The sequence below is a fragment of the Gossypium hirsutum genome, chromosome D09, assembly GCF_007990345.1.
Source record: "Gossypium hirsutum isolate 1008001.06 chromosome D09, Gossypium_hirsutum_v2.1, whole genome shotgun sequence".
In the NCBI taxonomy this organism is placed as follows: Eukaryota; Viridiplantae; Streptophyta; class Magnoliopsida; order Malvales; family Malvaceae; genus Gossypium; species Gossypium hirsutum.
This window is the reverse complement of record NC_053445.1, coordinates 44,678,488-44,750,576: the sequence shown is the minus strand read 5'-3', so window position 1 is coordinate 44,750,576 and position 72,089 is coordinate 44,678,488. Positions and strand designations below refer to the sequence as shown.

The window sequence follows — 72,089 nt, the reverse complement described above, 5'->3', positions numbered from 1 at the left end:
ATTAGAATAGAATTATATGCTGATGAATGAATAAATTTGTATTTTAGATCGAGAACCCGAAGCAAGCCGAGGAAAAGAAAAAGTAGTTGATTAGTCCCTGAACTTTTGCAAATTCTGCAAATCGACCCAGGTAAGTTCATATGGCTGAAATTTAATGATTAAATGTTAATTTCATGAATTATACAATGTATGATGAAATGTATTTATTGTTGAAATGAGAATAAAATAAAAATGTGAAAATCGAATAAATGATCAAATTAAGTGGAACGCCGGATTTGAGTACTTCTGATCAAGTGACAAAGTGATAAGTGGTAGTTTTAGCTACACTTATCTGATCAAGTGACAAAGTGATAAGTGGCTACACTTATCTGATCAAGAAACAAAGTGATAAGTGGTTACACTTATCTGATCAAGAAACAAAGTGATAAGTGGTTACACTTATCTGATCAAGAGACAAAGTGATAAGTGGCTACACTTATCTGATCAAGTGATAAAGTGATAAGTGGTAGCTTCAGCTACACTTATCTGATCAAGTGGCAAAGTGATAAGTGGTAGCCTAGCTACACTTATCTGATCAAGGACAAGTGATAAGAGGTCATATGTCAAAGTGAAAGTGAAGTACTCAATTTTCCGTAACCGTTCCTTAATTTTGATCAAGGATGGTAAGTGACAAATGGGCCCAAAGGAATTATGGTAAAAGAATAAGTAGTAGTGAGTTTATACCAAGGAACTCACCAAAGATTGTGGTTGACAGGTAAATTTAGTAATGGTGTATATTGTATAAGTGTACAAGTGTTTGGTAAGATTTATGTTTTATGCCTATGAACTTACTAAGCTTTTCTATAAGCTTACATGTGTGTGTTTATTGTTTTAGTAGATTAACGTATTTATACATTCGGAGGATCGGATCTACATCAAGAATCACACTATCCAGATATACTCCGGTAGATTATGTTAAGCAACTTTTTGGATTTATATGGCATGTATAGGGAATTGAAGTAAAAAGTAAATTTGAATGTTATGGTTGCGTTAGATATCGAAATATATACATGTTTTTAGTTTGAAATGGTTGATTGGTTGAACTTCATTAGTATTTAAATGAAGTAGATGAAATACTGGAATTGGTTGTGATTTGAAATTTGCAGGGAAGGTTAGACAATTATAAAGGGGTTATATTGAATTTTTTTTTAAAATTGCAATGGAGCAGTTCTTGGACAGCAGCATTGATGTAACTTTTAAAAATCACCAAAAATAGTGGAAATAGAATTAGAAGTTGAGTGAAATATTAAATTAAAGCTGAAAGAGTCTACTTTCATATGAAAGAAGTGGAGTAAGCAAAAGAATTATATAATTTTAGATATTTGAATTTTAGTGAAACAGGGCAAGAATGTTTTTGAAGTCCCCTGTTCTGACTTTAGAAATTCATTAAAAATTGTACAGAAGGAATTATGAGTTATAATTTATATGTATAGATTCCTTAATGAGTCTATTTTTAGTATAAATAAGTTTAATCACAATATGAATCCTTTAATAAGAGATAATTAAATTTTAGTGATGAGTGGTCAGGATAGTCGATTAGTGAAACAGGGGAGACTTCAAATAATAAACTGTACTAATTGGATAAAGCAAAAATTCTGAAAAATTTATGGTGAATAGATATATGAGTCTAGTTTCAGGAAAAATTTACGGATCTAAATTTCGAGTTTCGTAGCTTGAATTATAATTATTTTAGTGACTGCTGTACAGGTGGACAGCTTTATTATGAATGATGAAATTAAATTTGAAAGTAAATTTTTATGCCCTGAACTTTTAAGTTAAGTCAAGTAACGCCTCATGCTCGACTCCGGCAACGGTATTGGGTAAGGGGTGTTACACAGGCCGATTGGGCCTTATTACAGCTGCCCCTCTTTGCTCATTATCGTGTAACGGGAATAGAGCAAAGACTACAAGGCCCAATTACGCCTGGTCTTACTGAGCCTTAAACTTCTTCGGTGCTTTTCTTCTTTAAGTAGCCTCGTTCCTTCCTACTGCATCTTCAGAGGTATAGGAACTGGTGCTCCAACCTACTCCCCTGGAATGTCAGGGGGATAGGATTCATATGTTGTAGCTTCTCGAAAGAACAAAATTTACTATCTTTAATCTACTCTACTGCAACTTCAGGGAGATAAGACTTATAACTTCAATTTGTTCTTTTACAACTTAAAAATAAATCTGATGTGATCTGCTCTACTGCAACTTCAGAGAGATGAGATCTGCGGCTTTAATCCACTCCATTACAACTTCAAGGAGATTAGATTGGTTATTTTAGTCTGCTCCACTGCAACTTCAAGGAGATAAGACTTGTATCTTCGATCTACTTCACCACCAGTATGGGAAGACAAGATCTGCCCTTTCTGATCTACTTCACTCCAATACATGAAGACAAGATCTGCTTTCTTCGATCGATTCACTGCCGACCAGGGAAGTAGAATTACTGGCTTCAATATACTCCACTGCAACTTCAGGGAGATAAAATCCTGCCATCTTCGATCTGCTCCACTACTGCTTAGGGAGATAAGATCTGTAATCTTCAATTTGTTCAACTACAATGTCGGGGAAACCAGATCCGCCGTCGTAGCTTTAATCTGTTTCGCTGCACTGTTAAGGAAGTAAGATCCGCCGTTGTGGCTTCAATCTTTTTAATTGCAATATCAGGGAAACTAGATCCGCTGTCGTAGCTTCAATCTGTTCCGCTGCACTGCTAAGGAAGTAAGATCCACCGTTGTGGCTTCAATCTTTTTAATTGCAATATCAGGGAAACCAGATCCGCCGTCGTTGCTTCAATCTGTTCCGCTGCACTGCTAAGGAAGTAAGATCCGCCGTTGTGGCTTCAATCTTTTTAATTGCAATATCAGGGAAACCAGATCCACCGTCGTAGCTTCAATCTGTTCCGCTGCATTGCTAAGGAAGTAAGATCTGCCGTTGTGGCTTCAATCTTTTTACTTTTCAACCCGCTCCATTGTTACTCAGGGAGACAAGACTTTATGATTTCACCGATCTGCTCTCTATGGAACATGACATGTATAACTCACTTTATGATCCTAATTATGCCTAATGATTAGGATGTCATGATCAAATGCTCCTAACTAGACATGTATGAATGACATTTGAATGCTATGTCATGGGAATGATTCATTAATGTCGAAATTGCCCATTATTCCTTAAGGCCTCTTTTGTGACGACAACGCTTCGACAAAACTCGAAAAAACTCTTAATCCGGGCTCTTTCTTCTTAGATATCTCTAACCTTTTAACCCGGTAAAGTCTAAACAATGGTCCTGTTTCAAGTTCCTGAGCTATTTAAAGATTTCTAGAGTAATATGAATAACTTCCCTTGTGAAAGTTTTACTAGTCCATTAATCGTCATTCTAATGCAACATGCTTGCGAAAAGATCATAACGATGAATAAAACAAAATGAATTTGGGAGCATAGCTCGCAATGAATTGTCAATGATAGAGGAATTGCCTGGGGACATTTATATTGAAAAAAGGAATGAAATATCCTAAAACAACGAATTCAATACAAATACTACGATCAGGTGCCCCAGATATCTCTGCTTGAATTTCTCTATACAACTTTTCGAAGACCCTTCTGAATTCAACACGTGTTTAGGAGATTTACAATATTTTGTTGATGTCCCAAGATGTCGTCTATTCCTTTCTGCCGATTTAGGTACAACAAGACTACCACGTGACAATTAAAAATTGAGCCACCCCTTTCAGGTTTTCAACTCAAATCCCCTTTGGTCTTAAGGTGCCCTTTGCGGGTTTTCACCTTAGCCTCTCCATTTTTTTTTGAATCAAAGCGCCCTTTGCGAGTTTTCACCTTGGTTCCTTCCCCTCTTCAAGTAAAGTATCTCTTGACCGAATCTGAATTTACTGGATTAGGCAAGTTTTTTCCATCCATTTCAGCCAAGATCAAGGCTCCTCCAGAAAAGGCCTAAAATCCTCCCAATTCGGCATCCATTTCCCCCTAAAATCTTTTTGTAGAGGAAGAATTTTTCTCAACACCAGGTCTCCCTCGTGAAATTCTCTGGGTCGGACTTTCTTATTGTAGGCTCGCATCATTCTTTTCTGGTACATCTGACCATGCTGAATAACCTTTAGCCTTTTTCCCACTATCAAGTTCAACTGATCGTATCGAGATTGAACCCATTCTGCTTCATCCAATTGTAGCTCAGTCAAAACCCGGAGAGAAGGGATTTTAACTTCAATAGGCAAGACTGCCTCCATGCCATAAACTAAGGAGAAAGGAGTTGCCCCGGTGGAGGTCCTGATTGACGTTCGATAAGCAAGGAGGGCAAACGGTAATTTCTTGTGCCAATCTCTGTAAGTCTCAATCATCTTCCCTGCAATCTTTTTTATATTTTTATTAGCCGCTTCCACTGCACCATTTATTTTTGGGCGATACGACGATGAATTGTGATGTCTGATCTTGAATTGACTGCAGACTTCTGCTATTGAGCTGTTGTTCAGGTTCAGCGCATTGTTGGATATGATTCTTTCAGGCATTCCATATCGACATATGATCTCCCTTTTCAAGAACTTACTGACTGATGACTTTGTAATATTGGCATACGAAGCAGCTTCTACCCATTTGGTGAAGTAGTCAATAACTACGAATATGAAACGATACCCGTTTGAAGCCTTCGGCGATATTGGCCCAATGACATCCATACCCCACATGGAGAAATACCATGGAGAAGTCATGACATGAAGAGGTGAAGGAGGTGCATGCATTTTATCACCATAGATTTGACATTTATGGCACTTCTTGGAATAATTGATGCAATCCCCTTCCATGGTGGACCAGTAGTACCCGAATCTCATAATCTGTCTGGCCATTGTGAAACCATTAGCATGCGTTCCACAGATGCCCTCATGGACTTCCTCCAAGATTTTCTTTGCTTCCACAGCGTCCACACATCTTAGCAGAACTTGATCCTTTCCCCTCTTGTATAAGATCTCCCCATCTAAGACATAATCAATGGCTAGTCTTCTCAGAGTTCTCTTTTCATTCTCCGTTGCCTGGCCAAGATACTCACGATTTTTTACATATCGTAGTATATCTTGGTACCAAGGACTATCATCGATTTCTCCTTCTTCAATATTGTAACAATGAGCCGGGTCTTCATAGATACTCATTTGGATAAACTTCATATCCTCATGTCTGTTTACTTTGATCATGGAGGCTAAAGTAGCTAGTGCATCAGCCATCTGATTCTCCTCTCGTGGGAGATAGCAAAAAGTGATGTCTTCAAACTCTTTAATCAATTCAAGGACCAACTTTCGTTAACTGAATAATTTGGGATCTCTCGTTTCCCACTCACCCTTGAGCCGATATATCACCAATGCCGAATCTCCATAGACCTCTAGCACTTTGATTTTCTGCTCTATAGCTGCATGAATACCCATGATGCATGCTTCGTATTCTGCCATGTTGTTTGTATAGTCAAAATCCAATTTGCAAGTAAAAGGATAATGATCACCATTCGGGGACACTAGGATTGCCCCAATTCCATTACCCACAGCATTCGAGGCTCCATCAAAGTTTAACCTCCAACCGTGACCTTCTTGGGGATTTTCCTCAGTAGCCGCTATACACATCAGGTCTTCATTTGGGAAATCAAAACTCAACGGCTCGTAGTCCTCCAGAGCTCTACTAGCTAGAAAGTCAGCAATTGCACTCCCTTTCACAGCCTTCTGGCTCACATAAACAATATCAAATTCAGACAGTAAGATCTACCATCGGGCCATTCTCCCATTCAAAGCAGTTGACTCCATCATATACTTTAACGGGTCTAACTTTGAGATTAGCCAAGTCGTATGGTATAACATATACTGCCTTAATCTTCAGGTTGTCCAAATTAAGGCACAACATAACTTCTCAATAGGCGAATATCTCATTTCACAGTCAGTGAATTTTTTGCTGAGATAATATATCGCCCTTTCTTTTCTCCCCATTTCATCATGTTGGCCTAGCACACACCCCATGGAATTATCAAATACTGTCAGATACAATATCAGCGGCCTATCCGGGCTAGGTGGTGACAGCACTGGAGTGTTAGACAAATACTGCTTCACCTTGTTAAAAGCTTCTTCGCATTCTTCATCCCAAGTACCAGGATTATGTTTCTTCAAAAGACGAAATATAGGGTCACATTTCTCAGTCAGTTGTGAAATGAACCTAGCGATGTAATTCAGTCTTCCGATGAAACCTCGAACTTCTTTCTGCGTGCGAGGTGGAGGTAAATCTCGTATTGCCTTGACTTTGTCTGGGTCAATCTCTATTCCCTTCTCACTGACTATGAAGCCTAGTAACTTTCCTGACCTGGCCCCGAAAGTGTACTTCGCTGGATTAAGCTTGAGCTGGAACTTCCTTAATCTTAAGAATAATTTTCTCAAGACCCGCACATGTTCGCCCTCCGTTCTAGATTTCGCGATCAAATCATCAACGTAAACCTCGATTTCCCTGTGCATCATGTCATGGAACAAGGCTACCATGGCTCTTTCGTATGTCGCTCCTATATTTTTCAATCCAAACGGCATCACTTTATAACAAAACGTCCCCCATAACGTAATGAACGTAGTCTTTCTCATGTCCTCGGGATGTATCTTTATTTGATTATACCCAAAAAAACCATCCATGAAGGAAAACAATGAAAAGCCCGCAGCATTGTCTACCAATGTGTCGATGTGGGGCAATGGGAAGTTATCCTTTAGACTAGCCTTGTTCAAATCCCAATAATCCACACGCATTCGTACTTTTCCATCTTTCTTTGGAACTGGTACGATGTTAGCCACCCACTTAGAATACTTGACTTCTTGCAGAAATCCGGCATCAAACTGCTTTTGGACCTCCTCCTTTATCTTCAACACGATATCAGGCCTCATCCTTCTGAGCTTTTCCTGCACTGGTTTGCAATCTTCTCTTATAGGGAGACGATGGACTACAATGTTGGTACTCAACCCCGGCATATCCTGGTATGACCATGCAAACACGTCCTTGAACTATCGGAGTAATTCGATGAGGTCTTGTCTTGTCTTTGCAGAGATATCCGATCCGATCTTCACCTCTTTACCCTCCTCTAAGCTCACAATTTCTATTGATTCCTTGTGAGGTAGGATTTGATTCTCGGCCCTTTCTACCATCTTCAACAAGTTAGGAGACAAACCACAGTCTTCGTTGTCTTCAAAATCATGCGATCCCTCTAAACACATGTTTCGTTCAAAAGAAGACTCTAAATTTGTAAGAGTGACATTCGCATCATTGATATTGTGGGACCTATTATAGGTATAAAAAACAATATGGATTCAGGAATTTGTTTGGTGCAATATGGTCATGAATGAAATGCAAGTGTAGTTTAAGAGAAACTTAAAATAACTGCTCTTATGGAAAGAAAGATTTGCTCCAAAAATGACTGCAAACATGAACTTTATTAAAATAACGATTTTCTGGACATGAGCCTATTTCACAAAGGAATCTTTATCACTTCTAGGATAAAAAGCAATAAGGATGTTCTGGGCATTACTCTAAGGAAATCCTAAAAACTACAGGTATTTCTTCTGCAGTCCAGTTGTTTAGCTCCCTTTCCGACTCGTAAGGACGAATATTTGGCAAAGTTCTTCCTCGCGTCGCTTCTTCATACACGGCATGAATACTCCCTAGCTCCGTGTTAATACTTTTGACCCCTAGCATTCTTTGATAGACGAACCCTTCCGATGCAAAAGTCTTAGATATGTGAGGAAAGGTCATGGGTTCCCATTCAACTTCATCCCCTGTCAAACGAGCCATTCTTCTCATTTGTTTCTTCTCTCGCTCCATCCTTATTTGCTTAGAATCTGGCTTATAACCTAAACCAAAACGATCGTACTTACCTTTCAATGCTGGGACCTCGACTTGACCCTGAAGATATCTCCCCAACCCTTTCCCTGGCAAAGCTCCTTTTCCAACTGTCAATTGCAGCCCCATCTTTGTGGTCTTTGATATTCTCGGCATCGGGATCGTGTTTCCCTCAAAGATGAATGTTGTATTTACGAACTCTAAGGAACAGAAAGAGCACTCGATTGCATCATCATTCGTCTCCAAATAAGGCGCATCGTTAGTCACAGATGCAATGATATCCTCTTCAGCATCTATCGTCACTACCCGACCTTCTGACACCAGCTTCAATTTTTGATGTAACGATGACGGTACCGCACCTGCTGAATGAATCTATGACCTTCCTAATAGGCAACTGTAAGAAGGCTTGATGTCCATAACTAAGAAGTCCACCCCATAAATAGTTGGGCCAATTAACAAGGGAATGTCAATTCTTCCCATGACCCTCCTCTCAGTACCATCAAATGCTCGAACCACGTTCTGACATGACTTCATATGCGAACTATCCACAGGTAACCTGTTGAGCGTGGATAGGGGCAATACATTTAATGCCGATCCATTGTCTACCAGAACTCCCGGTAATATGCACCCTTTACACCTTACAGTGATGTGTAAAGCTCTAGTAGATCCCATACCCCCAGGTGGTATTTCGTCATCACTGAAAGAAATGAAGTTATCCGCGCTTATATTGCCGACCAGTCGATCCAACTTGTTAATAGAGATATCGTCGGCCACATAAGTTTCATTTAGCACCTTCAGTAGTGCATTTCGATATCCCTCCGAGTTCAAGAGTAAAGCTAGCACAGATATGCAAGCTGGTTGTTTGTACAGCTATTCCACAACGCTATACTCGCTATGCTTTATGAACTTCAAGAACTCTCTAGCTTCCTCCTCTTTGATTGGTTCATTGACCAATAATTAGGGTTCAACCACATTCTTCCTCTTTTCAACTGAAGTTTCTTCTCTTATTGGCTTAACTCGTGCCTTCATCTGTTCGTTGTGCTTTCCTTCATCCTGTTCCTCTTTATTGATTACATCCTCTTTCCCCGGGATTGTCACATTACAATCGTAATTCCAAGGAACCCTCCTGTTATCCTTATATGCAAACACAGCCGGTTTTTGAATGATTACTTTTGGTGTTATTCGTGTCCCAACTCTGATGCGCACACATAACTCTCCTCCTGAACTCCTTCACAGAATTCCACCTCCCTATTATCCATCATACCTTGTATCAAGGCTCTAAACCCCGTACACTCCTAGATTTCATGCCCCACTTCATGGTGGAACTCACAGTAGTTCCCCCTCTTTTTACAGCTTCCTTCTTAGACGATCAGTCCCCTTTTCACCATCTCCTTCCAGACCCATCTCAAAGGAGTTTTCACATCCGCAATGTCTGCCTTGATTCTTCTGTCTTCGTCCATCATATTTACCCCACCATCAGTGTGATTTGGTAATGGGTTTTCTGCCTTGGTCGAGTCATTAAATTTAATGACACCCATACCAATGAGCCTTTCAACCAACTTCTTAAAGGCCGTACAGTTCTCTATGGAATGCCCTGTTATTCCCGCATGATAGTCGCACTGTGCATTTGCATCATACCATTTGGGATACGGGGGTTGCAAGGGCTTCAGATAGAAAGGGGAAACTACGTGTGCGTCAAATAAACTTCGGTATAGTCCCTGTATGACATAGGAATTGGTGTGAATTGGGGCCTCTCAACATTTCGCCTTGTGCCAACCTCCTGTCTCGACGAGCTTTGCTGGCTGGCAGCCACCTTCCCTGGCTGACTCACTGTTACTGACTTCGAGTAACCCTTGTTGTACATGCTCGTGTTGTTCACCTCGTTTTCCTTCCTCTTCGAAGCCGATCTTCTGTTACTTTCTCCAGCATCGATCTTCCTACTCCTGATGGCGTTCTCAATCATCTCGCCATTCATGACTATGTCAGGAAAGCTTTTTGTGGCACTTCCTAACATATGTGTAATGAACGGTGCCTTTAGGGTGTTAATGAACAACATGGTCATTTCCTTTTCCAGGAGCGGTGGCTGAACTTGGACTGCGACCTCCCTTCATCTCTGTGCGTACTGCCTAAAGCTTTCGCTTGGCTTCTTCTCCATGTTTAATCTATCAGGAGCCATGTCTGTCACATGACTATATTGTTTCATGAATGCTTGCGCCAAGTCCCTCCATGAACCAATCGTGGCACGACTCAACTGATTATACCACTTGGATGCTGCCCCTGCAAGGCTTTCCTGGAAGCAATGTATTAATAGCTGGTCATTATTAACGTATCCAACCATTCGCCTGCAGAACATGGTGATATGAGCCTCTGGGCAAGTCGTCCCATTGTACTTCTCAAATTCAGGCATCTTAAACTTATGAGGGAGAACTAGATCTGGCACTAAACTCAGCTCTTTTGCGTCAATGCCTCGATAACTTTCAGTGACTTCCATCGCCTTGAACTTCTCTTCGAGCCACCTGCATCTTTCTTCCAACTGTTTCGGTAACTCTTCCTTCATTCTTTCTTTCTCAACCACTTCATCAAAGTCAGGAATGGCAGAGTTAATAGGATTATTTTTAGGATTAAAACCCGGCCCAGTTTGGAGGTTCAAAATACCAGCCCGAAACTGTTGAGGCATGATAGTGACAGTGGATTTGCGCGGATATTCAGCTTGGACTCGCATATATGGAGGGGTGAAACCTGGAGGATAAAGAATTTCATCATCATTTCCCTCATCGACATTTGCCATGGGGCCCTTTCCTTTATCACTTCCCTTAGTTATCAGTTGGGTTAACTTTGCCACTATATCTTCTTGGGATTCTCGCATCTTCTCAGATATCTCCTACTTCATCTTGTCTAACCGCTCCTGCATTTGTAGCTGAAGCCGGTATTACATCTCCTTCTGGTACTGTTCGAGCTTTTCTAATCTCTGATCCATATCTTTTGCCTTTGCTCGAGTGCCGTATCGATGTCGGGTTGGTTGGTTGGTTTCCAGGTTAACTGAGCAGTGATTTTGACTAATTAGGATTAAATAAAGGTCTTTAATGCATATAATGCGATGCTAATGCATATGATGCGATGCATGAGATGAATGCAAAAAAGACGTTAATTATAATTCAATTCCACTTGGAAAACTTTATTAGAAAACAAATCCCATTACATAGAATAGACTGCAAATACGACTTCGCCTTAATACTTAAGACCTTGATTTTTTGAAGCAACGAGGCTAACTCTCATCCCCGGTCTGACTCCAATTCATACTTTACGCTCAACGTGTCAGCTTGTACTGCCAGAGTTTGTAAGTGATCAGCTACTTCTCGAATCTGAACCAAGGCTTGTCCCATAACACGATCCCTGCTTCTGACCTGATTCTGGAGATAGTGAAGCTGTTCGCTTTGATGATCTTTGTTTGCCTCTAAATACTCAATCCTGGCTTCACAGTTCTGCAATGCCACCTCTAGTTCTTCTATAGTTTTCTTCATATGCTCGATTCTGCTTAAACTTGCTTGCAGTTCCACCACTGAATTACGATTTCAATATTGATGAACAATCTTCTCAAGTTCGGCCACTCTAGCCCTTAGTTTATCCCTTTCATCTTGATTTTCTAACAAACTCTTCTCAAGCAATCTATTTTGCATCTGGGCTTCTTGGAATCTTTCTTCCCATCTACCAGCCTTGGCTTTTTCTTCTTGAACCTCTTGACGCCACTGCTCTGAGGTTTTTCCCAACCCAGCAGTTCTTACTAACAGACGTAGTCTCTTATAATCCATCTTCAAGCTGTTCAGATCTTTCTCGACTTTGCACTTCCCTTTTCTCAGGCCTTCGATTTCCTGCTTTTGAACATCTATGTCCAAATTTAAATTCACCTTTTCTTCCTCCATTTGCCCTATTTTCTTCTCTAATTCTGCATTCCTTCTTTCGATGTCTTGCTTTATGATTTCCAGCTCAGAAGGGACGACGCGCAAATGCTCCTCTATCGACTGACTATTTTCTGAACTTGGCCCATGAATGTTGTCATTAATCCTCCTAACACGCCATTCGTTATATTCAGAAGTTGTCATTGGACCCACGGCTAATCTCTTCATTCGGCGAGTCTGATTCCACGCATTGGCCATCTCACGAGCCTTCCTCTTGTATCCATCCTCATTATATGAAAATTCACACTCAGCTAGTCTTTGAGTGGCAGGCACAAACTGTCTTGACCTGTATTGTCTTAATACTAGCAATGGAGCATAACCAACATCTCCCCAAATCCCGAGCAATGGAACCCAGTCAAAATCTCCACACCGATATAGAATATCATCTGGAAGCAACCACGTAGCTCTCCACTCGACGTTCTCCTCTTGCAGATTCTGAAAGATCGCCATCCATTTCTCTTCTGTAATATCATCTCTCCTTGACGTAGCCACTATCTCTTTCAACGGTGAATAACTTTCAGAGAAGACTTGATATGAAACCTTATCAACCTTCCAAAAGTGGCTATGGAACCACCCAAGTAATAGCTGCGCATATCCAATGAATCTGCCCTCTCCCGTTCTTCGACATGCATTTAATGACCTAAAGGTTTCTGCCAAAATCACCGGAACTGGCGTAACTCCCTTATCAAGTCGATCAAATAAATCAGTGACCGCCTCGTCAATATGTTCCAAAATCTTAGGAAACACAATTAAGCCATATATACTCAAAGCAAAGACGTCTACTTTCTTCCTCACATCTGGGTGTGCTAAAATGAGGTCCCTCAAACTTTTTTAGGGAATACACCTGCTATCCTCTTTTTGCTTAATCCGAGCCGTAACCCACTGCTCACTCATCCCTGTTATATTTATCATCTTCTTCAAGAAGGTCGGCACATTTACCGCTTTCGAATAAATTCTATCTACCTGAACCTTCGAACACCGAAGTAAAGCTGTGTACTCCTCTATCGTAGGCACCAAATCAACCTTCCCGAATGTGAAGCAACTGTAGGCCGAATTCCAAAACTAGGCAAGAGCTTGAAACAAACGCTTATCTACCTTCATGTCAAGTAAATAAGGCAAATCCCCATAATTCAAATAGAATAACTGCCTAACCTCATTATCTCATTGATTACAAATCTCCTTCAACTCCTGCAAGTTGTTCTGAGCTACGCTAACACGAGTGAAGTCCCATAACTCTGATACGTGTCCCACGGCCAAGCTATCACCTTTTTCATGTTGTATCTTCTCAGACCAAGTTCGGACAGCCGCATTGTCTTCCACTCTATCAAGAAACCCATTTCCCATGATAAACTTTCTATATGGCAACCGAATATGAACCAACGCCTTTATAATGAAATGTCATGCAATTATGATGTCATGCAATCAAAACAAAATAAACCCAAGTCAGTATCACATATAAAGATATAATCCAATATAAAATAACAAGAACACTTATTTAGGAATCTACTAGGGTTTGGTATAGTTCTACCTAGGGCAAGTTCCTAAAGCTCACTATATGAGGTTTAGTTTCTAGAGTAAGGGTACCCGAACCAGCAGATTCCTCGATCCTCACCCATTATAGGCTAATATGGATCGAGTTCAGTTCAGGAGGACACATTTCCCTATGGCTGCACGGAGATGAAAATCTCACGAAGACATAGGTACGGATGTATCTCGGAAGCGGTCCACTACCCTGCACGGAGAAAACCTCACGAAGGACTAGTTTCTCGCTCCCACTTAAGGGTAAAATGCAAAATGCAAATGCAAAGTTTCCAACATACCATGGTAAAAAAAATGAATATGAAGGGAAATCATGAATTTTTTAAAAACTTTTGATGTTCGACACAAAGACAAAAAATGAATCAATTTCTGGCTCGACTCTCTAACGTCCCCAGTGGAGTCGCCAAGCTGTCGAAACCGTTTTTTTGAAAACAAGTATTTTGGTTGTCGACTTTTTAAAAAACAAAATTGGAGTCGCCACCGATCCTTTATTAAGGTGTGATCGGCCCACCTTAAAAATAATTTTGGTCTGCGAAATTTGAGAAAACAGGTTCAGGAGTCAGTTACGCACGAGGAAGGATTAGCACCCTCGTAACACTCACAATTGGTACCAAATTGATTTTTTAAATGCCTTGGTGTCGAAAATTTGAAAAGATTTTAAAAGGAAACTTTTTATTTCATGAATGGATTAAAATAATAAGACAATTCTTATTTCAAAGAAATAAAACACCACACCCAGTAAATTAGGGCACAATGTTTTTAAATCTTCAAAATACCCGAATATTGCCTTTTGTTTCTGAAAATTCTTATTTCGAGAAGAAAATGTCATGACCAGTAAGTTAGGACCCAACATTCTGAATTCCCGAGAATAAGCTTTTATTAAAAATTTGTGAATTTGTTGCAAAACAAATACTTGGCTTCCTAAATTCATCGAAAAATAATCGCGATCCAGTAAGTTAGGACACAATCTTTCACGAGAATCATGAATGCCAAATATTTTGGAATTTATAAAATAGGATGATTTAAATACTTTGAGAAAATCAAAATAGATATTTTTTAAAAGGGATGCTAAAAAAGGGTTAGGGCATAACATGAAACAGATATTCTAATTTCAAACATATATGAATAAATATTTATAAATATATACAAGTAGGTATAATATACAAATAAATTTACAAGCATGCTTATATAATTACAAAAGTAAAGTAAAACAAATGTTTTCAAAAATAAAATATAAAAGATATATATGTTTTGTAAAAAAATGCATGTATTTATAAAAATAAAAAATATATTAAGAAATTATGAAAATGTATATATGTGTATATAGAAGTTAAGAAATAAAATGAAAAATAAAAAAAATGTATTCAATGTGTGCAGGTATGCATATACTACATAAAATGCATTTATATATATATTGTAAAGACATGCAAGTATATTAGGGAAAAAAATGCATATATATGTATTAAATAAGAGAACGACGTATGTACAAATAAAATAATGACAATAATAATAAATAATATAATAATACATAATGATATAATATAATAATAAATAAATAAATAATAAAATAGCTCAAAAATGGATTAAATTGAACAAAAGAAAAAAACAAATTTGAAATAAATGAAAAAAAGACCACTTTGAATGCGCAAGAAACAAGGGAAGACTAAAAGGGAAATTATTCCCGCCTTCCCAAAACGCTGCGCAATGGGGTATCAAATTGAAATAAAAATGGAATACGCGGCCCAAATTTTAAAACCAGTGGAAAATGTTTAATTGACATGCGTTGCAAAAGGGAGGGGTTAAATGCGCAAATTCCCCATCTGATGTCAGGACGCGCGGATCCTCCCCTTCGGGTCGGGTCACCGAGCGGGTCAGGGCCTTAAAAACGACGTCGTTTTTGTAGCGTTACTTAAAACAAAAATTTCTTTCAAAATCATTTACAACCGAATGAAAAAAAAGAAAAAAAAAACAAACACCCCTCTTTTGCTCTGCTAGGGTTTCACCCCTAGCGTCCTCGCACCGCCGTTTCCCATGCCAAAACCTCCCTCAAACGCCGATTGCAACGGAGCGATGAGGGATCGAAGGCGCCAATATAAGGTAAACTTACCCTTTTATTTCTTTTCCTTGAATAAATAGTAGATATTAACAAAAAATCAATTGTAGAAATAAAAACAAGAGAAAACGCTACAGTGGTAAATCACCTTCTGCTTTGGTTTCTATTTTCCCTTGTATTTTCTCTCTTATTAGTGTCTATCCCCCTTTTTACAGATTTTGATAGGCCTTTTATAGGCCGAAAGAAAGAAAATAAATTAAATACAAATTGTTTTCTTTGATTTTTTTTTCTTTCAGGACTCTTTGAATCTGTTTTTTTTGCAGGCGTCGTGCGCGTGAATGACGTGCGTGGGGAAGGCGATCTCCGAATTGTGCGGCGTCTGGACTCTTGCTGGAGGCGTCGAGGCTGATGGGGCTTGCGGCGCTGAGGCAAGGAGGCTGCTAGGGTTTCAGCAAATTAATTTTTGTTGGACTAGGGTTTGCAAATCAGTTATTGGGCTTGTATTGGGCCACTTATTTGTTGGGTCTGACATATTTTTGTTTAATTTGGACCCAGGCCGGTTGGGCCTTATTACACATGGAATAATGTGAAATTATTTTATCATGATTGAAATTTGAGTTTTATACACGTGATTGGGGAATTGGTGGCATTATCCGCCATTGAAATTTAAGAGATGATATATATTTGGTAGAAGTAAAATAAATTATATTTTCAGAAAAGAAATTAAATTTAAATTTTGGAATTGATGTTATTCATCATAATGTATATCACCATGAAACCAACCAAATGTACCTTAAATGATGCAGGCCCAATCCAACCAAAATTGATTACTCATATTTGTGTTTGTAATTAAATTTTGTTTGACTAAAGTGCAACCTAGATTAACCCTGGGAAGCAAGCAGGGGTGGTCTAGAGTTCTCAAGTATGTCCCCCACTTAATATGGGCTTTTGCAAAATAATAATAATAATTAAAAATTGAAATAACTAGTAGATCTGTTCCTAGAGTTTTCAATGTTAATCAAACAGGTGGGGCTACTTGTCTCTTGTCTCTCCCTCTCAAATTATCTAATTCTAATTCCATTATGAAATAAAAAAAAACATTATTTGTGTTGATTTGCAACTAAAATATAATTGTGCCTTTTGACAATTCAAAGACATGGAAGGCAAGTTTTCCCATTTTCCAACTGATTAAGACATAAGTGGACTTTAATCTACCAGAAGCATGTGAAAGACGATAGATATTTGGACAATTGAATTTGAAATATGGACCACAGTTATTAAGTTTGATTAACCCAACATGAATTTCTTTTTTACAAATAAACATTGGTGGACAACGTTTTCAAAGAGACAACAGTAGTGTGTCTAGAAAAAGGGTTTGAGGTGCTTTCTGGCCTTTCTAAATTGTTGAACATCTTTATGTCAAAAATCACTCCAGGAAAATGTCGTTTCATTTTATTTGGACCCTAATAATCAAATTTAATAACCTTAGAGACTAAATAGATCTCAAAATTCAAACAATAACATCCTCTCCTAAACTTGTAACATAAAAAGAATGTGCCATTATCTAAAACAAATTTGCACCAGACATAAAAGAAGTTCAATTTTCTTCTTCTTTTTCCCGGAGAGGCATCAAACAATCGAAATAAATGCTGCCATTGTTTAGCTATTGCGTGCACTCAATAAAACCATCTTTAAAGCCATAACATATCAACCATTTCCTTCTAACATCAAAACTTATCGTCCTTGCTTGAATTTGAAATGATGGAAATGATTGGAAATCAAATCAACCAATAAATGGTGAAAAAATTGATGGAGTTGCGTCGTTGGGGGATTAGATTTTTTTCCTTCGATTTTCTTTTGGGCCCTCAAAAGCCCACACTGTAAAATGATTTTAAACTTGTGAATTTAACCCCCCCAACCCCCAAAAAAGAAGGTTCAAAAAGGAGATGGATTTGATGTAACGCTAACGCAAGAAAAAAAAGGAAAAAAAGGAAAGAAAGGGAAAATAAGGGCAATTTATAAAAAAAAAGCCAATTTTTTTTAAAATTTATTGAAATGGGCCCGATATTTTATTATTTATCGAAATAGGCCCCTTTCCCCTAAATCGTGTCCATGTCAGCGCGATGCCAGGGGATGTGTCAGCAAAGCGCGGTTACGTCAGCGCGCTTTGATGACGTGGCAGCAAAGTGCGGCTTTGAGAGCGCGATTTGTTGCCACGTCAGCAAAATGCTTTGACGTGGCCGTATTTTGATGACGTGGCGCGTCCCTGGAGATGCGATTTAGACCGCGCGTGAACAGTGCAACTGTCAAAAATTTGACTGTTGCCCCCACAACGATAAAAAAAAAATCTATAAATACCCCCACCCCTTTTTTTTTTCACAAACAAATCCTCTTTCAAATTTCCTTCTAAATTTCTCTCAAATTCATATTTAATCTCAATTAGCTCTCAATTTCCTTTTAAATTTCTCTTAAATTCCTATTTTTAAATAATTTAGATTGGGTATTGGAATGCAATATCCAAAATATGCATGCTCCTCCATCACCGTTGGTAGAGAACTACCTGTGGGAAGTGGGTTTTTGGCACGTGGCGACAGTAGGCCGGGGATGCAAGGTGGACCCGAAATTAATCAGTGCGTTGATCGAGAGGTGGAGACCCGCGACGCACACATTCCATTTTCTATGTGGAGAGTGCACTGTTACTTTGGAAGACGTCAGCCTGCAATTGGGATTGCTGGTGGACGGGTACCCAATCACGGGGTCTGCCCAATCTAGCTATTGGCCAGTAGTGTGCTACGAGCTTCTGGGTGCTATTCCGGAGAAAATGGACAGAGGTAAGATCGAGATGGGCTGGTTGCGAGACACATTCCCGGATCCGGATGAAGATTCAACCGAAATAGAAAGAATCCGATATGCTCGGGCATACATTCTTCAGTTAATTGGAGGTTATCTGATGCCGGACTTGTCACGGAGCCGCGTACATCTAAGATGGCTGCTGAAACTCGTTGATTTTAGAGCAGCCAGTAAATTGAGTTGGGGGTCTGCCGTCTTGGCCACATTATATCGGGAGATATGCAGGGCGACGCGACCGAGGAGAGAAAAAATCAGAGGTTGCTTGTCACTACTGCAGTCATGGGCACGGTTTCGCTTTCCATTTCTACGACCTCGAGTGGACCACCCATATATATTCTCACTCATAACGAGGTAAATTTTATATTAGATTTTACAATTATTATGTAGATATTTAAAAATAAAAGTATGCTAAAAGTTTATTTAATTAGGTGGAACCATCCGGCAAGTCATGCTCGATTACCTACCGAACTTGAAGATATACGGCTTCTATTAGACCAACAGTCGGAAGCACATATAAGTATTAAATAAAATTGATATTTCCATCATTCGCTGGTCAATTGGTAATTAGTATTTAGTATTTAGTATTATGTGTATAACTAATATTTCTATAATGTTCATATAGTTTCAATGGACATCATACGAGGATCCGGCAATTCGGGCAGTAATTCTGGATGAGTTCTTACAAAATCGAAACACTTGATACGTGAAAGTCGCGTTGATCAATTAAGCGACCGTGGAGCCACATCAGTCAGACAGAGTGCTACGACAGTTTAGATGTAGACAACAGATTCCCGTTGAACCTGAGGTGTTTGACGATCAACACAAAGTCGACCTTCGGCAAGTGAATACGGATTGACTGAGATACTGGTCCGAGTACATAGAAATGTGGGAAGATCAGTATGAATATATACCTACTCGGGAACCAACCATCGTTTCAGAGTTAGCGTGCGTGCCGGAATACATGCCATGGTTTGGGATCCATGGCAAGCCGTATTTACTGACGCCAGAGGAGAGGCAGCAGCAAATTCGTGTCCAAAGGGAAAGGTGCGGGCCTCTAAATCCAAGACGAGGAGACGACGACGCTGGCCCCTCAACGAAGCCCAGACATTCACCAAACCCATCATCAGCGGCCATGCAATCACCAGGCTAACGAGAGCACCGATACAGTCACTCGACCCAGCAGTTCAACCGATGATACACACGCAATCGCCTTTTCAGATGATGCCAGGTGCGTTTCCTAGCCCTTTTATGTATCTTAACCCTTATATGTATCCTTTTCCGAGTCCTATGGTAGGTTGGAGCCAATGGCCCGGTTCAGCTCCATTTCCTGTTACGCCGAGTGGACTGCCGATGTATAGGCTAGCGGCGCACGAGAGATTGCAAGAGGGGCCGTCGAGGAGCTCTTCTTTTTACCAATCCCCACCACCGTATGAGTTTCAAACACCGTCGCCGTTGGTGATGCAAACACCTCCACATTCACTATTTTTTTAAGGTGGATTCATCGTCCCAACTCCGACAACCAGATGCCCTATCGGAAGAACCAAAATCCTCGCCGGAAGAACCACAACCGCCGCCGGAAGCTGGACAAATGAGGAATCCAGCGCGTAACCATCGACAAACGCCATGTGGCATTTAATCCGGCGGGCACGGAGATTGATTTTTGTATTTAAATTTATTTGTATAAATATTTTGAATATTTTGATATTATTTGATTAAATAAAATAGAAATTTTTTTGAGTTATTACTTAAAAACCCTAAACTAATTTATTAAAAATTTATAAATTTATAAATTATAATTAAATGCATAATTTAATTGAAAAACCATAAACCCTTAAACTAAAAATCCTAACCCTAATCCTAACCCTTAACTTAAAAACACTAACCCTTAAATTAAAAACGCTAACCCTTAACTTAAAAACCCCAAACCTTAAACCTAAAAATCCTAAACCTAAAAACACCAAACCACAAACCCTAAACCTTAAACCTAAAACACTAGCTCTTAACTTAAACCACAAACCCTAAACCTAAAATAGTAAACCCTAAACTTAAAAGCCCTAAAACCTAAAACCTTAACTTTAAAACCCTAATCCCAATTCTAACACTTAACTTAAAACACTAACCCTTAAATTAAAAACGATAACCCTTAACTTAAAAAACCAAACACTAAACCTAAAAACCCTAAACCTTAAAATTAAAAACCCCAAACCTTAAACTTAAAAACTCTAAACCCTAAACCTAAAAAACCCTAACCATTAACTTATAAATCTTAAACCTTAAACCCTAAACCTAAAAACCTTAAACCCTAAATTAAAAAACCCCAAACCCTAAAACCTTAACTTTAAAACACTAGCCCTAATTCTAACCCTTCACTTAAAAATTTTAACCATAAACCTAGAAACCATAAACCCTAAACTTAAAAACCCCAAACCCCAAACCCCAAACTTAAAAAGCATAAACCTAAAAACCCTAAACTCTAAACTTAGAAAATCCTAAACCCTAAAACTTTAACTTTAAAACCCTAACCATAATTCTAACCCTTAACTTAAAAACCCTAACCCTAAACTTTAAAACCATAAACCCTAAACTTAAAAACACAAACCTTAAACCTAAAAACACTAACTCTTAACTTAAAACCCTAAATGCTAAACCTAAAAACTATAAACCCTAAACTTTAAAACCATAAACCTTAAACTTAAAAACATTAAACCCTAAACTTAAAAACCTTAAACCCAAAAACCTTAACTTTAAAACCCTAACCCTTAAGTTAAATATAATTTTATAATTTATAATTAAATGCATAATTTAATTGACAAACCATAAACCCTTAACTTAAAAACCCTAACTCTAATCCTAACCTTTAACTTAAAAACCCTAACCCTTAAATTTAAAATACTAACCCTTAACTTAAAAACCCTAAACTTTAAACCTAAAAACCATAAACCCTAAACTTAAAAACAACAAACCTTAAACTTAAAAACCATAAACACTAAACTTAAAACCACCAAACACTAACCCTAAAACCCTAACCCTTAAATTAAAAACAACAAACTCTAAACTTAAAACCCTAAAACCTTAACTTTAAAACACTAACCTTAATCCTAACCCTTAACTTGAAACACTAACCCTTAAATTAAAAATGCTAACCCTTAACTTAAAAAACCAAACCCTAAACCTAAAAATCTTAAACTTTAAACTTAAAAACCCTAAACCTTAAACCTAAAAATCCTAAACCCTAACTATTAACTTAAAAACCCTAAACCTTAAACCTAAAAAATTTAAACCATAAACTCTAAACCCTAAACCTAAACCCCATAAACTTTAAACTTAAAAACCCCAAACCTTAAAGACTTAACTTTAAAACCTTAACCCTAATTCTAACCCTTAACTTAAAAATACAAACCCTAAACCTAAAAACCCTAAACTTTAAACTTAAAAAACCTAAACCCTAACCTTAAAAAACCTAACCCTTAACTTAAAAAACCATAAACCATAAACTTAAAAAACTATAAACCTTAAATTTAAAAACCACAAACCCTAAACCTAAAAACCTTAAACCTTAAACTTAAAACCCCTAAACCCTAAAATCTTAAATTTAAAACCCTAACCCTTAAGTTAAATATAATTTGATAAATCTACTAACCATTAATACAATTATCAGTTAATATTTTTACATTCACATAATGTTAGATTTGAAAAAATATTTTGACTGGTACTAACAATTAATAATTTGATATAATTTGATAATTTTACTAACAATTAATACAATTATCAATAAATAATTGAAAAAATATAATTTATTTACAATTACATTCAACTATTTCGATTAAGGCATGATCGACTTGTATGGCCTGGATTCCTACACCATCTGCACAACTTCTGTTGACTGGCTGTTTCTCAGATATCCATATTGTTACATATTCTAATCGAGTAAGGTCGACCATTTGGTTTACGACGCAATTCTCTATCCGGTAACAGCTTAAAAAGAACAAGAGATACGGGCGGCCACTTACGTTCATCTGAGACCGGTGGGAAAACGTGTCTCCAGACGCTGTACATGTTTTCTAATTTGTACACTTCGTCCAAATAGCTCATCGGATCTAGACGGAGATTCTAAAAAGCTGCAATAACATGAGTGCATAGATAACGAAGTGCATCAAACATCCCATAGTCACAAGTCCTATTTCGCAAGTGTACACGATATTACCCGCCAACAACACCTTGGTGCGGTCTGTCAAACTCTGTTACGCGAAACCATAAATTGTCTCGATCGTGACACACTGTGTGCATGGTGTTTGCCCTCGCCTTGGCCTTTTTAATTTCTTGAACTACCTTACTGCACCATACATGACCTCCCTGCATCTGGCCTGCATAACTTGCTACTCGCTTTGGAAATAGCGCCGCCAAATGAAAATATGTCTCTCGCACAATCGATGTTATCGGTAGATGGCACGTTCCTTTAAGAACAGAATTTATGCATTCAGCCAGGTTCGACGTAATATGACCATATCGTAGGCCGCTGTCGTATGCTTTGTGTCCACTGTTCAAAACGTATGTTACAAAGGTAGTCAACCCATTCTCTGTTAATTGAACGTAAAATTGCCAACATATCGTGAAAACGGTCTTTATTTATTTCACACTCTGCCAATATAAGTTCATAGCGAATATTACATACCACTTCTACCAATAAAACTAATTCAAATTGACAAACGAAATAACACAGATATAGACTAAATACCCATGTTGGTCACTTGTCGTCGTTCGCTCTTAGATGGATATTGCCTGTAGTAGTTCAAAGCAACGTGTCTTAGGCAATAACTATGGTGTCTGCGCTGCCATAAGCTTCCCTATCGATTAAATACAGCTAGTATACCGGTATCTCGATCTGAAATAACACAGATATCAGGTTGGGGGCACACATGCCTCCTTAACCTAGAGAGAAAGAAGTCCCAGTCATCAGACGACTCCCCCGGTGTTATTGCAAATGCAATTGGAAGAATTCTCCCACCACCATCCTGTGCCACTGCAAGCAATAGCTGATGATTATATCTACTGAATATAAAGGTACCGTCAATTTGTACCAATGGCTTGCAGTATGGAAATACGTCTCGGCATTGCTTAAAGGTCCACGTAGCAATCGGCCGTTGTAGTACGCATGTTCCGTTTCAAGGTCTGTGATGGCATCTAGGACGTATCTCTCTAGCACCTGACACCACTGCCATATTTCATTATATGAGGCATCCCACCCACTATGTATCTTCTCCAACGCCTTTTGGTTAGCTATCTAAGCCTTGTGGTAAGAGAGCGTGTACCCTTTTTAGCTACGAATAATGGCAATTAACACCAGCACTGAATTCCTGGGATCTGCTTTTACCGTGGGCAGTATAAAGCTAGCTAACATAGTTGAATCCATCTTAGGATGATTTTGTGAAACACCTATAAACGGAGTACATTAAATAATGCAACATTACATAATAAAAGTATTATTCAGAAACCGTTAATACTGTACCTGCAGTACATGTATGTGGACATTTGTACTTTTTAATCTCCCACAACTCTGACCTTTTCCTTAACGAGGCGTAGATTTTTCATGAACATGTTCCGTCTTGCACCGCACACTTCGCCTCAAACTTATCAGATTTGGATTTAACGACGTGGTAGTTAACGTCGTTTTTGATGCTATGTTGTTTCAAAGCACCAATAAAACTATCCTTATCGGTAAATTGATTACCAACTTCAAATTCACTCGAATCTACCCCGAACCTGTACGATCACGCAACCAGTGTGGTAGATCTGAAAACTCGAACGCATCATCTGCAGACAGATCGACATTATGCATGTGGGCTGGAGGTGAGTATGCTTTGAATAGTGGATTTTCTTCTTCATCTGTATTCCTTTCAGCATCTTTAGGTTTTGTTGGAATAAGCTCCGGTCAGAAAATAAGCCAACTTCTGTACCATCGGGCCCGGGATCTCGAGATGAATCCACATCAGAGTCATCTTCTAACCCACAATCATCTGTAGCGTACTAGATCCCCTCACCGGTTGACGTCGTAGGGAGTACATCATCCCTTCTTCTGGGCATTTCATAATGTCCCCAATTGGATGTAGATTGCCACCTACTAGAACTTGATGTCGTTCCCCAGTACGTATTTCCAGCATCAAACATCGAGCCATCGACGTACATGTCCCATCCACCGATAGAGTGTCTTGCAGGGGATGTGCATTCGACACTGCTACCAAACATGGGCTATTCCATATTTTGTAACTCGCTAATCGAGTGTCGGCCAGAGGTCGTGTATACATCTCAAACACCGGTCGCAAGTAAATCATTTGGCGATGTAAATTGTACATATAACTCAATATAAGGTACTCCACTAGCAAGATGAGTTTGCACCATTACCTTCAAGCTACGAGCACGTTTTACGTCGAACGAGTCATATGTCACCGAATCAACAGAAGAACAAAATTGATACGTGATAGACAAAACTTTCATTGGCGTCGTTCCGAAAATTTTACACCTAATTCTTTTACAAAGTTCTGTCAAATCTATGTTCTGGTTAAAAACCAGTCGCACCGTATTCTCTGACAAAAAAACAACACCATTCTCGGTGTGGCAAACCTCACCATCGTAGTAAATAACATCACTAATACGGTCACTCATATTTGAAACTCTAACCTTCTTAGCCTCTCTAAATTGTTTCTGCTGTGACTTATGCATTCTGAAAACATTTTTTACCTCATTTATAGCCTCAGCTCAAACATGCTACTGTAGCAAAAGCGCGTTCACGTGGGCGCGATTTCACAAATTCTTTTCATAAAGCATCCTAGTAGAAGCGATTTTATACTATTTGCTCAGAAACGTTAACTCAAAATTATTTCTTCCAGGACCAACTGTAGCAAAAGCGCGTCCACGAGGGCGCGATTTTAGAAATTCTTCTCAAATAGCATCCTGCTTGAAGCGTTTTTTATACTATTTGCTCAGAAACGTCAACTCGAAATAATTTTTTCAAGACCTACTGTAGCAAAAGCGCGTCCACGTGGGCGCGATTTCACAAATTCTTCTCATAAAGCATCCTGGTAGAAGCGATTTTATACTATTTGCTCAGAAACGTCAACTCGAAATTATTTCTTCTAGGACCAACGTAGCAAAAGTGCGTCTAGGAGGGCGCGATTTCACAAATTCTTCGCATATAGCATCTTGCTTAAAGCATTTTTTATACTATTTGCTCAGAAACGTCAACTCGTAATTATTTTTCCAGGACCTACTATAGCAAAAGCGCGTACTCGTGGGCGCGACTGCAAAAATCCTTCTGATAAATCATCCTGCTTTGATTTTATCTTAAAAACCCATAAACACGAAACATAATCCAATTTTAAATAAATTTTAATTAATTTAATTACGAAACCTTAAACCCTAAAATTTAATAAATTTTAATTACAAAACGTAATTTAATTTTAATTAATTAATTAATTTCTTTTTAAAACCTTAAAAATCTGAAAAACCCTAAAAATCCTAACTTGGAAAACACGACGAAATCGCGTCCCCAAGGGCGCGCGACGTGGCAGCAAATCGTGTCCACATCAGCGCGCTTTGATGACGTGGACACAAATCGCGCTTTCAAGGACGCGCTTTGTTGCCACATCAGCATAGTGCGTTGACGTGGACGCGATTTGCTGACATATCCCCTGACTTTGCGCTTACGTAGACGCGATTTAGGGAAAAATGACCCATTCCGGTAAATAATAAAATACCAGGCCTATTTCGATAAATTTAAAAAAAATAATTTTTTTTAATATTTTGCCCGGAAAATAGAGTGTGAGAAAGTGTAACGGTGGGAAGAAGCATTTGGAGTTGAAAAAGAGGATCAAAGCATGCAGTTTTTAAAAAATAATAATAATAAAGAGAAAATTGGGTTGCTTGGTGTAGTGTAATGCACGGAGGTTGGGTGGCATTTCAAGGCCGTCAGAGGCATGCCCTTGAATTATTATTTTTAGGATACTTGAGAGGCCGAGGTTGTAAGCATTGTCAGTCGATAATAGCTTGCAGTTGGATGCCAAAGAAGAGGCCACCACCATTTTAATCCGTCAACTGTCCCACATCCACCAGCTTTTTATCTAACTCATATAAGTATATATATTCCTTTTGACACTTGTATTCTATACATGCTTTGTCTCTAAGCCAAGGACATTTTTCTCTTGTCTTATATTTTTGGCTATCAATGTATGCATTGACTTTAGGGAACCAAATAATGCCGATAAAGACACGTACCAATTCATCATAACTCATTCTTACACTATCGGAATTTACTTGGGAATTTATTAAGAAATCATGGTTTGGGTGAGGGAAAAAAACAGATTTAGATGACCAAGTTTGGGAGTATATAGCGTCAATGATAGCTTATTAGACAATGGTATCACACTCCTATGCAAGGGAGGTAAGGGGGAGAGGTGTGGTGTTGTTGGAAGTTCTTAGGGCTTATAAATGGAGTTGGGCTTTTCAGTTGAAAGCATTTGAATTCGATCCCGTGATGGTTGGAAATGGTTGCTTTCTTTGGGTTTTTTCTTCTTCTTTAGGATAGCTTTTATTATTATTATTATTATTATATTCTCAACAATTCTTTTGAATTTAAAACATTTCAATGATCTTTTGAAAGAATTTAATTTGTGTAATTATTTTATAAGATCTTCAGCATAATCTATAAATATGGTTGATTGTGACTTCTTTGGGGGGTTTTTTCTTCTTTAGGATGGGCTTTTTAATATTTTGCCCTTGTAGTACTACTATTATTATTATTAGAAAAGTATCCTTAAAACAAAAATTATTGAATAATTATCCTTAAAAGGTATCACCGAGAGCAACGAGGCCTTGACTCCGAATAAAAAATTCTCCATATAATCTTTTAACTTTAAAAAAATCACAAGTTAATATAATAATAAAATAATATTTTCATCCTCAAAATTTTTCATTAATTTTTTATCAGGTTAAAATGATTACATTTGTTTATTTATTTTTAAAATTTTAAATATATTTTAAAGGATATTTGTCGTCTAAATTTTACTTGTAGAATATTTTCTTTCTCCAAATAATAACCTTTTAATAGTACTCAAAATTAGAAAAACGAAAAGTATCATTTCTTTTATATGGAAATGCCATAAATATTAGATTTCTGCTAGGCAAATAGTGTCCAATAAAAATGATAGCAGTAGCTTTGGACCTAAGAAATTCACAATTGTCAAATATTAGTTCAGATATATGTTGAGTTGTAGTAAGAAAGATAAAGATGAAAATTAAAAGTTTGTGTATAGCTTTATATGAATCACCATACAATTGTTCTAAATATTTAAGTCCAAACCAATATTTTGTCGAATATCGGTAACGAACTCTTGACTTTATATCTTGGATCGAACTTTTTCTATTAGTTCTCTTCTCAAAATTTTTCCAGAAGCTGATTTTGGGACACTTTCCAAGAAAGTAATCTTTCGTAATTCTTTATAATGTGCAACCTACGAGCAAATCAATAGAGAGGGCATAGATTACAACAAACAATAAAAAAAAAAAACATATGAAACTTTTTAAAAAATCAATCTCATACCTTATTTGCCACGAATTGTTTAAAATCTTCTTCAGTTAGTGAACTATTGGGATCTCGAACAACGTATGCAATCGGAACCTCTCCAGCTTTAACATCGGGAAATCTAAAAAATTGAGTTTAATGTGCATTACTAACCCTTACGAAGAAGTACAAAAAAAATGAAAAGAGGTTGGAGATGGAGCTGTACTTACGGAATAACAACGGCATCAGTAATGTCTGGATGAGAAAGAAGTAATCCTTCTAACTCTGCAGGTGCCACCTATCAATTAACCTTATAAATACATTAAATAAAGTAGATGGAAATATACATCGAGTGTTAAAAGTTGTTAAACTAAATTGCATAGAATCGATTTAACCGAATTAATCCTATTTAATGAATTTCTCCAGATTCAATTTAATTTGTTAATTTACATTAGCTTTTAATTCGAAAAAATCACATAAATAAATATTAAACACATCTTCATATCCTAACCCTAATCCGGAATGGTGGATATTAATATCCCGACTCCTCTCAACCAAATAAATATCCCACCCAAAAGTTAAAATTAATTTCATTAAATTTAAGGGGAAAAAGGAAGAAGCCACAAAAGATGAGAGTAGTTGTGGTGGTCAATGCTATTGCAGCTTTTGTTTATTTTGCTCTCGTGTTTGGATTGAGAGACCGTTTTTTTCCAAGTCACACTTGCCTTTTCGGCTCACCTTATGGTCACATTATCTACACATCTGTATTTTACCCAAAAAAAAGTTCATTTGATTCATTAGATTATTAATTTTACATATTTGATATTAAAGCCAACAAATAATTTATGGTTTCAAATTTATAAATTTTGAAGTTAACTCGTAAAATTTGATAATTCAAATGGTGATTTTTTTTTTCATTTTTGTATAAATGAATATATCTTAAGAAAATTTGAAACAGTCAAAATCAATAGAACCGAACGTAATTATTTTGATGGATTATCCATTTATTTGATTTTTTTATCTACATATAAACCGAACCTATCAAATACACACTTTAATAACAAACTATTAAAGAATTGTATGAATAATTTATTACCTGAAAACCATAACATTTGATAAGCTCCTTTATTCGATCTACAACAAATAATTGTCCTTGTTCATCGAAATAACCTAGATCACCAGTACGTAGCCATCCTTGCTCATCTATACCTACCTTTGTAGCTTCTGGATTGTTAAAATAACCTAACAATAATAATCCACAAATGATGTTGTCAAATTACCTTAATTTATATGTAATAAAAAAATCAATTCGTAATTATCATCCATCTTTCGTAACGCGCTCACTAGATAAAAGGAATAGCTTGAAATTCAAGGAAGTAGTTAAAACTAAGTTCATTAGGTAGTACTTTTAATATTTACATTTTTTGTCAAATTGACTCTTATTTTTTTTAGTTAAATTTGACGTTCAACTTTTTAAAAAGAGTCAAATTTAACCATCTATCTCTCAACAATAGTTGAATTATTAATTTTTAATGGGAATACTAGCTAAAATGTTAAATTTTTATGAACTTTTTATAATTATTATAAATTTTGAACTTTTTTATAATTTTTAAATTATTTATTGACTGACATATAAGATAAACAATGTCATGTCAACATAAAATATTTATGGATTACTATAAAGATTGTCATGCTAACATCGTCAAAAAATTAATATTTTAATCAACAATCCGATTAAAAAAATTTAGGTTAATAACCAAATTTAATCAAATTAAAAATATATATACACATGAGTATGTTAACCTAAGAATCCTAACAGCTTCATTACATTCACCTAAATATCCTAACAACTTCAAATTATTCAAAATCTTGGTCACGGTTTGTATATAATGTAGTTAGATGAAAGGACAATAACTAATCATGCCTGTCTTGTAATTAAAATACCAAACACAAAAAAAAAAAAGAAGTACAAGCTGACAACTGTAATCTTGATAGATAAAAGGGCAATTCTTGCATTTCTTGTAACGACAGTTATGAGCAAAGGTTCAACCAAAAAAGAAAAAGAAAAAAAAAAGCAAAGATCTATAATGCCATTATCGGGTCCCATACTTGATTGTCCCCTATGAATAAAGATCAGGATAAGAAATTGCTCATTTCCTAGAGACTATATATTTTTCTTTTATAAAAGTGATGGGCATGGTTAATTATAAAGCATATTTACCTGGTGTAATTGTGGGTCCTCGAATCCATATTTCTCCAATCTGATTTGGAGGAAGGGGGTTCATTGTGCTTACACTAACAATTTTGGCTTGAATTAGAGGCATTAGACTTCCGGTTGATCCCGAGAAACCAAGGCCTTCCTTCGGATTTTCCATTGAAATTTTCCCGCAAGCTTCTGTCATACCATATCCCTGCACCATGCATGTTTGCATTTTAATTCCTCATTTTACAACTTAATAACCCACATAATTCTATTATGCAACCAAAAACAATACTGCAGGATTCTCAGACGCTAATAAAATATTAATGTAAATTCATGAAGTAGCTATAGGGCTTTGAAATTATTTATGAACATCTCCCTTTCACGTTTTCCAAGAGGCAACAAAGCAGAATGGGCTACTTCAAATTTATATATATAATAATATCACGGAACACTAGTAGATCTTAACATTAAAATTTGCGTTCTGGTTAAAATTTTTAAAATTTCTAAGATTTAATAAAAATTTCAAAAAATTTTAGGTCTAATTAATTTTTTTTAAAAATTTAAGAGCTTAAAATTTTGAAAACATTTGAATGGCCTAATTAAAATTTCTAAACAATTTTAAGGATTTTATGAAAATTTTCAAATGTTTTTGGGGTCAAAGCCTCCGGTCTGATAAATATTATATGCATCTTTACTGTATAAATTTCATGCACCTAAGTGAACAGCATATTGAAAGGTTTGATGTGTGGGACTTAAAAGGGCAGAGTTTTTCGGTTTGTTGAATTATGGTTTGGACGCCTTTTATGTTCTAGTTTGTGACTTGTTGGCTTCTGCTGCTTTCTGATTTGCAGCTTTGGATTTTGGCGTGTTGTACAAGTGGGGAGTATTTGGTTTTGGTTCTACTACCTGAAAAATTTCAACATGGGGCAAAATGTTGGCACATGTCTCGATCAAATCTCGGCTCAGTGGGGCTGCACTACATATAATTTGCTTCAACGATGATAAATCATACTTATTGTTCATCATCTGCCACTGCTTTGCCAAAGAAACAATAACCGGAGGCACAACGAACATATGCGTGACCTTGTACTTCTCGATGGCACCCAACACTTTGTCCAGCCCAAACTTGGCCATCGAAACCAATACATTTCCTCTTCTCAATTGTGCCAACGTTAAGACCGAACCAAACCCATGAAACATTGGCAAGAAACACAAACATACACTCCTTCCTTCCATGTACCTGTCTTGATCGGCTGTGAAATTTAAGGTCGAAGCGATGAAATTTTTATGTGTCAGCATCACCCCTTTACTGGTTCCGGTTGTTCCAGATGAGTACATCAATGCCGCCACATCGTTCTGCTGTACATCGTTATTCGAATTCAAAAAATTGTCAGCGTAGTTTTTTATAATATCCGAGTAAAAAGAGACTTTTGGAATAGCTGATGATAAGTTGGGGGAGCTTGATGATTGTAAGAAAACCAATGGAACATTGAACTGGCTAACTTTGCTATAAAGCTGAGGGATTGTGATGATAAGCTTGGGATTGGAATCTTTGACCTGTTTGGATATCTCAGTGAAAGTGAAAGAAGGGTTGGCAGTGGTGGCAATGGCACCAAGAGAGACGATAGCAAGGAAAGATATGGGAAAACGTATTGAGTTGGGGGCAAAGATAAGGACGACATCATGTTTAGCAACGTGAAATTGGTGGCGTAATGCATAAGCAAGAGATGAAACATGAGCTTTGAGTTGAAGAAAGGTTAGGGTTTCGTTAGAAGTAGCATCGATGAGAGCGGTGTGATGAGGGATGGAGGAAGTGGATTGGAAAATAAAGGAGGTGAGTGAGAGGTCAGGGCTTGTTGGGAGCTTGAGAGGGGGCCTTGGGGAAGTGTAGGTTTGGGATTTTGGATTGAATGAAGAAATTGCCATTGATTTTGGGGGGGGGGGGGGTGGGGGGGGCGCTGCTAATTGAGGAGATTGGGATCAAGCCTTATGGATTTTTCTTTGGGGGGTTAGGCTTGAATGAATTTATACTTGGTTTTGCAAAGTTTGTTGAGTTTGAATATAGATGATGATGAATTATTATTTTGTTGTGGTCATGGTCTCAGGTCTGCTCTTTCGGCGGCTATCAATGTTTGCTAATTTTTTCTATCGATTTCTTTATGGGACGTCTTGGGAACAGCTACAAACGAAATAAATGCAAGATTAAAAAAAAATTAAAATTTTAATATTTACGAATGATTAAAACGAAATAAATATATAACACGGATAAGGGTTAAGAGTGTTACATTAACTCCGTAAATATTCATATTTAATATTTACAGACTCAATTGATTGAAATGGGGTTTTGAAACTATTTTTTCCGGTATCACTGAAAATCGAGTTGTCACATCCTAACTCTATTTGAATTTTTTTCAAATCGAGTCGAGTTAAATTAAAAAAAATTAAACATGTCAAATTAAAATTGTGTTACAATATAACTAATTTCATGTTAAAACACATAAATTTGAAACAATGTATTTTTGAAAACTCTTTCAAAGTAAAATAAGAGGAAAAAAAAGATTAAAACGAAATAAATACATAACACGGATAAGGGTTAGGAGTGTTACATCAACTCCGCAAATATTCATATTTAATATTTACGGACTCGATTTATTGAAATGGGGTTCTGAAACTATCTTTTTTGGTACCACTGAAAATCGAGTTGTTACATCCTAACTCTATTGAACTTTTTTCAAATCGAGTCGAGTTAAATTGAATGAAATTGTTCAAGTTAAATTAAAAAAATTAAACATGTCAGATTAAAATTGTGTTACAATATAACTAATTTCATGTTAGAACACATAAATCTGAAACAATGTATTTTTGAAAACTCTTTCAAAGCAAAATAAGAGGAAAAAAAGATATTTTAGAAGGATAAACTTCAATAATTAATTTTAGGTCTCAAAAATTATAATTTTAGAATTTTTTTTTAAAATTTTTTTTGTATATTCTTTAGTTTTTTTAATATTTTTATAATTTTTAAAATATAAATTTTAGAATTTTAATAAATATTTTGAATTTTAAAAATTATTTTGAATTTTTTCCGTACTTTTTGTTGAGAGACACCAATTTGCTCATTTTCAAAATTAACAGGGACCAAAGGTGTATTTACACCAATCTGTTAGTTGAGTTATTTGAATTGTAAAATTTAACTCGACTTGAACTCGAAACTCAAATTACTTATTCTAGTTGACATGAAAAACTGAATAACTTGATTTGATTAACTCAAAATTTAAATTTTTTTCGAGTCGAATCGAGTTTTGCTCACCTCTAATCAAGAATACGCTCAAATCGTAATCAACGTAAGGAACCAAAATCAAACAAAGAGATTGATGAAGTCATATCAGACCATGAATCAGTAACATGAAAACCTTCAAGATTCACTCAAGAACACAAACACATGAGAACAAAGTGCAAAATGAAGCTTGATTAAAGAACGCGGTAAAAAATGAATCATACATTTCATCAAACACCTCTAGTGCACAACCCATCGCAACCATTATGACAAGACAACAAGTCAATGATCAATGCAAAAGATGAAGGAAAAATGAATCGAAACCATAACTTTGCAAACTATCATAGTGTGCACCGGAAATTTATGAACCCAACACATTAGTGACCTTAACAACATAAAACACATGTAAAACAGCTCATCTAGTCATGAGGCACGTAGCTCTAATACCATGTTAGAAATATAAATGGAACAAACAAGAAAAGTGAAAACTTAAAGGAAACAATTAAGCAATTATCCGAATTTTATTCAATAGAAGACTAACTTTTCTATTTACATCAGTTGCTATGTATATAGCTTGACTAATGAGTCTCATCTAAGTTAAACTCTTGAAGTAATTGCTTCTAACAACGACTATTCTGTTATTAACAACCTATTAGTTATCTTTACCAGAAATTAATTTTAGCACATAATTAATATTGGCTAATATTCTCCCTAATTCTTTGTAACACTCCTTACCCGTATTCAATACCGGAATAGGGTACGAGGCATTACCAAAACACATGCACTTGTAAACGTATTTAACCAAGTTATAAAATTTCATCTAAATTAAAACTTTCAAAATAATTAACACGCTCCTATAACTTTTCACAATATATCCTCAAAATGTTATAATCATAATAATTAGGGCTTACGAGACCCGATACATACTCATGCAATTCAATGCTTCATTTCCATTTCCTTCAATTCGTAATTTCTCATGCTCACGATTTAGATCATATCACTAGCAATTTCCATTTAATTCACGTACAATTCAATGACATCAAGTTCAACACTAATATGTATTTACCATTTAACTCAATGTTTATTGATTATACCATTCAATAACACATTTATGAAATTCTCAATTTTGCAATGAAAATATCACTTTAGCTTGAATAACAACATCGTCCTGATATAAATACACTACCACTTATCCATTTACTTTAATTCTTTTGGGTCCATTTGTCACTTACCATCCTTAATCAAATTAGGGAACGGTTACGGAAAATTGAGTACTTCACTTTCACTTTGCCATAGTATAACTATGGTCTTACGTATGATCACTTATCACTTGTCCCTGATCACTTGATCAGATAAGTGTAGCTAAGGCTACCGCTTATCACTTTCTCACTTGATCAGATAAGTGTAGCTAAGGCTAACACTTATCACTTTGTCACTTGATCAGATAAGTATAGCACTTATCACTTTTTCACTTGATCAGATAAGTGTAGCTAAAGCTACCACTTATCACTTTGTCTCTTGATCAGATAAGTGTAGCACTTATCACTTTTTCACTTGATCAGATAAGTGTAGCTAAAGTTACCACTTATCACTTTATCTCTTGATCAGAAGTACTCAAATCCGGCGTTCCGCTTAATTTGATCATTTATTCGATTTTTTTTCATTTTTATTTTATTCTCATTTCAAAAATGAATACATTTCATCATACATTGTATAATTCATGAAATTAACATTTAATCATTAAATTTCAGCCATATGAACTTATTATTTCATTATCTTTCCACACTTGTTTCTATGCACATCACACAAGATATAAGCATATCATTCAACCATAGTTGCAAGCTAGTGTATTTAAACATGACTCTTTTTGGAACTAACCACACGATAAACCATTTCAATGCATAACTTATAAATTTAACGTGGCATAATCTAGCCACTACTTGGCCAAAGTCTAAGCATATACACCAAATATGTTAGCCAAATACACGTATAGCTTAAGCATTATAAGCATGGATGAGCACAACATTTATTCATGTATCAGGCTTACCAACATGTGTTAATTCATAAACCATTCATGACATTATTTCATGCCAAATCATATACCGAATATACCATACGCACATACTATGAAACTTTTATTTTCACACATGAGCTTAAACCATGACCAATGATGCACAAATATAAGCATCATTTCTATTTCATCGTTTATCAATTAAAATCAAGCATATGACCAATTATACACAAATCATTCATATATTTCCCAATTTTCCTCCTCCTCCTCTCCATTCCACATCCTTAATGTGTATAACACACTTAAACAACATTAGCTATAATTTCACTATTCACTCACATGTATATTCAAAACTGTTTCTCCAAGTCAGAGTCACTAAATTATTTTTATCCAGAAATACAGAGCTCCAAATTAAGATCCGTTAATTTTCCCTAAAACTAGACTCACATATCTTCATACCATAAAATTTTCAGAATTTTTGGTTCAGCCAAATAGTACAGTTTATTCTTTAAATTTTCCCCTGTTTCGCTATCTGACAGTTCCGACCACTCTTCACTAAAAATTAATTATCTCATTGTACAGAATTTGGATGATATTTTTGTTTATTTCTTATAAAAATAGACTCATTAAGGATTCTAACCATATAAATTATAACTCATAATAATTTTTGTAAAATTTTTAATGATTTTCCAAAGTCATAACAGGGGAACCCGAATTCATTCTGACCTTATCTCACAAAATCTATTATATCTCATGATTTACAATTCCATTGCTCACATCGTTTCTTTTATAAGAAACTAGACTCAATAAGATTTAGTTTCATATTTTATTCATCCTCTAATTCAATCTCTACAATTTTTGGTGATTTTTCAAAGTTACACTACTGCTGCTGTCCAAAACTGCTTTAGTGCAAAATGTTGATTTCCATTTTCCCCCAAATTTCACAGTTTATACAATTCGGTCCTTTCTCAATTAACCCCTCAATTAATCTAATTTTCTCAATTAATACTTTACCTAGACATTATAAGTTGTTACACAACTATTGAAATTCAGAATTTCCACATATAACTCTATCTTCAAACTCTTTTACTATTAGGTCCCAAACATTCACTTTCTATTCAATTCTTTCAATAAAATCAGCATATGAACAATTTAAAGCTCTAATTTCATGATAAATCATCATATAATTCCAACACATATTCATATCAACTTTCAACTTCTTTCATAAAATCAAAAACTAATGAATTTAACAAGTGGGCCTAGTTGTAAAAGTCATAAAAATACAAAAATTTCAAGAAATAGTCAAGAATTGAACTTACTTGTAATAAAAATATAAAGAACCAGCTTGAAGAAGCCCTTCCATGGTGTTTTAGCTGATGAGAATTCAGAAAAATGAAGAGAAATCTAGATAATTCCACTTTGGTCCTAACTTTATTAAGCAAATTTTGCAATATTCTAATTTTGCCCTTAATTCTTCTTACTTTCTTGCTGATTTCATGCCTTTGCCGTCCAGCCCAAATAGACCTTGGGTCTATTTTCCTTTTAAGCCCTCTTCCTTTTATCATTTAAGCTATTTAATCATTTCTCAAAATTTTGCATTTGTTACAATTTAGTCCTTTTTGTTCAATTAATTATCGGAACTTTAAAATTTCTTAACGAAACTTTAATACTAACTTTTTAACACTCCATAAATATTTATAAAAATATTTATGGCTCGGTTTAAAATCCCCGAGGTCTTGATACCTCATTTCGATTCTAATTATTTTAATATTTATTTCTAGTGCACTATTCACTATTTCAAAAATTTTCCTAACTTCACATTTAACTTATACTTACTAAATTAATAATATTTTCTACCCATTTGTCTAATTTAGTGATCTCAAATCACCGTTCCGACACCTCTGAAAATTCAGGCCATTACATTTTTTTTCTCGTCGAATTTGTGGTCCCGAAACCACTGTTCCGACTAGGCCTAAAATCGGGCTATTACATTCTTCATTCTCCTACTTTTTTAATTTCATTACTTCTAAGTGATCTTGACTCTTCATCAACTCAAAACAGTTTAGCTCATGCTCATGCTTTGACAGCTATTACACGTCCCTTGGATGCTAGCTGGTATGTTGATTCTAGTGCAACCTACCATGTGACACATGACATGGCAAATGGTATGGTTCTTATTGGAAATGGCACTACTATTGATATTTCAATGTTGGCTATTCCTCTTTGGCTTGCGGCCCCAAAACTAATTGAAAAGGTTTCAATTGCATAAGTTAGTTTTTTGGTGGATGTAGGGTGGTGTGTAGATATAATGATGATCGTACTGGTGAATAATGGTTGTTTGGTGGTGGGGAATCTCTAGGTTAGTTCAATAAAGAATGGAGTTTGTTTTGATCAGTTTTTGAGAATTTTCTTGAACATTAACCTTATTATCCATTTTGCAAATGCTCCTTTATAAATGAATCTTTTCTCCTCCTTTTTTGCTTGAAAGCTGGCAAAGGAGTTAGTGAGAGCTAGCAAAAAGGGCATTGGCACTATTTGGGTGCCTAAGGATGACCACCTATCCCCAAAATAGTCATATGGACCAAACTATAAATTCTAGAAAACTAAGGGCTTTTTGTATATTTTCCTTTCTTTTGGTTTTTTGGTTAATTTTGTAATTTTTATTTTTTTGGAATTATATATATAGATATATAAGTATAAATTTAGAACATTCATAAATTTCAAAACAAATGGGCCAAAGCCTAAAATTTGATAGAACAATCCAAAATGATTAAAAATGGGCCCAAATCAAATCAAAATTTCCCATTCCATTACTCACCATTAAACTATAATTAACTTAAGTTCAAAACAAAATCTAAAATTTAAATTTGTGATATCATATAAAAAAAATATTAAAACTAAAATGATTTTGATATTTAGAAATTACAAGTCAGATTTGTCAATTGAGTTAAGGTCCCGGCAAAATTCCATATTTACAATAGTTTTTTATCTGTGTTTTTAAATGGTTGTTTCTTCTTCTTCCTCCTCTTTTAAACTACATCATAAGTGTAGATCTACAAAAACAATTCACTACTTCAACCTCCTTTTCACTGCTTGTCACCCTCCTAACACCATGTTTTTGGTTTAGGGGAATGGAATAGCATTCTGGCAATGGTAAACCATTCATTTATTTAGTTGAACGTAATAATCATTCAATGGAATGACCATTACTTCCCTATTACTTGTCTTCCCGTAATAGTTTTTATTTGATACCACCAAAGAATAGTTATTCCATACAACATTGAATAACAAAAAAAAAATCCAGATTAGTCCATTAGAACTTGGACTTAGAAAATATAAAAATAAAATATTTGAAATATTTTAATATAATTTAATATAAAATATTTAATTTTAAAATATAATTTAATAAAAAATAACTTAATCATATTTTAATATAATATAATATAAAAATAATTATATTAAAAATATTATTAAATTATATATTATTATTTTTTAAAATTATTGATTATTAATTTTTTTTAATAATAACTCTATTATAATTGAATAACAATAATAATAATCATCTACCTAAAAAAACTTCTGCTAAGAGTACTCTGATCATTTTAGATTTTTTACTTATACTATTACAACATCATTCTATTCAACCAAACAGTTGAATTATTGATTATAGCTCTTATTTATATTACAACGAACTAAAAGCATGTTTGGTTGGGTGTATTGGCATATCGGTGGGCCCCACTTATTACGCCTCTAATCCGTTGTTTGGTTCAATGTATTGCTATTACGGGGCTAAACTATTACTGACCTAATCGGTGAAATCCACCGATTTCTAAGGGTGCGTTTGGTTCGTTGTATTGGATTAGAGGTGTATTGGATTAAAGGTGTATTGGATTAGAAGTGTAATAGCAAATCAACTGTTTGGTTGAATGTAATGGAATAGAGGCGTAATAGTAATCTTGTGTTTGGTTGAATGTAATAGAGGTGTAATAGCATAATGGAAAAAACTAAAATGACTAGAATACCCTTAGCATAAATTTGTTTTGGTAAATGATTATTGTTATTGTTATTTAAATTATAATAAGATTATTATTATCAATAATAAATAATTTAATCATATTTAAACATAATTTTTATTAAATATATTTTAATTAAAATATATAATTTAATAAAATTCTTAATAATTAATATTCTTATATTAATTTACTGAAATCATAATATATGATACTGTAAAATATAAATTAACATAATTACTATTAAATATATTTTAATTAAAATATATAATTTAATAAAATTCTTAATATTAAATATTCTTATATGAATTTTCTAAAATCATAATATATAATACTATGAAATATAATTTAACATAATTATTATTAAATATAATTTAATAAAATATATATTTTCAATTACTTATTTAATATAAATTCAAATTAATGACGATTAATTATATTAGATATATATGATCTTGTACTAAAATTATTTTAAATTACCATATTATTTAATAATTGGAATATAGTTAATTTCTTACCAAATTATCTAAAAATTTTAAAAATTGTGTTTGGTAAAAATTTTAAAATAGCTGGCACAATAATTATGTTTTAAATTTTTTTTTACCGTACCATTCTAAAAAATTCAAATATTGTTTTCTTAAAAAATATTAAAGTGCGAAATTATCATCATACTATAGATAAATATTGAAATTTGTCACTGTACTTTATTTTTATTTATATTTGCCGTTATTTTTTAAAAAAATATGAGTAAATTTGTAACTTAATTTTTATGTTATTGAATTTTACCACTAAAATTTAAATTTTATTAATTTTTGCCACTAACTCTTATTTTTTAGTTAAACTCTTATTTTAAATTTATATTGAATTTTTATTTTTTTAAATTACAAATATCTTCATTTAACTTAACGAGTAAATATAATTCTTGACTTTCCTTTCTCATCATCTAAACAAAAGCACAATAAACAAATTATCAAAAAGAAACCCAAATCCAATAGTTGGGAGATTCAAAAGCTTTCTCCAATAATGTGTTTCTTCTATAAGAAACAATGCTTATAAGCAGCTTGTCAAAGCTCAAAATCTATTTAGTCCTATGTCATACATCCAATGTCATTTGAATACAAATAGATAACTGGCTTTAAATGGCAAAAGATATAACCTTAGGTGGACTCATTACAAGACTAGCAAGAATTTGACCAGTGATGTTAGAACACACATTCACAGATGCTAATTTGTATATATGCTCCCTCACATCAGCACCAAACCCAGTAACCTCCATGTAACCTCCCCTTTTTCCACACTCTCCATAATACCCTGGAGACAGTAAAAGAGTTTATATTCTGTGTCAAAATTCCGAACTTTGTATAAGCTCATTCACATTCCGTAAATGAAATAATAGAAAAATGAAATTGCATGAACCTTTTTCATTTATAATATACTTTTCTGAAAGCATTTCATTGATACCTGTCCTGTTGGGTTGCCTGGATTTATTACAACCAAGGCCCTAACAGTGATGCCATTAGCCTTGGCTTCCTGCAGTTGTTTCTTAAGCTCAGATACTTCCAAACCCCATCCTGTAGCTTCATCAAGATAGTAGGGAACTTGTAAAATCCAAAAGAAAGTTGTAATTACAACAACTGGCCGATCAAAAAATGGTTGGACGGTTAAAGGAAATCTCTATTGCCAATCATTTAGCAAGTTCTACCGGGAAAGACAGCTAAGAAGTAATCCTTAAGAAACATAACGCAACTTGATATAGGTCAGTTAAAGCTTGGTCAATGAAGCAAAAAGTGAGTACTTACTTCACTAACAGATAATTAAAGACAGCTTACAAATAACTAAATACTAAATAATGCTTTAAGTTATTATATGCTTGGAAACTAGATGCACTAACAGTAAAAACGTGACAGATAAAACAGTCACACAAAGCAAAGACAGCATTCTCTACATGTAAACTAGTGTATCCCTAATTCATAATAAAACCCAATGTAAAGTCAATCAATATCATATATCAAGGGAAATCAATCAAGCATACCCCAACAGATGCCAAAACATGAAGATCATGCTAAACATTAAGAATAACTCAATGCTGACTACCTTAGGACTTAAAACCATGCTAATTGGACTTATATTTCAACACTCAACATTGAAAACAAGGGCCCCTTCTTTCTCATTAAAAGATAGAAATGAAGTAAAATAAACACAGCATAACCATTTTCTCAAATGAAAAATCATACTCTTAAGGCATATAGAGGTCATTGCAATTAGGACTTCTTAATATTATCAATATCATATAAAATATTATCGTTCAGGTACATATACATCGTTCAGGTGCATATAGAGGTCATGCAAAAATAATATACATATAAAAGCCTAGATTGAATGATTAGGACCCATCCATCCCTGAAGAAATCATCAGTTTAAAGCTCAAACTCGAAATTTTAACATCCATCAAGGTCTATCTTAACATTGCAGAATCTAAATTTAAGCTAACCAAATCCATTGCAAGCATTGTAGAACCCATATTTGTTGTAGCAAACGGTACGCAAAAAGGATTCATCTTCCTGTATGAGATCCTCAAAGCTTCAATCGCATCGTTGAAAACCTGTTCATTCCACAACAAGCAATGTATATGAATCGATGGATATAGAAAGAAAACTATATACCATGACACTTTCCTTCTTCTAGAAAAAGATTTTACCTTCATGCCACCCATTGCTGAACCAATCAAAACTCCGCATTTCGTTTTATCTAACTTCTCCATTACATCTTCATTTACTCCCCCATCTTGCAAAGCTTTCTTTTCGGCAGTAAGAGAATAAAGCATGAATTTGTCCATCCTCTTGGAAAATTTTGGTGCGACCCATCCATCAGTTGAGAAAGATTTGATCTCTCCAGCAATCCTCTGGAGAGAAAACAGGAGCAGTAAGAACGAGCAGCAGTACAAACAAGAGCAAAACAAGAGATCCCAACCAAAGACAACTTACTTTCGGAAATTGAGCGCAGTCAAAAGTCTCGATTTCACTTATACCACTAACACCCTCGAGCAGGTTGTTATAGAAAACATCAGGCTCATGTCCAAGCGGAGTTACTACTCCCATCCCGGTCACAACCACTCGTCTTTGCACTAACAAGGCAGTAACCTTTACCTTTCGAGAGAGCAATCGGTCGAAAGAGTGTCGAAACCCACTACTTGAGAGTAATCGAAAGAGTGTCGACTGGTTGAGAAGGCCAATCGAAAGAGTGACAGATAAGTTGTAAAGAAAAAGAAAAGAAGGGAGAAGGTAGAAGGAAATCAGTCGAAACTTGAGCAAATGGGCAGAAGGTAGAAGGAAGGAAGACAATAGGGAAGGCAATCGGGAGGGTAAAACAGAGAGCAAATCGACAGAAAGCAAATCAGCCAAAAAAGAAAAGAAATGAAATGGGGGGAGCAAGCTTGAAGGAACGGAAGAGGAACACAGGGGATCGGGGAGGGTAAAACAGGGAGGGTTTGTTGAAGTCGTTCCTAATCTGGGCAAAATGGGGGGAATAGAAATCGGTGATTTTCACCGATTAGGAAAGTAACCGATTACACCCGTATTACCAATACTTTAAACCAAACACGGGATAGAGAGGGATTAGGTGGGGTCCACCGATTAGGGGTGTATTGGCTTAGCCAATACACCAAACCAAACATGTTGTAATACCTCCCTTTTGCTCCGTTTAGGCGATCCTTCAGTTTACCCTCCCTGTTTTACCCTCCCAGGCTTCACCTTTTATTTTCTTTTTCTTTACAGCCGATTTGCTCCTTCTCAACCTTTTCTTTTCTTTTTGTATCATTATAGCTCCAAATTTTTGTTGTTTGATCGAATCCAAAATATTAATCTCAGCTTCGCACAAAAACTATAAGTCAAATACCTTTCTATCAGCAGTTTATTTCTTTATCGTTTTCGTTGAATTTTGCTGCTCGTTTAGTTATTTTTTCAGTCGAATCCGTGATGAGTTATGAATATCGGATATATGTTATCATTCTCTTTATTTCTCGTTGTAGTTCCTTGAATTTTTTTTTTGTTTTGTTGAAACCAAATGAAAAGAATCAATGGAGGGGCTGATAAAATACCCTAAAATTGAACCAGAAGACAACCAGTTTCAATTCTTATCTTCCCAGGTAATTCTTATTATTTTTTCTTTCTCGTGTTAAATATTTGTTTGGTTGCATTGAAAGCCAAGGAAAAGGAACTGGAAAGTTTGTAAATGATGTTTCTCTGCTTTTTCTAATTGGGTTTAGCCCAGATGGTTGAATGAATAACCTTAACTAAGATGGAATACAATTTTCTATTGTTTATTCTTTTTTTCTTTGAAAAGGGAGCATCTGTTAGTTTTAGTTTTCTTTTTGTTTTGGATTAATTGTTATTTAGCTTCTCCAAGTAGAGGGTTGTTCTTAGTATTTCTTTGTATGACAAAATTTGAAGGTTCTTATTGGATGCCTGAGATTGATCGCACGAGCATTGCTGCATTGTTAAGGATAGTCAGTAGCTGTTAGTCGAAGCTTGTAACTATTTGCTATCCATTATAGTCTGCTAAGGAGTTAATAGTAGCTGTTAGTCGAAGCTGTTATACATATTCCTGTATGAATAGCTATAGAGACTTTACTGTAAAGAGATCATCTTTGCAGATTGATGGTATTTCAATATCAGATGTCTTTCTTCTTGTATATTTAGTGTGTATCTTGATATGCATTGATGTGATTTCCCAATATTAGAGCAAAGTCATTGTTTAAATTGTAGGTTATTTAATTTGATATGGATTTTAGTATGGCAGCAAGTTTTATGTCGAAATGTACCTATAGGCTATAGCATATTTTGCTTCTTCTTTTTTTCTTTTTGCTCGCATAATATGCTTATCTTTGTTCTTTTAGTTTGTGGAATAACTTGTTAATCTTGGTGAATGATAGCTATTTTTATTTTGATTTTTTTTTGTTATTGTTGTTTATTGGTTCAAGGAAAAACAATAGTGTTTTTTTTAATGATGGTGTTAGGATCTAGAAAAAGTGGAGGATGTAGTAGCTATTATCAGTTTCATTTTGACTAGGTGGTCGAAGTTGGTTGATTTGGCTAAGTAAAATAGTGGTCTCTAACTGCTAACTATGAGATAATTTCCTTGCTGGGGGATGAGACAACCATTCCCACAAAGATTGATGCCGTACTTTGATAACTGATGTATGCATAAGTTAAGTTGAAGGGATTGGAAGGAGTGAATTACAAGGTTGTCAGCGTCATCGAAGATATCCAATCCATATGAGATATTTAGGATTAGTTTGGACCAAGTTAATTCATGACTAGCACAAACCAGCCTGAATTATGCTAGTGGATAAATCATTGGTTTTCTAAGAACTCTGTTGTTAATATATTCCAAGGTTCCTCATCCCAAGCATGGGTTATGAATCTTCTTAAAATAATTCCACCAGCTTCTGAACCACTCTGTGTTGCTGCTAATATGATGTTAAAGAAAGCTACTAATGTGCTGAATGTTGCTCTTTCTTTTAGATTTGTGGTTGCAAGCAGTTCTATGTTTGCTGCCTGTTGTTTAGGGGATCTTGGGAGTGTCATATTGGGCATCCTTTGTCATGTCGTTTTTTATTTCTATTTTTTGTTTCTCCTATTTCTCCTTATGTCTGACATTGTTTCCATTCTTGTTTATTGATGGATATTTTCTTCCATAATGGTTGTTTCCTTTTACTGTGGTTTTTCCTTGTTTCAAAAATACCAGTTCTGTACTCTGGAATTAGTGATTCAGCCTGGAGGAATTTCAGACTTCCCCATCAGGTATTCTTTCATCCTTCACCTCTTCTTCTTCTCATGGTCGCCATTCCTTATGCATTTGACTTGCTTTTCCTTAGATGATGTCCCCAGCAAACAATACCGGGCCTTCGTCTGGCTCACAGATGGATTTCTTAGCTGAGTTTCATCGTGCAATTCGAAATGGCAATACCAACAACTGACTACTGACAAAGTGTGATAATGGCAGATGTGGACTTATGAAGAACTTCATGAACTTTGCACTCGAAGTACCTGTTGTATGTGTTCATTAGTTACTGAAATCAAATGCTACTTATTTAGGCGATCGTGTTATTCAGTGTAAAGCATGGTCCAGGCATTTGTTTATGTCCTGGTCCTTGGACATGTAATTTAGATGAAAACGTTATGAAATCTGTCAGCTATACAGTGTTATATTATTACTCTGGAACTCTAAGGTGGTGTTTTTATTCTCTTTCCTTTTATGAGACAGTAGTAGGGGAGGGGTATTTTGTTGCCAGACCTGTATGGATTTTGATGAATGCAAATCTCTGTCTAGTAAAATTGAGCTGTTGTTCTTTTTAAGACTGATCATTCATATCTGTGTTTTTAGGGAGGAATGACTGCTAAAGTGAATCAGAGTTGTATTGTTAATTCAAAACTTAAAGCTGCAGTGCCCTTTTTACTCTTTTGTTCAACCTAAAGGTTTGACATGATGATGGGAATTGATATTTGCTTTTCTAACATCGCCCTGAATTAAGCATCTAAAAAGATTCATTTTTCAAATTGTAGAACAATTATGAATTGGAAAATTTTGTATGAGAGCATTATATTCAGACATGAATAATATATAAGAATATTAATTATTCTTATATAAGAATATCACAAGCAATAACAATCATATATTATGATTTGAGTAAATTCATATAAGAATATTAATTATTAAGAATTTTATTAAATTATATATTTTAATTATAATATATTTAATAATAATTATGTTAATTTATATTTTATAGTATCATATATTATGATTTGAGTAAATTCATATAAGAATATTGATTATTAAGAATTTTATTAAATTATATCTTTTAATTATAATATATTTAATAATAATTATGTTTAAATATGATTAAATTATTTATTATTGATATTAATAATCTTATTAAAATTTAAATAACAATAACAATAATCATTTACCAAAATAAATTTATGCTAAGGGTATTCTAGTCATTTTAGTTTTTTCATTATGCTATTACACCTCTATTCCATTCAACCAAACACAAGATTACTATTACGCCTCTATTCCATTACATTCAACCAAACAGTTGATTTGCTATTACACCTCTATTCCATTACACCTCTAATCCAATACAGCGAACCAAACGTGCCCTAAACGTAGTGTAAATTTCTTTGGTTTTTGATGTTTTTCACTTGCTCTCCTCTTTCATCCAACACCTCTATAGCTAACATAATTGATGAGAAAGTTTCTCTTTTATGAAATTTGCTTGCAGAAGAGATGATTTAATGGTTAAGTAGATGCTGGTTTGTAATTGAAAAGATTGAAAAGAGTTGATTTTTGTCATTGTTGTTGAAGGTAATATAGCAAAAGGTCTGAATATATAGCGTCTATCATTGAATCTCTATTACACAAAGTGAGGGTATAAAGGCTAAACTCTAATTCCATTGAATCACCTATTCACTGAACCAAATCATTAAACCATTGTAGAATTATAGAATAAATATAAAATGGAACCGAACGATGTTTTGCATTGGTAATACAATCATCACACTCAATCTTTTTGAGTACCTTGTATGAGGTAATATTACGGATTTGTTTTGTGATCTATGGGCAATCACACTAATGGCTTTGGAGCTGTTTGTGTAACCAGGAATTTTATGAAAAATATTGGCAATGAAGAATTGAGTATTTTATATCTTGGATCCAACTTTTGCAATGAGTTCTCTTCTTAAAATTTTTCCGAAAGCTAATCTTGGGATACTTTTTAAGAAAGTGACACTTCGCAATCTTTTATAATGTGCAACCTATCTTTTTTAGGTAGTGAGCTGTTTGATGCTCTAACAACATATGCAATTGGAACCTCTCTAGCTTTAATATTAGGGAATCTAAATAATTAGAAGAAATAAAATAAAAGTTTAATTGATAATGCATTACTCGCTATTTGGGGCTTGAATTTGGCAACTGCTCTCACAGTACAGTTTGAATTTTTTTTTCTAAGTTAGTCTCTAAACTTGGCAGTTGTTCCCACATTAGGGCTTGGACTTTATTTTATCCAAGTTGCTCCTTAAACTTGGCAATTGTTCTCACGTTAGGGTCTGAATTTTTTTATCCAAGTTAGCCCCTAATCTTTTCTTGAAAATCCTAAAGTTCAGGCTTTACTGTGAGAACAGACGACAAGTTTAGGGAGTAAGTTGAATAAAAAAGGTCTAGACCCTAATTTAAAAAATAATTGCCTAGTTCAAGCCCTAATTTAAGAACAATTATCAAGTTTTAAGGATTAGCTTAGATTAAAAAAAATTTCAAACCCCAATAAGAAAGTAGTTGACAAATTTAGACTCTCAATAATGATTTAACCCTTAGCAAAAATATAAAAAAGAAGTACGAGATCAAACTATACTTACGGAATAACAACAGCACCGACAACATCAGGATGAGAAAGAAGCAACCCTTCTAATTCTGCCGGTGCCACCTAATAAATAACCTTATAAATGTGTTTTTTTTAATAATCCTTATAAATTCATTTTTTTTCTAAGCCATCCAGATATTTTATTGAAAAAGAAAAGAAAAAGCAAATAAAGCTAGAGATGTTTGAAAACTTTACCTGAAAACCATAACATTTGATAAGCTCTTTTATTCGATCAATAACAAATAATTGTCTTTGTTGATCGAAATAACCTAAATGATCACCAGTATGCAGCCACCCTTATTCATCTATACCTACATTCGTAGCCTTTAGATTGTTAAAATAACCTAACAATAATAATCCACAAATAATGTTGTCAAATTACCTTAATTTATATGTATTAAAGGAAAACCAATTCGTAATTATCATCCATCTTTTATTACACACTCAATAAATACAAAAAATTAATGAAGAAAAGAAATTTTGATGCTTTGATTTCTTTAGGTACAGCCTTCCACTAATGAAATCAAATTAGTTGGTCCCGAAAGACTAGGAATACAAAAGGTTGATATAAGAATCCTAACAATTTCAAATTATTCAACATCTTTGTCATGGTTTGTAACTATAATGTTGTTAGATGGAAGGACGATAAATATTCATGTATGTCTTGTAATTAAAGTAGTTAACATATTTATTTCAATTTGGATTACGTGAGAAGAAGATAAAAAGTGCAAGCTGACGACTGTAATAATGTTAGATAGAAGGACAATGATTGAATTTCTTGTAACAAAAGTTATAAGCAAAGTAGCAAACAATTATTCATGATGCCATTATTGCGTCCCATATGGTTAAAGATCAGGAGACAATATCTAATAACTATAAATGCTGAAGTTGGAATATTAATTCGTTCGTTCAAAAAACAAAGTTGGAATATCCAACTGGATTGAACCATGGTTCATTGTAAAGCTTATTACCTAGTGTAATAGTGGGCCCTCGAATGCATATTTCTCCCATCTGATTTGGAGGAAGGGGGTTCATTGTTTGGATTGAATTAGAGGCATTAGAGTTCCGGTTGATCCTGAGAAAGGAGGGCCTTCCTTAGGATTCCCCATTGAAATTTTCCCGCAAGCTTCTGTCATACCATATGCCTGCACCATTTTTGTTTTCATTTTAAATCATGATTAGCTCAGGCGCCTCATTTTACACTTTAATAACCCACTTAATTCTACTATGCAACCGAAAACAATACTACAAAATTGTCAAAAGCTAAAGAAATATCAATGTCAAGTAGTTAAGAAGCGAATTGGACTGTGTGTAGCTATAGGACTTATTTATGAATATCTCCCTTTCACACTACTCCATTCGATTTCAGGAGGCAATAAAACAGAATGTGCTACTTAAATTTTATATATGTACACATGGGATGAATGTTTAAGGTTTTTAGAATTGGATGGGTGATCGAATTGCTCTAATCACCAATTCGATCAATCGGGCTGTTTAGTTTAATTAAATAAATTATTAAAAATTCATGAAAATATAAAATATTAAAAATAAAAAAATTCCGATGCAACTAATTAGTTCAATCATTTTTATATCGATCCATATCAGTTCTAAAGAAAACTAGTATAATGCCTTTCTCTGAACTAATACCTCGGTCGGTTCTTGGTCCAACTGGTCTGACCAGTCGATCTGGTTTAATTTAAACAACAATATTAGTGGCAAATATTCCTAGTATTAAATTTTGGGGTCTAATTAAAGTTTTTAAAATTTTTAAAGGGTTTAATAAGAATTTCAAAAAATGGGAATCTAATTAAAATTTTAAAAAAATTGGGGCTTATTGACCTTTTTTTAAAAAAAGGAGGGCTTAATTGAAAATTTAAAAAAATTGAAAGGAATATTTAGAATTTTTAAGATTTTTAGGATTTGAACATGTTATATGTGTCATAAATCTATTAAATGGTTTTAATGAGTATGATTGTGAAAATTACCTGAAAATTTTGAACATGGGGCAAAATGTGGGCACATATCTCGATCAAATCTCTGCTCGGTGGGGCTGCAGTAGAGATAATTTGCTTCAACGATGATAAATCATTTGCTTCAACGATGATAAATCATACTTATTGTTCATCAGCTGCCATTGCTTTGCCAAAGAAACCATAACCGGAGGCACAACGAACATATGCGTGACCTTGTACTTCGCGATGGCACCCAAAACTTTGTCCAGCCCAAACTTGGCCATCGAAACCAATACATTTCCTCTTCTCAATTGTGCCAACGTTAAGACCGAACCAAACTCATGAAACATTGGCAAGAAACACAAACATACACTCCTTCCTTCCATGTACCTGTCTTGATCGGCCGTGAAACTTAAGGTCGAAGCGATGAAATTTTTATGTGTCAACATCACCCCTTTATTGGTTCCGGTTGTTCCAGATGAGTACAGCAATGCCGCCAAATCGATTTGCTTTACATCGTTTGAATTCAAATGTTGATCAGCGTAGTTTTGTATGATATCCGAGTAATAAGAGAATTTTGGAATAGCTGATGATAAGTTGGGGGAGCTTGATGATTGTAAGAAAACCAATGGAACATTGAACTGGCTAACTTTGCTATAAAGCTGAGGGATTGTGATGATAAGCTTGGGATTGGAATCTCTGACTTGTTTGGATATCTCGGTGAAAGTGAAAGAAGGGTTGGCAGTGGTGGCAATGGCACCAAGAGAGACGATAGCAAGGAAAGAAATGGGGAAACGTATTGAGTTGGGGGCAAAGATAAGGACGACATCATGTTTAGCAACGTGAAATTGGTGGCGTAATGCATAAGCAAGAGATCAAACATGAGCTTTGAGTTGGAGAAAGGTTAGGGTTTCGTTTGAATATTTAGAATCGAGGAGAGCAGTGTGATGAGGGATGGAGAAAGTGGATTGGAATATAAAGGAGGTGAGTGAGAGGTCAGGGCTTGTTGGGAGCTTGATAGGGGGCCTGGTGGAAGTGTAGGTTTGGGTTTTTGGATTGAATGAAGAAATTGCCATTGGTGGGGGTGACTTGTTGCTTAAGGAGATAGGAATGGATGCTTGGTTTTGCAGTTTTGGATTATTAAGTTTGTTTTGTTTGGTTGCATTTATGGTTCAAAAATGCACATTTGTTGGCATTAATCGTCTCCAGCTTGTTGAATTGGTCTTCGTCTCGGGTAATCATTTATTAATGTTGATGTTAATGAGTTAACAACTAAATGCTTGTAAATGATCTGGTTTTAAAAAGTCAACTCCTCGTATTTTTGTTACTGCGGAATATTAAGAGACGTGGCAGGGTCTTAGGCACTGTACTGGTGTTCTTTTTGGATAATAATTGTGTTGAATAAGGGAGGAATGGCTAAGCCATTCATGTGAACCAAGCAAGGCCTATGGTTAGTGGAAAAACTCTACATCAATGAAAATGTTGTCACCACTTTTAACTTTGATATGTTTTTCTTTCATTTTAATTTAGGGTTCGTTGTTGGGTTTATATTTTTTTTTTTTTGAAAGCGGGCTTTTTAAATTTTAAATATATTATATAATATAAATATAAATTGAATAATTATAGAAAGTAAATATATTATTAATTATGTTATTATATAAGATTTATTTTTATATGAAAATCTAATAAATGTATAAAATTTTTATGATAATAAAGCTAATTTTAATTATCATTTGATTAAAATAAAAATATTATTTCAATAATGTTTAATTATTATTGTAAAAAATTAATGTACATTTTATTATTTAATATACATATATTTTTTTAACTATTTGTTATACTATAAATACATTTTATGCGAATGTCTCTAATATTTAAGCACTTTAATATTTTTTAACTATCATTTAATATTAATATAAATAATATTTTATTATTTTTTAATTTATTATATATACACTTATTTTAATGCCTTTGGTGCTCGTTTTCTACTTCCATCTCACCGTCGCTAATGTGGTGTAATCCAAACACACATCACAATACTCAATTTTATTGCTATAGTAGTTAATCTCATCGTCACTGTTATTTTTAATCTCACCAAAATCAATCTCACCATCCATCCAAAAGAAGTCTGACTCTTGTAAAGTCAACAATAAAATTATGAGAGACTTTATTGGATGTGATAAGAGAAGTTCTTTAATAAACCTTAATGTGATCTGGGGGCAGCCCACCCGATATCTTAGGCGAGGTGGTTAGGTATAACAATTACCCCAATCAAGTGGGGATGGTAAAGTGACATTCCTCAAACGATGCTTTTTGGTGACATTTGAGAGGAAATGTAATGTGTTGTCATTTGTGAACTTGAAAAGATGAACTCTCTCACTATTGAATTTAAAAAGGTGAAATGAAAGTGATAAGGCCTAAAATGGAAAGAGCAGACCTAAAGAATTGCTTAAGGCATAATTGTATTTTATGTTATTTTGCTTTATTGCCTCTATTGGGTTGTTTTTATTGCCTCCAAGTTCATGATGTCTTGCTTATCTCCGTTTTTTGTTTTTGATTGGTGTTAGATATTACTGTAGTGTTGATAAAAAAAATGATTGGTAAGGGAGAGGGAAAGGAAAAAGGTAAAAAAAAAAACATATTGGGCTTGAGTGCATCATGGAACACTTTTAATTTGACCCGACAATGGTCCTAATTAAGTTACTATAAATTCGATGTCCAGATGTATCCAGATGCATCTCTAGTAAATTTATCGTAAATGATACCTAATCATAATCAATCAATTCATACTTCTCTCACCATGCTTCAAAAGCTCAGATTAATGAAAACATACACACTTAATATGCATATCTAAAACTAGACTTGTTTATGATCCGGGCTGCCTACCCAAAATTTAATTAATGCTATAGTCATATATCAATTAAAATTAAGATTTAACATTTAAACATTTTCAAACAATAATATCAACCTTATTCGTACAACTTCACGAGAATAAACTAATTGGTTTAATATTGATAGATGTTTCACTTAAAAAATAAACTATTATAAAATTGGATAATTATGATAATCTCATCTTGATTTTGAACAAGACTTATCAAGTTTAATTTGATTATATTTAATACAATTTGAATTATTCTTTAATGAATAACATTATTATTTGGTTTTAGATTAGGAAAATATTTCAAATATAAAATGTTCAAAATTAATTTTAAATATTCAAACTAAAAATATTGAAAATAATGTTTTAACATTAAATTTAAAAATTAGAAGTTAATATGATAATTTTAATGTATTAGTGTAAGTATATGAATTAATTCAACCTTTAACCTAAATTCTCAAAATACTTTTTTTTAAAATTAAATTTAATCTTTAATATATTTATATAATTTCTCTTTTACCTTTATTTAAAGTCACAGTGTTCAAGTAATCCATCCACAAAAACATTTTCATTATAATTTAAACTATTTAATTTAATTAATAAAAATATATTATTTTAAATTATTTCTTATTTAAATCAAGATTAATTCTATTATCAAACAACAGTAAAAAAAAATAGGCATACACAAAAATGTAGTATATAAAGAGGTATTACTACAAGAAAGACACATGAATAATTTATTTGATAACTTAAAATAGCTTTATTATTTAATATACTAATAATCTCATTAATTAATTTACGTTAATTTTGTAGATATAACCAAAAAAAAATTAAAGAATAAAAAGCATAGATCTGCAATATGTCAATCTCTTAAAAGTTGTACATGTATACATTTTAATATTGTACAATTCTTTAAATTATGATTTGAAATTTTTCTGTTTTTTTTAATAATTTATATTTTTAATTGTTTTTAATAATGGTAATGAAAAATATTCGGTACATTGCCAGTAAAATTTTTAGATTTCACAAGCAAGATCAGCGGATTGACAATAGACTTGTCCATGGCCCGCCCGAAAGTGAGAGGGTTTGGGTAAAAATATAGGCCTAAAAAATGAGTTTGGGCAAAAAAATAAAGCTCGTTTAGAAAATAGGTTGAGCCTTGTATAAGGCTTTTTTTGCTTGAGCCCAACCCGACTCGGCCCAAATATGAAAACAAAAAAAGACCTTGCTTTTTTTATTATTTTCTTGTTGTTTTTTTCACTATTTTGCTATCATTTCACAATTATGTTATTATTATTTTGTTGTTGTTATTTGGATATTGTATAACTCTTGTTTTATTGTTAATTTTGTTATTATTTTTCACATTTGCTTGTTAAGTTACATTATCTTAGTGTTATTTAAGTATACATATTTTTTTAATTTATTTTTAATTTGTTGGGAAACATTTATTTTAATGTTTTTAGTATTTTAATGTATATTTTAAAAATTATATAAAAAAATGATACTAAAAAATTAATATGGACGGGCCGGGCTCGAGTTTTAGTATTTTTATTCGGGTCGGACTAGGGTAAAATTTTAGGCTCATTTTTTTTGGGTCAAGCCCAATCCTAGCAAACGAGCCTAAATTTTTTGTTGAGCCCGGCCTGGCCCAACCCATGGACACCTTTAATTGAAAAGTATCTTATAAGAGTATAGTAAAATATTTGAAAAATAACTATTTTAAAAAAAATTACGTGACAATTTTTTAAGGTTGCTTATGAAAAAAAAATAGTACACTATCAATGTACCAAATATGAACTCAATGATAATTTATATTAATTATATGGGATAAAAACATTTTATTAAATAATAAAAATATAAATGCATATCACGTGACATTAAAAACTAGTTCTAATAAAATGTTTTAAATTTTATATAAAATATATTAATCATAGTTGATTAAATAAAAATTATTTAATAAATAGAATTATATTTGTAAATTTTATTAAAAATATGATCTAAATTTCACTAACTAGTAATATTAATAAATTATAATTTTTTAATTAATAATCTAAATCTAAAATGTTGTTATATGTGTTATAACCTCCCCAACTTGACCTAAACGTTAAGCCAGAATTCAAGAGAATATATCAATCATTGAAATGACTTAGCAGGATTATCAAATTTTTTTAAAATAGTTATTTTAAAATATTTATTTAATTTAATAGAAAACTTAGTTTAGATGTTGACTTATTATTCCTTAACGTTATTATTATCTACCACCGGAAAAGATAGTATTTACTTATGTTTTTATTAAAAACTGAGATTCTTGCATAATCAATTATTAATAATAATTTAGTAATCTAATTAAAAATTAAAATTAAATGTCATGTAGAATTAAGCAAACCTAAGTCCTAAATCCAATGCCATGGTTTAAAATAAAAATATCACAGTCTTGATTAATAAAATAAGTCTAAAGATTAAATCTTAATAAATTGAAAGGAAAATAGATTGTGATGAGACCCTTCGAATGAAAATTTAAGTGAGTTATTTGAAAGGATGAAAATTTAAGGGGGTGAGCTTTGACGCTCTGTGTGAGTCCATTTACAATAAAACCAATGCAACAGATATTAGAACACATTAATTAACATTGCATAAAATAATCATAGATAACAGTTCAGTTTAGGTTACCGAATTTTCAAGTGCAACCATCATTGATATGTCAGAACTCACAATAACAATTTTTAGAATTAACCAAATGATGTGGTCGTTGAAAGCACCAAAAATATCATATCCCTAATAAATAATTAAAAAGAATAGTAAAAGGGAAGAAGAGTCAAATCCTCAGGGACTGGACTTGCAAAATATCTTGTTCCGTGAAATCCCAGGCAGAATCTTGCCCAAGAAAACTTGCGTTACTGAAAAAAAATAAAATTCTTATGGGATTTAAGAATATTGAATCAAAAATTAGAGAAATTAAAAATAGAGTTGAGAGAAATGAAATTCTTATTGGAGATTCCAGCCTCCAGTTGTCTCGTTCCGCCTTGGGTTCAATCCTCGGCTTTTAGACGATCCTTCCCAAACTGAATAAGCCAGTTATAGTGGAAGAGGACACCTACGACCACCAGCTCCAAGGATTTAGATTTACGATTTGGTAGAACCTGACTCTAGCCAACAATCGCTTCTGTGGGATCGTCTTATGCTAGATCAACGCTTCTCAATGGCAAATCCCACGCCATTTTGTCTCTTGGGCTCACCAACCTCTGACTCAATAAGCTAACGAACCGACTGTCCAACCTTCCCAAAACATACAAAGCGGCCGCCTTTGCATACGTTGAAAAGCTTACTTCTTAAGGACATGGACGAAAGCGTCAGTCCCGTAGTGCGAAGAAATGATGAATACTCGTTGAGAAGGCTAAGTACGAATTCTAAGCCTTAAGAACCCTTTTTGAGGAATATCGACAACCTTTGGCTAGATGGATTTAGTGGCTCATGGTTGTGGTGGAAAAGAAAATAAATATAATAAAAATAGAGATTTTATTAAAAGGAAATATGAGAAGAATAAAAGCCTAGACTTTTGGGGAGAGAGTGTTTACAGAAAAAGATCCATCTCTTTTGAGTCACTTCACCCCCTATTTATAGTGCTATGGGAGATAGTCTAATCCTACTTAAATTCCTAAAAGATAAATACATTTAATTGAAGATAAATAAAATAAAATCCTAAAAATAATCCTTAATAATTATCTCAATATTAATTATCCTAATATAATTAAAATAGAGTTTAATAGAATAAAATCTCTTCTTTTTGCATTTCGACCCTTGTGTCCTCCATGCTTGTACTGTTGACACCAACTTTTCCTTGTGTCGCACATTGGCCCATTTTATCTCTAAATTCACGCTTTTGGCCCTTAATTTTGCTTTTGCCTCAAATTTAGTCCCTATGAGATAAAAGATCATAAATAGCTCAAATTAGCAGGATCATACTCCGAATAAATACATAATTAATACATAAAAATACGTTATTCTAGAGTGTTATCACCAATTTATCATATTTGCCCACAATCATCATATTCATGCACATATATACATATATATATTCACGTTTATGTATCAAAACATAATTTTCAAATTTGTATGCACATGATTTGAATGATGCCATACAGTTTCGACTTTATGTAGCAGTTGGCATCTCTCTCTGATGAGAAACTATCATCTTCTACACATGAAATATATGAAGAACATGTTGATGAGATACGGAAAAAGGTTCAATCTCAAGAGATCAAGAGTGAAAAACTGAAATTGGAACAAAGGCAACTTTCAGAAGAAGAGAATAGTGGGTTATGTTTCCAAAATAAAAAATTGGCGGAAAAAGCTTCATATGCGAAAGAATTGACATCAATAGCTGTTGTTGGTGTTAAGAATTTAGTTGGTGAGCTGATTAGACTTTTAGTGTAAAATGTAAAGTTTGAAAAGGAATTATTGGCCGTGAGAAAATCTGTTAACCAAACCATAAATGGTGTTAATCACTAGTATAGTGACAACACAAGACCTTGGAAGAGGGGGCGGCAATCTAGCCACGCCCATGACTTTTCTGAAACAGCTGGTGATGATTTTGAATTGTGAAATTTTGATTTAGATGATCTAAAAATGGAATTGCAGGCTAGGAAACAATTGGAGGCAGCTCTTGAAGCTACACTAGCCGAGAAGAAATTCATATAAGACGATTACTGAAATAATTAAAGAAACAGTTTATTGCAGATCAGATGATCTCTTAGCTATCTGTTAAATCTAACATAATTTTTTACCATTAATATGACTAAGTCTTAGGGAGATCTGTTAGTTATCTGTTAAATCTAACATAATTTTCTTTTGCACCGATAATTTTTTGCATAGTCAATCACCTTGAAGCTATATTGCAAAAATAAATAATTTAATTATATATTAAATTTTGTGAATGGAATAAAATAATCGTTGCCTGAATTTATAATAAATTAAAATAGAGGTTGAAGTTTGATGCTCGCTCGCTAGCAAACATACAAAAGCAAATAATGAATCACCTAAAATATATTATTTGTTGAATCGATAATTTTCCGCAAGATATATTAAAACCTCATGGATCATTTAGGTGCCATTGCCACACCTTTTGACATTTTTTTACACACCACTAGAAACAAACATTCCTACATACTCTTCCCGGCCCCCATACATATTTTAAAAACCCAAATTATTAATCTTGAAATAAACAATGGCTATAGCTGACAAAACCCATTAAATCTAAACCTAATTGAGAGAAGAAATTTAAAAGAGAAAAGGGTCAATGGATCCATCTTTTGAGTAATATATAATTTGCTTTTTTGTTTTCTCACGGGAGAAGAATAAAATATAAACAACTAAACCTAAGGCATCGTTATCCTCATCATATCATATGATATTCAAGCTCTTTACACTCTTTTATTTGTGTGAAACATTGAATTTCTTTTTATTTGATCATGTTGGATTTGTTTATCACTTTCTCTCACTTTCAAAAATCAAACTATTTTTTATTTGGCCTCTCCATGTTGCACCAACCCTAATTAATTGGGGGTAATCAATAATTGAAACCTGCCTCACATGTGTCATGCTGCTGATTGTCAACCAAATTAAAATTTTAAAAAATTTCGGCATCATGTTTGCTAATTACGAAATGATAAATGTGATGGAACAAAATCATTTCCACAATTATAATTCTCCATGAAATTGTTGATGTCTTTCTATGGATGTACAATTGATGAGCTACCTGTTAAAGAACGCGGGATATCGATTTTGAAATTTGAGTTTTCAGAGAAAATATTTTTAGGGGTTGAAATTAAATTATAATTTTTACGATAATAAAAATGTAATTTAACCATTTTAATAGTCTATATCTTTATAATTTTTAAAAGATTAAATCAAATTTTTTATCATTTTAACGGATCAAAGTATAATTTTACTTTTATTAATTTAAAATTTTAAAATTTTTAGAAGATTTAAATAAAAAAATTTTTATTTTAAGGGCCCGCCCCTACTAGACGCTAATTATGCCCCTGATATTCTCAATAATTCATATTTTAAAATTTAAAAATAATATAAATGGAATGATATGTACATAAAATGAAACATAGCATATATGCATGATTATTTTTTAAAATTCATAGTTTTGTTGAGTACCTATCTATTATTGAAATTTTGAATTTTTTAAGAAAACTTTGAAATTTTAAAGAAATTATTGAATTCAACAAATCCATGCTTTTTTACTTCACCCAATTCTATAATTATATTAAAATAATATATGCACTTAATTTATCATAATTAAATTTGTATACTTAAATTTCAAATTTTAAATTTAAATTTTATAAATAGACTAAACCAAAAAAAAAGTGAATAAGCTTTAAATTGTAGATAATATTCAGATTCTGATATTTAAATTACTTTTCATATTGTGGATGCCGATATTCGATCTTAATTTATTGATTTTGTATAAATATTTCTAAAATTACTTGAACTCATGACCTTTTATATGGACTAAGCTTTAACTATTAACACTTGTCTTAAATATTATTTATAATTGTCCCAAATTAATATGTGACATATAAAAACATAATAAAATATTTTTAAAAAAATTAAATGTAATAATTAATAATAAAATTAAATATAATAATTTATTTATTAGAAAAATGTATCTTCTTTAACATATTATTTCCTTAAAATCTCATTTAGCTTCATTTGAGCCAACCAAACAATGAGATAGGATCATCAAAATCCCTAAATTTGAAAAATTAATTAATATTTATTTAATATTATAGTATTATTTAATAATGTTGGATCAATTATATTTCAAAAAAAAGTACGCATATGCACTTAGCTACATATAATATATTAATTGTTATATATAAGTAAATTACAATTTTATAATAATTATATAATTATAATATTATAATATGCATTTTTTTTAATAGTGATATGCAACCTAAGCCTTAAATGTGTAATTAATTTTATAGTAGATTATAAATATACAATTAATATTATATAATTAAGGTAGGTCATTAATGATATGATTCTTATATATAACTATGTTATTATAATGTACATTTTTATATTAATGGTATGTAAGCTTAAACCCTAAACATAAAATTAACTTTATGATAGATTATAATATATACACTTACTATTATTGTCGAAACCCTTTTTTTTTAAATCGACTTATATTTTGAAAACGAAAATGGTAGTTGCCACCAATCTTTTTTTTATAAGGTATGATCGGATCACCTCGTAATTTGATCGTTTTAATAAAGGGTTGATTTACTAAAATGATGATTTTTCTTTGGTCTACAAAATTCAGAAAATGAGTTCGGGAGTCGGTTATCCACGAGGAAGGATTAGCACCCTCGTGACACCCAAAATTGGTACCTAGTTAATTATTTGACGTCTTAGTATCGAAAATTAAAAAATTGAAGGGAATTTAAAACACGATCTCACCCTACATAATGATATTTTTGAAATTACTTAAATAAATCAAAACGTGTGTAAAAGGCCCTCTTATCTCGAGGAAACAAAAAGGCCGTATCCCGTAAGTTAGGACACGCCATCTTGAATCATTGAAGATAAGCTTACTCTTTATTTAATTACTATTTAAATCTCATGTGCTTTAATTTTAAAAGGGATGTACGGTTATCTAGGTTCAAAGAGAGAGTCTAACCCCGTAAGTTAGGGTACGACTTCTCGAATCTCCAAATACGGGACATTGCCTTAATTTTAAAATTTCCTTCATTAAAAAATAATGAATGTAACTTCTAAAACAATGTGTATTTATCTTATTTGGGGTATAACATAAAAATGGTCAAATATATTTAAACATAATGCATGACGTAACGATGATGAAATAATATAAAATGGCTATATGGGTATAATATTAGAATGATATATAATAAATAAATAAGGGAATGCTATGATAATACTAATGTAATTATAGTAATAATAATAATCGAATAATAATAAAAATAAAATAAATAAGGCAACTTAAAGTAAAAATAAAATGAAAAATGCATGATAAAAAAGATAAACAAACGTTGACATGAAAATATCAAAAATAAAAGAAATAATAATATAACAAGAACAAAAAATAATAATAAAATAATGACAATAATAAAAAAATACATAAATAAAAGAGTAATTAATCTAGTTTTTAAGGGTAAAAAAAGGTAATAAATAAATAAATGAATAGATAAATAAATAAATAAACAGCTTGTAAAGAAGTTAAAATTAAATAAACAGAGGATTTAATTGAAATCTAAATGAAATTAGGGGGATAAACTGTAAGTAATAAAAAAGCTAGTAAGGATTAATATATAACAGGCTAAAAAGGATAGGGGCCAAATGGGAAAATATCCCTTGTCCTTATGCGTACCGTTTCTCAGAGGGACCAAAATAAAACAAAAATGAAATTATATGGTAAAATTTTTAAATATATAAAAATAGATAGGATTGTATTAAAAAAATAAAGGCAGAAGGATTGGGACCGCAAATAACCCATTTGTCACGAAAACATGCGGATCCCAGAGGTGGATCAGGTCGGACCACGGGTCACGTCAAAACAACGTCGTTTTGACGTTTAGAAATCGGCCCAAAATAGCGCCATTTTGCACCACCTATTTAAGTCAAAAATCTTTCAAAAAACTCATTTCGAACCTCACTTTAAAAAAACTAAAAAAAAAACCAACCCTTCTTTTCTCTCAGCAGCCCCGAATCTGGTCATGGCTCTAGCGAGTCACTATCGCGACGACTGCCAGTCGCCAGCGATGGCTCCACCGTCCACAGTGGCCGGAAAAAATCAAAACACCCTCCCTCACTCGTCTTAAAGTGTAGGACTCCTATTTGGAGTCAAAATTGCCAAAACTGAAGCCAGTCTTCCAGAAAAAGGAGAAAACCTTTCGATTTTCCGCCGCGACCTTGGCCAAAACCCTAGGGATTTGACGGCTTTCAGACCAGAAGAGATAAAAACGGTGGTGCGAAGACCAAACGACGGGTAAGCGACTTTTATTTTTATTTATTACTTACAAAAAAGAAAAAAGAAAAAAATAAATCACCTTTAAATATTTGTATTCTATTTTTTATTTACTTTTTTTTCCTTCAATTTTTCGTGTAAACAAAGATACATTATCCCTGGCTTTTATAGCCGAATGATACAATATATTGTGTTTTGTTTTTCGCTTCTACTTACTACTGTTTCTCTGCTATTTTTGCCTTTTATTCTCTGTCTTCTTTCTTTGTTCTTTTTTGCAGGCCTTGGCGAGGTCAACGGAGGATGGGTCTTGCCAGTCTGGTGCAAGAGAGGCAAACCTTGGGCGATGGGCATGCTGACATGGCACATGGAGCGACGGCGCGGCTGGATGTGAGGGTTTTTGCTGAAAATTTTGTTTAGGTCATGGGCCTGTTAATTGGGCTTAGGTTTTTTTATTTTGGGTTTTAAGTTCGGGCTTGTATTTTGTAAATTGGGCCTATAACATTTAGACTTGGACTGTTAATTATTTTTACTTTTTATTTGTTTAGTCTGTTTAGGGCCCAGGAAAAAATGGCTCATTACAGATGCCCCTCTTTACTCGTTGACGTGTAACGGGAATGGAGCAAAAACCTTAAAAAGGGCCAATTTTGTCTGGCCTTGTCGAATCTCGACTTCTTTGGTGCTTCTTTTTTTCAAGCAGCCCCGTTCTAACCCACTGCATCTTTAAAGGTATAGGAATTGCTACTTTAATCTGCTCCGTTACAACTTCAGGGATATAAGATTAATAGCTTCAATCTACTCCACTGCAACTTCAGGGAATAAGATTTGTAACTTGTAGCTTCAATCTGTTCCACTGGAACTTCAGGGAAATGAGATTTGTAGCTTTAATTCGCTCCACTGCAACTTCAGGAAGATAAGATTCGTAACTTCAATCTGCTCCACTGTAACTTTAGGGAGATTAGATTTGTAGCTTCAATATGCTCTACTGCAACTTTAGAGAAATAAGATTAATTCTTCAATCTGCTCCACTGCAACTTCAAAGAGATCATATTTGTCGCTTTAATCTGTTCCACTACAATTTCAGGGAAATAATATTTGCATCTTCAATCTGTTCCACTGCAACTTAAGGGAGGTAAGATTTGTATCTACTCCACTGCAACTTCAAGGAGATAAATTTTGTGACTTTAATCTTTTCCACTGCAACTTCAGGGAGATAAATTTTGTGACTTTAATCTTTTCCACTGCAACTTCAGGGAGATAAGATTCGTCACGACGACCTCAATCCATCCCACTGCAACTTCAAGGGTACCTGATTTAAGGTTTCTTTAATCTATTACACCATTTTTGGGGGAATATAACCTGTAAAATCCATTTCATGGGCCCATTTATGCCAAATGATTAGGATGTCATGATCAGAATGAATCAAATGCTTCTAATTAGATGTGTATACATGATATTTGCATGAATGTAGAATCTCATTTTTTGAGAATGACCCTCTTTTAATGCTTAGGTTGACATTGCTCGTTGTTTATCAAGGTTCTATCACTGACGCATTACCCTGCCTTTTTGCTCAGCTGGTATCATTGACAAGAAACCCGAAGAAATAGTCACAATTTGGGATATTCTTTCCCAAATGTTTCCAACTCCTAAATTTGATTATTATTTACTAATGGTCCTATTTCAAGTCATCGTACTATTTAGAAAACCTTTTAGAGCAATATGCAGAAATCCTTTTATTTGAATATTATTAGTCTATTAATCGTCATTTCAATGTAAAAATGCTTGAAAAAGATTGTAACAATGGACAATATTGAAATTTATTGGGAGCAGAGCTCAAAATGAATAGATTAATCAAAATAGTAAACATTGCTAAAATACAAAATGAGTAAGATGAAAATAGGTGCCCCAGATATCATAGCATTAGCTTTTCCGCACAAACTTCTCGAGGACCATTTTGAGCTTCATATGTGTTTAAGAGATCTAAAGTGCTTTGTTGATGCCCCGAGATGTAACCTTCTTCCTTCTTGTTAATTCTGAGGGGACAAGGCTACCACATGCCCCATCTTCGACAAAATTTGAGTTGCCCTTTCTTGGGTTTTCAACTCAAAACCCCTTTGGTCTCAAAGCGCCCTTTTGCAAGTTTTCGCCTTGGCCTCTTCTTTTTTCCTTTTTTTAAGGTGAAGTATTTCTTGATTGAATCCAAATTTATAGGATTAGGTAAGTTTTTTCCATCTATCTCGGCCAATATCAGCGTTCCTCTAGAAAAGACTTTCTTTACCACATAAGATCATTCCCAGTTTGGCATCCACTTTCCTCTGGAATCCCTTTGTATGAGAAGGATCTTTTTCAATATCAGGTCCCCCTAATAGAATTCTCTGGGGTGTACATTTTTGTCATAAGCTCGAATCATTCGTTTTGGTACATCTAACAATGACGGATAGCTTTCAACCTTTTCTCTTCAATCAAGTTCAATTGATAATATCGGGATTAAATCTATTCTACTTCATCTTACTTTAACTCTGACAAAACTCAAAGAGAAGAAATCTCAACTTCAATGGGTAAAACGCCTCCATTCCATAGACCAAAGAGAAAGGCATTGCCCCGGTAGAGGTTCTAACAGACGTTCTATAAGCATAGAGGGCAAATGGTAACTTATCATACTGATCTTTATAAGTCTTAGTCATTTTCCCCACAATCTTCTTAATGTTCTTATTGGTTGCCTCAACTGCACCGTTCATTTTTGGGCGATATGGTGACAAATTGTGGTGTTTACTTTTGAACCGACTACAGACTTCTGATATCGTGCTATTGTTTAAATTCAATGCATTGTCAGATATGATCCTTTCTGACATTTCATACCGACATATGATTTCTTTCTTCAAGAATTTGTTTACTGCCGACTTCGTGACGTTGGCGTAAGAAGCAGCTTCTACCCACTTGGTGAAGTAATCAATAACCACGAAGATGAACCGATACCCATTGGAAACTTTTGGCTAGATCAGTACAATGACATCCCCACATAGAGAAAAGTCATGACATGAAGAGGTCATGACATGAAAAGGTGAAAGAGGCACATGAATTTTCTCTCCATAAATTTGGCACTTATGACATCTCTTGGCATAGCTGATAAAATCTCTTTCCATAGTGGACCATAAATATCCAAATCTCATGATTTGCCTGGCCATTGTAAAACCATTAGCATGTGTTGTGGAAATACCCTCATGGACTTCTTTCAAGATTTTCTTAGCCTCAACAGCATCCACACATCTTAGTAACACTTGATCCTTTCTTCTTTTGTATAGGATATCCCCATCTAAGACATAATCACTAGCTAGTCTTCTAAACATCCTTTTATCATTCTCGGTTTCTTAATTAGGGTACTCACGATTTTTCACATATCACAGTATATAATGGTACCAATGGCGATCATCCTTTTCTTCTTCGATGTTGTAACAATGAGCCAGAGCCTCATATATACTCATCTGGATAGGTTTTACATCCTTTTGTTTTTTCACTTTCACCATGGAAACTAAGGTAGCTAAAGCATTAGCCATTTGATTTTTATTTAGCGGGAGGTAGTAGAAGGTGATGTCATCAAACTCTTTAATTAACTCCAGGACCAGTCCTCTATACTCGAACAACTTGGGATCTATTGTCTCCCATTCACCCTTAAGTTGATAGATCACTAATGCAGAATCCTCACATACCTCCAGTACTTTGATCTTGCGTTCTATAGCTGCATGAATACCCATGATGCATGCTTCATATTTTGCCATATTATTTGTGCAATCAAAATCCAATTTACTAGTAAAGAGATAATGATCTTCGTTTGGGGATACCAGGACTGCCCCGATTCTGTTCCCTATAGCGTTTGACGCTCCGTAAAAATTTAGTTTCCAAAGATGTTCTTCTTGAGCATCTTCTTCAGTGGTTGCAACATACATCGGATCTTCATTCGGGAAATCAAAGTTCAAAGGCTTGTAATCTTTCAAAGCTCTACTATCTAGAAAATCTGCTATTGTACCCCCTTTTACTGCCTTCTGGTTCATATAGACTATATCAAACTTAGAATGCAGAATTTGCCATCGGGCCATCCTTCCATTTAGAACAGTTGACTCCATCATGTACTTTAGAGGGTCCATTTTTAAGATGAACCAAGTTGTATGGTACAACATGTACTGTCTTAGTCTTCGGGTTGTCCATATTAAGGCGCAACACAACTTCTCAATTGACAAATATTTTGTCTCACATTCAATAAAATTTTTATGAGGTAATATATCGCTCTTTCTTTTCTCCCTGACTCATAATGTTGGCTAAGCACACATTCCATGAAATTCCCGAATACTGCCAAGTATAGTATCAACGGCTTATCTAGGCTAGGTGGCATCAATACTAGGGCATTAGACATGTAATGTTTAACCTTGTCAAAAGTTTTCTGCCACTCCTCGTCCCATACACCTGGTTATGTTTCTTAAGGAGACGAAATATGGGGTCGCATTTCTTAATTAGTTGTGAAATGAACCTGTTGATATAATTTAATCTCTGTAATAAACCTCGAACTTCTTTTTGAGTGCGCGGCGGAGGCAACTTCTGTATAACTTTAACTTTATCTAGGTCGATCTCTATCCCCCTTTCACTGACTACAAATCCTAACAATTTTCCCGACCTAGCCCCGAAGGTACATTCTGCTGGATTGAGCTTCAGCCGGAATTTTTTCAATCTCAATCCCAATTTCCTCAAGACTTGTACATGCTCATTTTCTATTCGGGACTTTGCAATCATATCGTTGACATAAACCTCGATTTCTTTGTGTATCATATCATCAAATAAAGTTACCATGGCTCTTTGATATGTCACTCCCACATTTTTTAGTCCAAATAGCATAACTTTATAGCAAAATGTTTCCCACATGGTTATAAATGTGGTCTTTTCCATATCTTCAGGGTACATTTTAATCTAGTTTTATCCAAAGAAGCCGTCTATAAAGGAGAAAAGTGAATAACTTGTCGTGTTGTCCACTAAGGTATCGATGTGAAGTAGTAGAAAATTTTCTTTCGGGCTAGCTTTGTTTATATCCTTGTAGTCTACACACATTTCTATTTTCCCATCTTTTTTAGGGACGGGGATAATATTGGCTACCCATTTTGAGTATTTAACCACTTGTAAGAAACCAGCGTCGAATTGCTTCAAGACCTCTTCTTTTATTTTTAGCAAGATGTCGGGCCTCATCCTTCGGAGCTTCTGTTGAACTAGCTTGCACTCTTCCTTTATAGGGAGTCGATGTACCACAATATCAATATTTAGCCCAGGCATATCTTGATACGAACATACGAAGACATCTTTAAATTCTTGGAGTAACTCAATGAGGCCTCACTTTGTCTCTGCGGTGATGCAAGCTCTGATCTTATTCTACCATCCTTAACAAATCAGGAAATAGGTTACAATTTCGATCATATTCAAAATCCTAAGGTTCCTCTGGACACATATCATGCTCAAAAAGAGACCCTGAGTTAGTGGCAGCGTCACTCATATCATTGATATCTTGAGACCTGTTATAGGAATGAAAGAAGACTCAAAGAACAAATGAATCTAAGAATAATTATTTGTGTGGTTTGAGTATGAAAGAAATGAAAGAAATAAAAGACTATTTGCCAAAACGAGACACAAAAATACATTTTTTATTGAAATAAAATATTGGACATATGCCTTTTTCACAAAGGAATTCTTATTGCTCCCAAGCTTAGAGCAATAAATGTGTTTTGAACAGTACTCTGAATTAGCTCTAAAAATTATAAGAATCTCTTCCGCAGTCCAATTGTTTAGAACACTTCAAGGTATGTAAGGGCAAACGCTTGATAAATTCTCTTCCCTAATTCCTTCTTAAAATATGGCGTTGACGCTCAGATTTCCCAACATTTCCTCCTCAGTTTCTTTTCTCGACATCTTCTGTTCAGGGTAAATGGTTTCTCTTGACACGAATGTTCTGGATATATGGGGAAAGGTCATCAGTTCCCACTTGACCTCTCCCCCACTTAGCCAAGCTCTTCTCTTTTCTTGCTTCTTCTCCAGCTCTTTTTTTTTTGCCTCGCATTTGGCTTGTATTCTAGGCCAAAGCGGTCTTGTTTATCCATCAGATTTGGTACATCAACCCATTCTTGTAGGTATTTTCCGAGTCCTTTCCTAGGTAAGGCTCCTTTCCCAATCGTCAGTTGCAATCCCATCCTCGTAGTTTTGGAAATTTTGGGCATTGGGGTCTTATTCCCTTCAACAATGAAGGTTGCATTCACAAATTCTAGCGATCGAAATGAACATTCTATTACCTCATCATCCGCTCCTATGTATGGTGCATCACTAGTTACGGATGCAATAATATCTTCTTATGCGTTTATCATCATCAGTCAACCCTCTGTCACCAACTTTAGCTTTTAGTGTAGTGAAGACGGCACTGCCCTAGCTGAGTGAATCCAAGGCCTCTCCAACAAGTAGTTATAAGAGGGCTTGATATCCATCACCAATAAGGCTACCTCATATGTGTTCGAACTAATTAAAAGAGGTATCTTAATTCTTCTCATCACCATTTTTTTGTACCATCGAATGCTCTCACTATGTTTTGACACGACTTCATGTAATCCACTGGTAATCTGTTCAGCTCAGATCCATTGTTGATCAGCACCCCTGGCAATGTTTATCCTTTGCAGCGGGTAGTGATATTTAGAGCCTTCATAGATCCTATGCCCCATGGCGATATTTTATCGTCACTAAAAAAGATGAAATTGTCGGCACTTATATTATTAACTAGACGATTTAGCTTGTTTACAGAGATATCATCAGCGACATAAGTTTCATTTAACACTTTCATCAACGCGCAACGATGTGTCTCTAAGCTCAAGAGTAAAGCTAGTACTGATATGCGAGCTGGTTGTTTGTGTAGCTATTCTACTTCACTATACTGGCTATGCTTTAAGAATTTCAAGAATTCCTTAGCCTCTTTCTCAATTACCGACTCATTAATAGGTGATTCAAGTCTAGCCATTTTTTCTTTCTTATGCTCAACCGCCAAGGCTTTTCCTTTAACAGGCTCGGTTCTTGTATTTGCAGGATCATAGCGCCTCCCTTCTCTGAAGTGCTAATCGGGTTCTTCTCTTTTAGGATCATCACGTTCCAGTCATAATTCCATAGAACCCTTTTACTATCCTTATAAGGAAAAGCCACAGGTTTTTGAATAATGACTTTCGGTGCAGTTTGTGTCCCTACTTTATTATTTCTCGACCATGAAATAATCACCACTGGGTAGTTGACCTTATAAACCTTCTCCGTCGACCCTTCTTCTATAGTGCACACATCTTCTCCTTCTAAGCCATTGACATCATCATAAAATTTAATTTCTTTGTTATCCATCAAATTTTGCACTATGGCCTTGAATTCAACGCACTCTTAGATTTCATGACCCTCTTTAGCGTGGAACTCACAATAATTCCTCGCTCCTTCGGGTCTTTCCTTTGAATCTCGCATGATTAATCCTCCATCTTTCAATTTTAGCCAGACCTATTTTAGTGGAGATTTCACCTCCGCAACATTAATTTTGGTCATCTTTCCTCCATTCTCAATTATGGCGTTTACCCCTTGGTCTGAATGGATAGGTAATAGATTTCCTGCCACATTAGGTCCCGATAGATCATCGAACCTTACAATCCCCATCTTAATGAACCTTTCAAGCAGCTTCTTAAATACGGTGCAGTTCTCAATTGAATGTCCTGTTATTCCTGCATGGTACTCGCATTGAGCATTCGCATCGTACCATTTTAGGAACGGAGGTTGCATGGGTTTTAAGTAAAACACAGATACCACATGCACATCGAACAAGTTTTGATATAACTTTATATATGTCATCGGGATGGATGTGAACTGGAGTTTTTCTGTGTTTGCTATTGACTTGGATTCATGCTTTGAAGGGCAGTGGTTGCTGGTTGTCACGGTCATTAGTTGGCCCACAGTGATCGATTTTGAATAGCCTTTATTATACACGCTCGTGGTGTTCACTTCATTTTTTTCTTTCTCGGGGCTGATCTTTTAGTGTTTTCTCCGCTTCTATTTTCCCACTCCTTACTGCGTTTTTAATCATCTCGCTAGACATTACTATATCTGATAAGCTATTGGTAGCACTTCATAACATATGGTTAATAAACGGGGCTTTAAGAGTATTTATGAAAAGCATCATCATTTCTTTCTCCAGAAGAGGTGGTTAAACTTGTGTTGCCACCTCTTTCCATCTCTAAGCGTACTGCTTGAAGCTTTCACTCTGTTTCTTTTTTATGTTTTGCAGTGTAATCCTATCGAGCGTCATGTCAACCACATAACTGTACTGTTTCATGAAAGCCTGTGCCAAGCCTTTTCATGAGCTGATTTTGGCACGGCTTAGCTAGTTGTACCACGTAGCAGCCAACCCGACTAAATTGTCTTAGAAACAGTAAACTAACAATTGGTCGTTATTGACGTATCTCGTAATTCTTCGACAAAACATGGTGATATGGGCTCCGGGACAACTAGTCCCATTATATTTTTTGAATTCTAGAGTTTTGAATTTTGGTGGGAGCATGAGATCTAAGACTAAACTTAAATCCTTAGTATAAACCCCACAACGGTAATTGGCATTCTCCATAGCTCTGAACTTCTATTCCAAGCACTTGGACCGATCTTTTAGCTGTTTCGGTAACTCAAATCTTGCTCTATCTATTTCAGCCATGTCATCCAAATCGGGCATAGCTGGATTAGTCAGATTACCCCTGGGATTGGAACCTGAACCTGAACCTGTCAGGTAATTAACCAGTGTTGAGGTACCGGTTTGCTATGGTTGAGGTCTTATGGTGACGGGTACCCTTCATGGATATTATCTAGTTGGGCCCGGACATTTACCGGGGTAAATCTTGGGGGTAAATAGGGTATTCATTATCATCCCCCGAGTTAACCATAATGTTTTTTCCTTTTTTGATCTCTCTGGCCAACAACTATGTCAGCTGGTTTATCATACTTCGTTGGGATTCTTGTATTTGATCCCTCATGTCTTACTGTACTTAAGCTAATTGTTCATGCAGTTGTGCTTGCAACTAATCTTGCATGTCATTCAGAATTTGTTCTAATCTTTCTAATCTTTGATCCATTGCTTTTGCTTTGTCGTAGGTACTGTAACGATATTCAATAGGTTGATTCTTATTGGTTTCCAGGGTAACTGTCATAATTTTGATTAATTAAGGTCTTTTTTATAGAATTTAATGCATATGATGAAATGTAATACAGATGAATGAAATGAATGCTAAAAAGGCATTGATTTTGATTCAATTCTATTAGAACAACTTTACTAGAAAATAAATATCTTTACATAAAACATATATTTTACATATACGGCCCTGCCCTAATACTCAAAGTCTTGACTTTTCTAAAAAGCCAAGCTAATTCTCGGCCCCGATCCAATTCTGATTCGTATTTTAAGCTCAACATGTCGGCTTGAACCGCTAGAGTTTGAAAATGATCGGCCACTTCCTGTACTTGAGTCACAGCTTCGCCCATAATGTGATATCTATCCCTAATTTGGCCTTGAGAGCGTTGCAGTTGCTCTTTCCAGTGTTCATTGTTCGTTTCAAGAAGTTCAACTCGAAGTTCACAATTTTGCAGTGCAATTTTGAGCTCTTCTATCCTTCCTTTCAGCTCTTCAATATTGTTTAGGCTTGCTTTTAACTCAATTACGGAGTTGTGACTATGATGCTAATGAAGTGACCTTTCTAATTTTGCTACCCGGGCTTTTAATCTGACCTTTTCATTTTGGCTTTCTAACAAACTCCTTTCTAGAGCCTCTTTTCGAACTCGAGCATCTTAGAATTTCTTTTCCCATTGGTCGGCTCTAATCTTTTCTTCTTTGATCTATTACCGCCATTATTCTGATGTTTTTCCCAACCCGACAGTCCTTATCAACAAACGCAACTTCTTATAATATGTTTTTAGACTGTCTAAGTCTTCCTCAGCCTTATTCTTTCCTTTTCTCATCTTCTCGGCCTCTAACTTCTGGATATCGATGTCTAATCCTAGCTGAATCTTTTCCTCTTCCAACTGTTCTATCTTTTTCCCCAATTCTGAAGTTCTTTTTTCAAAGTATTGCTTTATGATTTCTAGCTCAGACGGGATCACTTTTAGATGTTCTTCCATTGGCCGAGTGTTTTCTTGACTTGACACGAGGACATTGTCATTGACTCTTTTACCCTACCACCAATCATATTCGGGAGTTGTCATGGGATTTCTAGGAAATTTTTTCATTCTATGGGTTTGATTCCAAGCGTTTGATATTTCACGAACCTTCTTCTTATAATTGTCACCCTTATACACAAACTCGCACTAAGCCAAACCTTGCATTGCTAGTATGAACTACCTTAATTTATACTGCCTCAACGCAAGTAGAAGAGCATATCCATTAGCTCCCTATACCCCGAGTAGAGGGACCAAGTCGAAGTCTCCACATCGGTACAGAAT

General features: G+C 34.5%; 3 protein-coding genes, 1 long non-coding RNA gene and 1 pseudogene across 6 annotated transcripts; 1 reads left to right on the top strand and 4 right to left on the bottom strand.

The window, feature by feature from the left end:
* Positions 1-15,328: 15,328 nt before the first annotated feature.
* On the top strand, positions 15,329-16,054 carry LOC107908174 (uncharacterized). The gene is made up of 2 exons (XR_001686925.2): positions 15,329-15,473; positions 15,753-16,054. It is a non-coding gene; the product is annotated as an uncharacterized lncRNA (long non-coding RNA).
* Positions 16,055-27,563: 11,509 nt separating this feature from the next.
* LOC107891158 (4-coumarate--CoA ligase-like 7) lies at positions 27,564-32,076 on the bottom strand. Of its 2 annotated transcripts, XM_016815845.2 has the most exons (6): positions 30,942-32,076; positions 30,054-30,243; positions 28,929-29,074; positions 28,063-28,130; positions 27,872-27,974; positions 27,564-27,782 (listed from the first exon to the last, which is right to left on the bottom strand). In XM_016815845.2, the coding sequence occupies exons 1-6, from the start codon at positions 31,959-31,961 to the stop codon at positions 27,669-27,671; spliced, it is 1,641 nt and encodes a 546-aa protein (XP_016671334.1). In that variant the 5' UTR covers positions 31,962-32,076; the 3' UTR covers positions 27,564-27,668. The 2 variants fall into 2 exon arrangements, with proteins under 2 accessions (XP_016671334.1, XP_040956776.1); XM_041100842.1 differs by lacking the exon at positions 27,564-27,782 and having other exon boundaries at positions 27,935-27,974; positions 28,063-28,117; positions 30,942-31,965.
* An 8,226-nt stretch (positions 32,077-40,302) lies between these two features.
* Positions 40,303-45,009, bottom strand: LOC107891159 (3-oxoacyl-[acyl-carrier-protein] synthase II, chloroplastic). Of its 2 annotated transcripts, XM_041100841.1 has the most exons (5): positions 42,315-45,009; positions 42,029-42,232; positions 41,822-41,932; positions 40,792-41,730; positions 40,303-40,641 (listed from the first exon to the last, which is right to left on the bottom strand). In XM_041100841.1, the coding sequence occupies exons 1-4, from the start codon at positions 42,426-42,428 to the stop codon at positions 41,701-41,703; spliced, it is 459 nt and encodes a 152-aa protein (XP_040956775.1). In that variant the 5' UTR covers positions 42,429-45,009; the 3' UTR covers positions 40,303-40,641; positions 40,792-41,700. The 2 variants fall into 2 exon arrangements, with proteins under 2 accessions (XP_040956775.1, XP_016671337.1); XM_016815848.2 differs by having other exon boundaries at positions 40,792-41,932.
* Positions 45,010-46,431: 1,422 nt separating this feature from the next.
* Positions 46,432-50,920, bottom strand: LOC107907702 (4-coumarate--CoA ligase-like 7; annotated as a pseudogene).
* A 14,049-nt stretch (positions 50,921-64,969) lies between these two features.
* Positions 64,970-65,323, bottom strand: LOC107907701 (uncharacterized). Its single transcript, XM_016835031.1, has one exon. It carries the CDS (start codon positions 65,321-65,323, stop codon positions 64,970-64,972), a length of 354 nt encoding a protein of 117 aa, XP_016690520.1.
* Between the last annotated feature and the right edge of the window lie 6,766 nt (positions 65,324-72,089).

Coding starts and splice junctions, on each gene's coding strand:
- LOC107907701 (XM_016835031.1), bottom strand. CDS start 65,323: ATGGGTATTCATGCAGCTATAGAACGCAAGATCAAAGTACTGGAGGTA.
- LOC107891158 (XM_016815845.2), bottom strand. CDS start 31,961: ATGGCAATTTCTTCATTCAATCCAAAATCCCAAACCTACACTTCCCCA. Junction 28,131..28,928: donor TCAAATGTTATGGTTTTCAG/GTAATAAATTAT, acceptor GTTAATTGATAG/GTGGCACCTGCAGAGTTAGA. Junction 27,975..28,062: donor ACTGATGCCGTTGTTATTCC/GTAAGTACAGCT, acceptor TCAATTTTTTAG/ATTTCCCGATGTTAAAGCTG.
- LOC107891159 (XM_016815848.2), bottom strand. CDS start 42,428: ATGGGAGTAGTAACTCCGCTTGGACATGAGCCTGATGTTTTCTATAAC. Junction 42,233..42,314: donor ACTGCGCTCAATTTCCGAAA/GTAAGTTGTCTT, acceptor TTTTCTCTCCAG/AGGATTGCTGGAGAGATCAA. Junction 41,933..42,028: donor CAGCAATGGGTGGCATGAAG/GTAAAATCTTTT, acceptor TGGAATGAACAG/GTTTTCAACGATGCGATTGA.